Raw genomic sequence first — 72,089 nt, 5'->3', positions numbered from 1 at the left:
ATCATTGGGATACTCAGGTGTGTCAACAATGGGTTCACTAGAAGCATGCAAAGTTATATCATTTTTCTTTTTGTTCTTCTTAGAAGAACTAGGTGCATCAACATTAGTTCTCTGAGAATCTTGCTCAATTCTCTTAGGGTGGCCCTCAGGATACAAAGGTTCCTGAGTCATTTTACCCCCTCTAGTCACAACTCTAACAGCATTATCATTTTTCTTATTATTTAATTCATTGAGAAAATCATTCTGAGTTTTAAGCACTTGTTCTACTTGAGTGGTAAGCATAGAAGCATGTTTACTAATAAGTTTAAGTTCACCTTTAACTCTAGACATATAATCACTCAAGTGTTCAATCATATAAGCATTGCGTTTCAATTGTCTACCAACATAAGCATTGAAGTCTTCTTGTTTAACCATAAAATTATCAAACTCATCCAAGCATTGGCTAGAAAACTTAGTAGACGGGATTTTGCCCTTATCAAATCTATAGAGAGAATTTACCTTTATTACCCGTGTCGGGTTATCAAGACCATGTATTTCTTCAATAGGTGGTAAATTCTTAACATCTTTAGCTTTAATACCCTTTTCTTTCATAGATTTCTTTGCCTCTTCCATATCTTCAGGACTGAGAAATAGAATACCCCTTTTCTTCGGAGTTGGCTTAGGAGTTGGTTCAGGAAGTGTCCAATCATTTTCATTACTCAACATATTATTCAATAGAAATTCAGCTTGATCAACAGTTCTTTCCCTGAAAACACAACTAGCACAACTATCCAGGTGGTCTCTGGAAGCATCAGTTAGTCCATTATAAAAGATATCAAGTATTTAATTTTTATTGAGAGGATGATCAGGTAAAGCATTAAGTAATCGGAGAAGCCTCCCCCAAGCTTGTGGGAGACTCTCTTCTTCAATTTGCACAAAATTGTATATTTCCCTTAAGGCGGCTTGTTTCTTATGAGCGGGGAAATATTTAGCAGAGAAGTAATAAATCATATCCCGGGGACTACGCACACAACCAGGATCAAGAGAATTAAACCATGTTTTAGCATCACCCTTTAATGAGAACGGAAACAACTTAAGGATAAAGTAATAGCGAGTTTTCTCATCATTAGTGAACATGGTGACTATATAATTTAATTTAGTAAGATGTGCCACAACAGTTTCAGTTTCATAGCCATAAAAAGGATCAGATTCAACCAAAGTAATTAACTCATGATCGATAGAGAAATCATAATCCTTATCAGTGATACAGATGGGTGAAGTAGCAAAAGCAGGGTCATGTTTCATTCTAGCATTCAAGGATTTTCCTTCAGCTTAGCTAACAGTTTCTTAATATCATATCTATCATTCCAAGCTAAAAAGTCTCTAGCAGTTTTTCATCCATAACATAACCCTTAGGCACAACAGGCAATTCATATCTAGGGGGAGAGTCTTCATCATCACTTTCATCAATATTATCAGTTTCAATAATTTCATTCTCTCTAACCCTAGCAAGTTGTTCATCAAGAAATTCACCTAATGGCACAACATTATCAAGCATAGAAGTAGTTTCATCATAAGCATCATGCATAGCAGAAGTGGCATCATCAATAACATGCGACATATCAGAATAAATAGCAGGAGTAGGTGTCGCAAGTTTACTCAAAATAGAAGGTGAATCAAGTGCAAAGCTAGATGGAAGTTCCTTACCTCCCCTCGTAGTTGAGGGGAAAATCTTGGTTCTTTCATCTTTCAAGTTCCTCATAGTGATCAACAGATATAAATCCCAAGTGACTCAAAGAATAGAGCTATGCTCCCCGGCAACGGCGCCAGAAAATAGTCTTGATAACCCACAAGTATAGGGGATCGCAACAATTTTCGAGGGTAGAGTACTCAACCCAAATTTATTGATTCGACACAAGGGGAGCCAAATAATATTCTCAAGTATTAACAGTTGAGTTGTCAATTCAACCGCACCTGAAAGACTTAATATCTGCAGCAAAGTATTTAGTAGAAAAGTAGTATGGAAGTAATGGTAACGGTGGCAAAGGTAATAGTAATTGTTTTTGTAGTGACTGTAACACTGGTAACGGAAAAGTAACTAAGTAAAGATCAATATATAAAAAGCTCGTAGGCATTGGATCAGTGATGGATAATTATGTCGGATGCGATTCCTCATGTAACAGTTATATCATAGGGTGACACAGAACTATCTCCAGTTCATCAATGTAATGTAGGCATGTATTCCGAATATAGTCACACGTGCTTATGGAAAAGAACTTGCATGACATCTTTTGTCCTACCCTCCCATGGCAGCGGGGTCCTATTGGAAACTAAGGGATATTATGGCCTCCTTTTTGTGACGCCTGGATAATCAAGTTACAGTAAACCTCAGCAAAAGATGCCACGTCACCTCTGTTACTGTTGCTAATCTCGTGTTAGTTCGAAACCGGTTCGAGTCCAAATTAAAAATCAAACAAACAATAAAAGTTTTCAAATGTCAAAACTAAACTGTTTGAAAAGTGACAAATAAATCATATGTAATATTGGTGAAGAAGCCAAGTCTTTATAAAATGTTTAAATGCACTAAACTAATTAAATCAGTAGCTAAAACCATAAATTAAATGCCTTTTGTATTTTGTAAAATATTAAACTATATTATTTTGGGACGAAACATTTTGTGGTTGTGACATAATCTGTAACAACAATTTAGGTGCCACTTTGGTATTTTATTGAACTAAAATAAATTGGAAGTTAAAAGGAAACAGGAAATAAATAAAAGAAAAGTAAATACATATAAAAAAAGAGACATAGACAAGAAGCCTCCCTTCCCCCACTAGGCTTCGGCCTAACTAGCCTCTGGGCCACCAGGCCGGCCCACCCCACTCCCCATATCCTCCCCTGTCGGCCGAAGCCCTAGGGCAACCACTCCCACATCCCCTCTCGGTCCACTCCCTCCCCCCCACGAACGGATCTGGATCGGGGGCAACCGTCGCCCCGATCCCGTCGCCCGCGACCCGAGCCGCCACGACGCCGCCGGATCTCGCCGGCGCCGCTTCCCCGCCGGACTGCACGCCGTCCTCTCCGTCGTCGCTCGCCTCGTCCCTGTCCTCCTCAACATCCGCTGCCATTCCCCTGCATCGGACGGTGAGGCCCTCGGCCTCCTCTTCCCCTCTCCGTTGCCTCGCCCCCGCGACCACCGCACTCGCGCCGTCTGCCCCGCACGGCCACCCCGTCCGTGCATGTCCCCGGCCGCGCCAGCCGCAGCCCGCGCGTGCCCCCCTGCTCCGCCACGACGCGCGCTCGCGTGCCCACCTGTGTTGCTCCCCCGCCGCCCAGCGCCTCGCTCGCCATCCGCCTCGGCGCCGCTTGCAGCCGAGCCCGCAGCTCCTCCCCATGCCGCGCCCGCCTCGCCTCTGGCCGCCCTCCGCCGGCGCCGCCCGGCGGTGTTGCCGTCCCCACGCCGTCCCATCCCCTCCTCCCGGTCGTGGCCCCCTGGCCGCGCCGCGTCGGCGCCCCCGCTGGCCTAGCCCCGCGCCCGGGCGTAACGCCCCTCGGGCACGGGCGCCCGCCCGTTACGCCCAGCACCCGCATCGGCCCCTGGGGCCTATGACAGATGGACCCCATGCCCAGAATGTTTTAATTAAAAAAGGAATTAAGAATTTAAAATAATAATAATAAATAATAATTAAATAAATAATAATTATTAAATTAATAAATTAATTAATTAAAGAATTAATTAAATTAAATTAATTAATCTTGGTTAGATTAACCTAATTACTAGTTAACTTAATTAACCCCTGATTAGCCTAATCAATCAATGACATGCGGGACCCACACATAGTTGACCCAGTCAACTGCATAGTTGACTGCTGACATCAGCATGATGTCATGCTAACATCATCCTTTACTGTCTGGATAATGTTGAAAATAATTAATTCCAAAAATTAATAAAACTTTAGAAAATCATTTTAAAATAAACCGTAACTCGGATTGAAATATTTTCAACATGAAAGTTGCTCACAACGACAAGACGAATCTGGATACGCAGCCCGTTCGTCCGCCACCAACCCCTAACATATCAAACTCGCAACTTTCCCCCTCTGGCTCCTCTGCCCGAAAACGCGAAACACCGGGGATACTTTCCCGGATGTTTCCCCCCTTCACCGGTATCACCTCGTACCGCGTTAGTGGCACACCTAGCATCACGCCTTGTCATGTCATGCATTTGTTTGCGATATATTTATTGTTCCTTCCCCCTCTTCTCTCGCTAGACACCGAGACCGACGCCGCTGCTACCCAGTACGACTACGGTGTTGACGACCCCTCTCTCTTGCCAGAGCAACCAGGCAAGCCCCTCCTTTGATCACCAGATATCGCCTACTCTTTTCTCTACTGCTTGCATTAGAGTAGTGTAGCATGTTACTGCTTTCCGTTAATCCTATTCTGATGCATAGCTTGTCCTTGCTACTACTGTTGTTACCATTACCTGCTATCCTACTGCTTAGTATAGGATGCTAGCGTTCCATCAGTGGCCCTACACTCTTGTCCGTCTGCCATGCTATACTACTGGGCCGTGATCACTTCGGGAGGTGATCACGGGCATATACTATATACTTTACACAGTTACATTACCTGTGGTACTGTTCGGAGTTGGGGGCTGAAGGGGCAGGTGGCTCCATCCCGGTAGAGGTGGGCCTGGGTTCCCGACGGTCCCCGACTGTTACTTTGGGGCGGAGCGACAGGACAGGTTGAGACCACCTAGGAGAGAGGTGGGCCTTGCCCTGGTCGGCGTTCGCAGATACTTAACACGTTTAACGAGATCTTGGTATTTGATCCGAGTCTGTCTACTGGCCTATACGCACTAACCATCTACGCGGGGACAGTTATGGGCACTCGACGTCGTGGTATCAGCCGAAGCCTTCGTGATGTCAGCAACGGAGTGGCGCGCGCTGGATTGGACTGGAATGCCTACTAGGCTAGGTCTGCTTCCGGCCGCCCACGCAACGTGCAGGTGTGCTAAGGGCGATGGGCCCAGACCCCTGGGCGCTTAGGTTTAGACCGGCATGCTGACCTCTCTGTTGGTCTAGGTGGGGCTGCGACATGTTGATCTTCCGAGGCCGGGCATGACCCAGAAAAGTGTGTCCGGCCAAATGGGATCGAGCGTGTTGGGTTATGTGGTGCACCCCTGCAGGGAAGTTAATCTATTCGAATAGCCGTGATCTTCGGTAACAGGACGACTTGGAGTTGTACCTTGACCTTATGACAACTAGAACCGGATACTTAATAAAACACACCCTTCCAAGTGCCAGATACAACCGGTGATCGCTCTCTCACAGGGCGACGAGGGGAGGATCATCGGTTAGGATTATGCTACGTGATGATACTTGGAGGACTTCAGTCTACTCTCTTCTACATGCTGCAAGACGGAGGCTGCCAGAAGCGTAGTCTTCGAAAGGATTAGTTATCCCCCTCTTATTCTGGCATTCTGCAGTTCAGTCCACATATGATACCCTTATTCCATTTGATACCCATGCATTTGTAGTGTAGCTCCTTGCTTGCGAGTACTTTGGATGAGTACTCACGGTTGCTTTCTCCCCCTTTTTCCCCCTTTCCTTTCTTTCTGGTTGTCGCAACCAGATGCTGGAGTCCAGGAGCCAGACACCACCGTTGATGACGACTACTACTACTCGGGAGGTGCCTACTACTACGTGCAGCCCGCTGACGGCGACCAGGAGTAGTTTAGGAGGATCCTAGGCAGGAGGCCTGCGCCTCTTTCGATCTGTATCCCAGTTTGTGTTAGCCTTCTTAAGGCAAACTTGTTTATCTTATGTCTGTACTCAGATATTGTTGCTTCCACTGACTCGTCTATGATCGAGCTCTTGTATTCGAGCCCTCGAGGCCCCTGGCTTGTACTATGATGCTTGTATGACTTATTTTATTTGTAGAGTTGTGTTGTGATATCTTCCCGTGAGTCCTTGATCTTGATCATACACATTTGCGTGCATGATTAGTGTACGGTCAAATCGGGGGCGTCACACTTTTAATAGAGTACCAGAACAAAGCATTAACACTTAGTGAATACATGAACTCCTCAAACTATAGTCATCACTGGTAATTGTCCCGATTATTGTCACTTCGGGGTTAACGGATCATAACACATAGTAGGTAACTATTGACTTGAAAATAGGATCAAGAACTCACATATATTCATGGAAACATAATAGGTTCAGATCTGAAATCATGGCACTCCGGACGTAGTGACAAGCATTAAGCATAGCAAAGTCATAGCAACATCAATCTCAGAACATAATGGATACTAGGGATCAAACCCTAACAAAACTAACTCGACTACATGATAAATCTCATCCAACCCATCACTGTCCAGCAAGCCTATGATGGAATTACTCATGCATGGTGGTGAGCATCATGAAATTGGTGATGGAGGAAGGTTTATGATGAAGATGGCGACGGATACCCCTCTTCGTAGCCGTGAACAGACTCCAGATCAGCCCTCCCGAGAGAGATTAGGGCTTGGCGGCGGCTCCGTATCGTAAAACATGATGAATCCTTTTCTCTCATTTTTTTCTCCCGGAACAAGAATATATAGAGTTGGAGTTGAGGTCGGTGGAGCATCAGGGGGCCCACGAGACAGGGGCGCGCCCTAGGGGGTGGGCGCGCCCCCACCCTCGTGGACAGGGTGTAGGCCCCCTGATGTTGATTCTTTCGCCAGTATTTTTTACATATTCCAAAAATATTCTTCGTGAAGTTTCAGGTCATTCCGAGAACTTTTATTTCTGCACAAAAATAACACCATGGCAATTCTACTGAAAACAGCGTCAGTCTGGGTTAGTTCCATTCAAATCATGCAAGTTAGAGTCCAAAACAAGGTTAAAAGTGTTTGGAAAAGTAGATACGATGGAGACGTATCACAGGGCTTGTAGCTCAAGGCTACACACAAGTTGAAGGAATTGATTTCGATGAAACTTTTGCACTTGTTGCTAGACTTGAGGCTATTCGCATATTACCTGCTTATGCTAACCATCATAATATCATCTTATATCAAATGGATGTGAAAAGTGCATTCCTCAATGGTAAGCTTGAGGAAGAAGTATATGTTGCTCAACCCCCAGGTTTTGAGGATCCAAAGCATCCTAACAAAGTCTTCAGACTCAATAAGGCAATCTATGGCCTCAAGCAGGCCCCTCGTGCGTGGTATGATACTTTGAAGGAATTCCTCATGAAGGAAGGCTTCAAACCTGGTTCACTTGACCCAACTCTTTTCGCCAAAGCTTATGATGATGAATTATCCGTATGCCAAATATATGTTGATGATATCATCTTTGGTTGTACTGCCCAACATTACAGTGATGACTTTGCTTATATGATGAGTGAAGAATATCAGATGTCTATGATGGGAGAACTGAAATTCTTCTTAGGTCTTCAGATTCGTCAACAACGAAACGACATCTTCATATCTCAGGAGAAATACCTCAAGGATGTATTGAGAAAATTCGGCATGCAAGATTCCAAAGGAGTCAAAATCCCTATGCCCACCAATGGCCATCTATGCACTAATGAAAATGGTATTGACTTCGATCAAAAGGTATACCGCTCCACGATTGGCTCGTTATTGTATTTATGTGCATCTAAGCCAGATATTATGCTGAGTGTTTGCATGTGTGCCCGCTTTTAAGCTACACCGAAGGAATCACACCATAAGGCTGTGAAGCATATTCTTCGATATCCAGCTCACACTCCAACACTTGGATTATGGTATCCCAAGGGTTCGGCTTTTGATCTCACTGGATATTCAGACACTGACTATGCTGGTGATCGTGTGGACCGCAAGTCAACATCAGGCACATGCCATTTCCTCGGAAGATCCTTGGTCTGTTGGTCCTTGAAGAAACAGAACTGCGTATCACTCTCTACTGCTGAAGCTGAGTACATTGTTGTTGGTTCATGTTGTGCTCAATTGCTATGGATGAGGCAAACTCTCAAGGACTACGACATCAATATGAAGAATGTGCCACTCTATTGTGACAATGAGAGTGCCATCAAGATTTCTCATAACCCAGTTCAGCACTCGAAGACAAAGCACATTCAGATTCATCATCATTTTCTTCACGATCATGTGTTGAAGGGCGACATCTCTATTGAGCACGTGAAGACTGAAGAACAGCTAGCCGATATCTTCACAAAGCCCTTGGATGATAAGAGATTTAGCAAGTTGCGGTGTGAGCTAAATATCTTAGAATGTTCGAATGTCCTTTGAAAAGGACACACATCCTAACACTTATGCAAAATTGATGACTTAGATATGCAACACACGAAGTAACATTTTTCTTCAATCAATGAAGACTAACCCTCTAAGTGTGAAGAAATTAAAGAAGAATTTGATTCTCAGAGCCCTACGACAATTGTATGCACCGTCTGAAATCAGCATTCTTATACGGTGGGTTACGCCACCAACAAAAGTTGAAAAATCTTCAATTTGAGTATTTCTTCAGTTTTGAAATTCCTTAGTTGTTCGATTTCTTCAATTTTGCTATGTCTTCACTCTCTCTATCGTTTTTCTTCTCTGACTATATATATGAGTTTATGTCCTTTACAACATTTACTTATTGCTATTTCTTCAAGTTGCCTTTTCTACTAAGTGAATGTGATCGGACCCTTCCCCCTCTATGCTATACTCAACCCAGTCTGTTCACAAATTCTTCATGTGCATTCTATTTGAAACCCGTTCAAAATCTTCACTGTGTCCTTGTCAGCTGAAGAATTTGCGGATGAAACATTAAGACTTTCTTATCTAAATTTTCGGCTTTTTGCCGCCTAAACCATTCCACATCCCACGATAAGACTTATCTATTCAGCCACGATCTCACATGATCGCCATTGCTCTGTACGTGGGTGACACATGTCGCTAGGATGAGAAGGGTCAGGGGCACGTTCGTCCATTTTCCTCGGGCAAGCAGTTTTTCACCGCGGCTATATATACCCCTCACCCTCCTCAGACTGTTTTTACTCCGCTCGGCCTCACTCCCTCGCTCAAGCTCTCAAACCTAGAACCGCCGCTACTTTCATCATCGCCGGTGAGGAAGAGCTTCACTGCCTCGACCTCGTCGCCGTCGTACTCGTGCCGACCGTAGATTTCTTCACTCTGCCGTCGCCGTAGTTGTCTTCCTCCGCCAAGTTAGGGCGTGGAAGATCTGGAGAGACGAACTTCCAATCTACTATTCCCAGTTCGTCGTGTTCTTCGTCAAGGGTAATTAGAAGTTACTTTTACCGCCCTTGTTGATTCTATTGCTTTCCGCAAATATTTAAAAGGTGTTTATTCTTCAATCTTCACACTCTAAACACCTCACACAAATGTTTGTTCTTGATCTGTTTCTCTAAGCAACATTTTTTCTTCAAGATTCCTCAATTGTGTGGATTTTCAATCTATACAACTCTGGAACCTAAGTCAAAGAACACTTAGTGAAATTCCTCAAGACACATCTGGTCAAATTCCTCAAACTTGTTCTTTTTGCAAAAACTTCTGAGAACACATATGACCTCTTCAAATTCTTCACACCTATACTCTGTTCACAGGTACTCATGTCTGCTGCTGAATCACTAGGTTCTCATCAACTTAACTCATTTTCAGTGTTCCTCAAAGAAAAGTTGCATACCTCATCTGAAAACTCAATCGTTCAAAATCCTCAGCTAAAGAAAATGGCTGACGGGAAGAAACCTCAGAAGGGAGGCAAGAGACTCGAAGTCAACATAGCATTTGAGATCCCTGAGGACATTTTTGAAGACTATTGTACTCCTGATGAGGCCAAACATGGCAAGGATACCAAGAATCAGCGCAAGGTGCGCATACAAAGGATAGAAAGGAGATGGGAACGGGAATGGAGGGAGTACATGTATGTCACTCCAAAGTACATGAATAAATTCGCTCTTCACCCTCCTTGCCCAAGACCTCCACTGGCACCTGGCCAAGAAGCTGATCCCACGAGCCTCAAGCGCGGTGAGGACTATCCTGATGAATGGGCAAGACGGCAAGCAAAGCTAACCAAAATGGCTAAAGAAATAGTGAGGAAATTCAATGAAGACTGTGCTGCTGTTGCCACTGCTGAGGCCTCTGCCAGCAAGCCCAAGAAGGCCATGCCAAAGAAGCCTGCACACAAGCCCAGTGCCTCGCTTCAATGCCCTCACGGCCAAGCACCTCAGCAATGCCCTCACGACCAATTCCTCAAGCTGCCCGAGCTCCTCAAGTTCCAAAGTCTTTAGCTCCTCCGACAAAGTCCTCACCACCTGCGCATCTCGCCTCGTGTCAAAGGACCAAAGGCATCTCAATTGCCTCAGGAGCCTCAACAAGTTCTTCAGTTTTGCCGCAATTCTCAACTGGCCCTACTCTGCTGAAGACAAAGGCTACTGCTGGACGAGGCTCTCGACCAAGTCCTCATAAGAAGCAGGTCACCTTCCATGTGCCGTCCACTGATGATGAAGCTGATGATGATGAACTCGCTGAAATCATCAGAGACAGACAACAGAGGGCCGCTAGAGCCAAAGGCACAAATGTGCCATTGATGCTGGATCCCAAGCTGATCCTTGACTTTATTGATCTATGGCACAAGGATCCAAACATACCTATGCCAGACTTCAAGCTCACTCCTGGACAAAGTCACATGTTGACTGCCTTCATCAGTGAAGAAAAATGGAAATTCGAGAAGGCCAGGAAGCTGAAGAAAGCTCAGTATAAGAAGGAGCGTTTCCTAAAGAAAAATGTTGTTAACATGACAACTGATGAACTTGTTGCCATACAGTCTGAGATCAAAACTCTCAGTGATGAATTCAATGTCTACCATACAGATTGGCTTGGAGCCAAAGTCATATTTGTGAGACTGACTGAAGGATTCACCTCAAATGTTGCTACTCCAACGCAACGTGAATCTCCTCAGGTTGAAGCTTCTGCCCATCCAACTGAAGGTCATGCCAGCACCGCTGATGAAAATTAGGCTGCTGAAGAAATTGAAAGTACGAGGGTTGATGAAGCTACTCCAGTCGCTGATGAAATTGCCAGGGCAACCACTAGTGTTGTGCCTGAAGAACAAGCCAGGCTAGCTGAAGAGTCAAACGTTGTGCCTGAAGAAACTGAACCAATCAGGGCAACTGCATCAGTTGTGCCTGAAGAAAATGAACCGACTTCCTCTGCTCCTCCTGCACCAACACCAAGTCCCACTCTTCGTTCTGCATCAGAAGTGAGGAAAACCAAAGCTGTGGAGAGAGCAGTTGTGAAGAAGAGGAAAGCATCCGCCACCTCAGAGTCTTCAGCACCAAAGAAGACGAAGACTCTGACAAGTTCTTTTGAGAATCCAATTGATGCTATTCCAGTTTCAACAATGCCATCAAAGGAACTCATTCCCTTTGGCGAGGATTATGATGTCCCAAGCGGATCTGATGAAGATGTTCCTTCTGCTGCTTCGTCAGAGCAGTTGGAGGAAGAAATTGATGTGGACAATCTCACGTCCACTCTAGTGATATCATCGCTAATGCCTCAGTTCACAGTTGAAGAGGCATGCGTTGAAGACATGGATATTGGGTGCACCACTCCAGTTCTGAACGATGACTTTTGGGAAAGTCAGCACCCCAATTCACCACTATTCACTCCACTACAACAGATTCCTTAGTCCCCTGTCTAGACTGAAGAAATTCCTATCGGCTCTGAAGAACCTCAAGCTTCTCTTCTTACCATACCTAAAGAAATTCCAGCCACTAGTGCTGATGCTCATGCTGCTGAAGAGATGGAGACCCAGGCTGCCACTTGAAGATGTTGGCACTAAAATTCCTCAGCCTGCAGCTCCTGAGAATGTGATTCCTGAAGTTGTGAAGGCATTGACTAATACTCCTCAGCCCAAGCCGAAGAATCCCTTCTCCAAAAGGCAAAAATTCAAGGCTGACGACTTCTTTCACGAGCATGTGTTCTCCACTGATTACACTCCATATGATTCTGCTCGTCTTCGAAGGAAGCGTTTCTAGACTGCCAGCCAAGCCAACTTCTGCTCTTCACTGCTTTTTGATAAGGACAAGATCTTTGACCATGAGCATATTCCTCATGTGGACATGGAATCATTGTCTTGCTTCACACCTGTCCTCAATGTTCTTCATGACGCTGGGCTGCTAAACTTCTGCACCGACGTAGTAGACTGGAATGAAGAACTAGTTCTTCAGTTCTAAGCCACACTGCACATCACCGGTAATGCTGAAGATGTGAATTCATGGGTGCTGGATTGGATGACAGAAAACACTCACTTCAAAGCATTGGCCTATGAATTTCTTCATGCCCTGCCTGTCAGTCATCCCCTTGAAGGTGCGCAGCTCATCTACCATGAACCTGAGCTATCGGGTCACTATATGCAAGTGTTGATGAAGCCGTTGAAGCCTGGTCAAGCCCCCATGACCAAATTCCTCGTGAAGGAATTGATGTATGTGCCTCGGACCATCTATCACATTCTGACCAAGACGTTGAGTCCAATCAAAGGCCACGACTCTAATGAAGAAGAAGTCATTGGCATCATGAAGAATTTTTTATTTAACATCATTCATGATGTTCCAATCAACTACCATGATTTCTTCATGAGGACTCTGGCCAATGTTGCACTGTCACCTTTTGAGTTGAAGCCTTATGCTCCTTGGATTATGAGATTACTCAGATCAAGGTCTTCAATCAATGACAAGGCTGACTTTCAGAATCATCTCCACTATTTGCCACCCATTGAAGTCTTCAAACGACCTATTTCCTCATCTGATGAGAAGGGCAAGGCAACTGCTATTATCGATGAAGGCATTCGTCCATTGGATGGTCAGTTCCACAAAGCTGCATCTTACTCCACGAATGATGACTCTGCCACTCATGACTCTGCCGCCAATGCTTCAAAGCAAAATCCTCAAGGCACAGCTCCAAGGGTGTTGACTGATCGTGAGCTTCTCCTCAGTATTCACCAAAAGGTCGATCACAATCATAAATGGGTCAAGCGTCAGTTTGGTTCAATTCTTGAGAACATGACCATCACTCAGAATTCAATGAAGAAGAACCATCACTACCTCCATGAAGTTTTTGATCGCACCTGGGCTATTCCGACTCATCTCTACAGTGAAGATGACCTAAAAAAGATGGGCTACAAGCAGGACTTTGACTGGTCTCAGCCACCTTCGAAGAAATTCAAGAAGGTCAAAGTTCCTCACTTGGTGGTCAGCTCTTATTCTTCATCGTGCGAGACTGATGAACATGAAGATTTGGACGACACTACGGCAGGCCCTACTTCAACAACTGACCCCAACAACACCGGCGCTCCTCCATCGACTAAGTGATGATATTTCTCAGGGGCCTTAGTCCTCACTTTTCGTCCCTTTTGGTTATTCGATGACAAAGGGGGAGAAATTTGAGTTAGTCTTCAAGCGGGTCTATTTATATGGGCATTTTTTTGCGAAGTTACAACTCTCGTTCTTCTGAAGATTTGTTGGATCGAGTTGTAAACTTAAGTCCGATGGTGGCGTGATACTTATTGCTATGTTCTTCTGCATGCTATTTCCTCATATATGTTAATGCACACATGCTGAATTACATCAGTCACCATATTTCATCATGCATTTCAAATTCTTCAAACCATATGTTAAATGCATGTATGAATTACAAGATATAGGGGGAGATCTCCATGATTCTACTCTAGAAATGTGCATTGCTTCAAAAGCAAGTTCCTCACTATGCACATCTTCAGGAGGAGTTTCTTCTATATCTTGCAATCAAATTCCTCAATATCAGTATTTACACTTCATATGTTTATCCCCGTTGAAAACTTAACCTATATTGTCATCAAGAACCAAAAGGGGGAGATTGTCAGTGCATTGAGTGCCCCTTAGTGATTTTGGTGTATTCAAGACTTATAGGTTAATGGACTAATGTGTTTGTGAGTGTACACATGTCTATAAGTGTATGAGGAGTTTGATATTTACAGAGAAAGTCGACCCCTAAAAATGAATGTCTTCAACTGAAGACTTTGGTTTTCTGAAGACTTTGAAAGTGAAGAAATTGGTGTGACCGTGAAGACTTGATATTTATGTGAGGAATATGAAGCGTGAAGACTTTTATTTTCGAAGTTTCATTTTCTCTTTCTTGAGTCATAGGAAACACTGTACTATTAAAGGGGGTCGAGGTAAAACTAAGGAAAAGTTTCCAGGTGATGCTCAACTCAAAATCCTACACCTACCAATCCCTTCGAGTGAAGCCATTGGAAATCTCATACAGTTCAGTCAATTTCTTCAGTGACAGAGACGAAGTTCTTCTGGTCTCTAAGGAATTTGTTCTGACTAAGGAGTTAGGAATTCGCCAGTGCGGATTGCCTACAAGTGAGGAACATGATAGCCCTGAGGAATTTGAGAGCTCAAATTTCCGACCATTATTGTGCTACGCACCAGCTGTCCTAAAATATCTACCCAACTAATGGTCATATCATTGAAGGGTATTTATGTCTTATCATGTCGGACTGCTCCCTAGGCTATAAATAGCCGCCCCTAGAACCACTAGCTGGTTGGCTGCTCCGCAAGAAAGCAACACTTGTCATTGAGAGCATCCCATCCTCCGAGGACTTTTAGCGAAAATTATCAAGTGAGGAAAAACCCAAAACCCCAAACCAAACACCTAAGAACCCAAGTGATTGAGCATCACTGAAGAGATTGTTCCTATGTGGAACCGACGCTTGTCACCTTTGAGGACTATGCATCCTCCATACTGTTAGGCATCATGGTCTAGAGCATCCAAGAGGAATTGTGGATCGCCAAGTGAACGAGTCTGTGAAGGTTTGGAAGTCACCTGAAGACTTACCGCGAGTGATTGGACGAGGTCTGTGTGACCTTAGTTCAAGGAGAATACGGTGAGGACTGTGTGTCCGGGACTGTGTGTCCTCAAGTTTGAATACCTAGCCGCTCCAACTAGACGTACAACTGTCACAACAGTTGGAACTGGTCTACCAACTCATTGTCTTCACTGAGCTAACTGGTTATATCTCCTCAACCCTTTCATTTCCTCATTTTGTGTTGTTGTACTTGATCGTTACTGTTTGAAGATTTGGACTGAAGACTTTCTCAATTTCCTCAGCTCAATTTTTTTCCTGAGATGGCTAGATGAGGTGAGAGGGATAGATAGCTTACCGTGAGAGGCAGGGGGTTATCTACAAACGAGGAGTGGAGTACAGGGGTCTTTTTGCAAAATTGACATAGTTTGTCTCAAATGCGTTGGACGTAAATCGAACGATTGTAAATGAAGAATGGCAGGCACACCATCATCACCAACTCAACATATATATATATATATATATATATATATATATATATGAGGATCTCTTATTTATATATTTTTGGCAGAACCCCTTTATGAACGACACGGGAGGGCCAAGATGGGCCACGAACACGCCCATCCGAGGAAACCCCATGCGGTACAAAAATGAGCCTGTTGGTGCCTTGTAAGGGAAAACCCACATGCGACGCACGACTGGCCGGCCCATCGACGAGAACGTTGCTTGTGTTTCCTGTATCGCGCGCGACCTAAAAAACCTAGAAAAACTAGTGGGATACGCTATGATCCGATCCAAAATCTAGCTCACACCACCGCGACCAGCTAACCACTCCACCACAAATCTGCTGCTGAATATTAAGGCTCGAAACTCTATAACAACAGATATCATGGTCGATTTAAAAAAACATTTCAAAAACATTTCTTGAAAATTTCGAATAGTTCGAAATGCCCCAAATATTTTCTAACACTCCAAGCTTTTTTCCAAAAAATGTAAACAGTTTTTGTAATCTGAATCTATAAAAAACACGAACATTTTTTGCAAGACCTAACAGTTTTCTAAAACTTGGACAATTTTGAAAAAATTGAAAAATTCTCCAACATTGTGAATTTTTTTGGAAACAAGAAATATTTTCTGAAATTCTTGAACATTTTTTGAAACACGAACATTTTTCAGAAATTTTGAGCAAACTCTGAAAATGAGGACATATTTTGAAATTTTTAAGCATGAACATTTTATGTATGACATTCTGAACAGATTTTAATAAACAGAACATTTTTTGAAATTCTTGAACATTTTTTCAAAACATAAACATAATAAAGATTTGAAAATGATAAAAAAATTAGTTACTAAACATTTTTTGAAATTGTGAACACAATTTTAAAACAAGAACATTTTTTGAAATTCTTGAACTATGTTTTGAAACACGAACATTTTTTAAAACTATGAACAAAATTTGAAAATAGAAACATTTTATGAAATTCTTGAACATTTTTTGAAATTTGTAGCATATTTTGAAAACGAGAACATGTTATAAAATTCCAAATAAAAATTTGAAATTCTGAAACAAAAGAAACATGGAAAAAGAAAAAAAATGAAAGAGCAAAGAAAAGAAAAAAGAAAAAAATAAAACAAAAATAAAAAGAAATAGGAAAAAAAGAAAAAAAGGAGGGAAAAGGGAAAATATAAAAACTAGTTTAGGAACCTCCTAGAAGGTTCCCAAAACCGGAAAAGATCAGTCGAAACCTCTAGAAGCCTCCCTAAATAGGAACAACGAACGTATTAACAGGCCGGCCCAGCACAACCTCCTGTGCGAAAGGTCAACAATGTGACGTGAAATGCGTCATATAGAGTTTTCAAAATTTATTATTTGCTGCTCGTTGGGGCAAGTAGACGACGCGACGCACAGGGGCAATTCAACCAGCGTTCAAATGGGCCGGTCGGTTCAAATGTTTGAACGAATCCGGACTCGGGAGGCTTCTTCAAAGCAGTTTTTTCCTGGTTGTAGGAATCTTCTAGAATGATTGTAAACTAGGTTCTTTTATTTTTATGTTTTTTGATTTTTCGATTTTTCTCTTTCTTTCTTTTCTTTTTCTCTTTCTTTTTTCATATTTCATTTTCCTATTTTAAATAAATTCACAAAAAAATCAGAATTTCATAATTTTGTGGAATTTCAAATTATGTTCAAATTCAGAATTTCAATATTTTATCATGTTTTTAAAATAAATAAAAAACCTCAACAAACGTTTGTACTTTTCAAAAAATGTTCCAATTATAAACAATCGTTCACTTATTTTAAAAATGTTCATGTTCCCAAAAAATGTTCACTGTTCAAAAATGGTTTGCAATTTTTTTAAAAATGTCATTATTTCAAAAATTTGTTTGGTATGTTTTTCTTCAAAATTTTCACAAATTTTTAACAAATGTTCGGAATTTCAGAAAACTTTTGTGCTTTCAAAAATAGTACACCAATTTAAAAAACCGTTCATGTTTCCATCTTCATAGGAGTTTCAGAACTTGTTCACAAATTTCACAAAATGTTTGTGTTAATTTTTTTTTGTGTTTTTCATAAATTGTTCGGAAGGTTATTTAAAAATTATTCAGAACTTCAAAAAATGTTCCCATTTTCAAAAAATGTTCCTGTTTTAAAATTGTAACGAACCGACCTAAGACGGTCAAGTCTTTGTGCTTTAGTGTCTTCCCTGGATCGGTATTGCTGACACACACAATAATCGAAGATTTATAACAGAGTTCAATCACACACTTATTACATCGAATGTCTCAAAAAAGAACTTATTACAATAATATGACTGAAGGCCATCTAAAATAGATAATAGCGAAAGCTTTGAAGGTAGAAGAGTCCATCCAACTCCACGACAAAACTGTGTGCATGACAATGATCTAGCGCACCTTACTATTCGCCTGAAAACTCTACAACATAATACGTTGCAGCCTGTGTAGGTCAGCACATGGAATATGCTGACGAGATAACACTATAGAGCAATGAACAAATAACAGCTATCACTAAATGCATATATGGCTGGTGGAAGCTCTACGGTTATCATTTTCATAAAACTATTTTTTGCCTACAACAAAGGAATATTTTTATTTAACTACCAAGTTGGTTGAAAATTATTGAGAAGGTTCCTCCAACTCAATCCCAAAATAATAATTATAACCCCACAAATTATTTAAGTAAAGTGATGAGATCAAACCAATAATTCAAGTACCAGATACTCAAGATGTCCATAACCAGGGACACGACTAACCATGATTAGTTTGTACACTCTGTAGAGGTTTGCGCACTTTTCCCCACAAGACTCGATCTCCTCCGTTGGATTTCTCACACTACGTGATGTTTGAGAAGTGGATGACCGAGATACAGTCTTTCAAAAGCACCAACTCTTTACTCTGGGTAGATAGTACCACCTACATCCCCTACATCTGCTAACCTACCACTAAAAGAGGTCACACAACTTACTCAACTATGCCAGAGCCCATAATGGCTTGTGGCTGCACACAGAAGTTTCTAGCATGAAAAATCTTATGATCCCCTTGAGCTTGGGTGGCAAACCATAGGATGACCACACAGGTTCTTCGGGATATCCTAGGACAACACTGGATTGCTCTAGGTGCCCGCAACCAATCCACCCAGATGTGTATTAAAGTAGCCACCTTAAGTTAAACCTTAGTTAACAATAATCTCTCACATCTCTCATGAATACTCTCAAATCAAACCACATCTACGAGCATAGCATAGCAGTATAAGCATATGTAGTAAATACCCAGGGTTTGATATAAGACAATAGGTTCTACCTCATCAACTACTTCCCAATACCCACATGTTAATCAAACCTACTCATGCAATGTTTGAGGGTTGAAACTAATGCATAGAAAATGGGCAATAAAGGGATATGATCAAAGTGTTACTTGCCTTGCTGACGATCTGAAAACCCTAGTGATTCATAGTAGCACGCTTCGCACCCGGAAACTCTATCGTGAACAAACAATAGCATACATAAGCACTCAAGCATAATATGCAAAGGTAAAACCCAACAGAAAAGATCCAAACTGAAAGTTCAAGTGAAGAGCTTCGATTTGCAAAAAGAATCAATCGAATGGGAGCTATGAAACTCAAACTACGATCAAAAGAAGTTCGAAATCAAATCTGCTTGAAACCAAATTTTAAATTGTCAAAGCCATGTTCAAGTTAATTAACTAGATAGAGGGGAACAAGACGAAGATTTTGGCGTTGGTTTCACTGGATTTGGATAAACGAGTAAAAAGTAACGAGGGTTTGAAGTTCAGGGACTAATTTGTGATAAAAGTATTCGCGGATAGGTCCCTGACCGAAAATTAAAATTAAAAAGAAAAATCTAACGAAAGAACGTTCGTAAACAGATCCTAACGAACGAACATGTTCGCTATAAGAAATTAACAGGTGAACGTTCGCTAATTAGCAAACCCTAAAATAAAACCGATCTATAAAAATAAACCGAACTTTATAAAAGAAATCCGGGTGGTTTTTTAATAGTTTTTACTGGTTCGAGATGGGAAAACCGGGGGTGGCGGCTTCCTCCGGCGAGCGGCGGCAGCGATGATAGGCGGCGCGGCGGCGGCGGTGGCAGGCGGCGTCGGCGGCGGCGGTGGCAGGCAACGACGACGGCGGGACGACTGCGCTTGCAGTGGCGGCTGTGGCTGGGCAGTGGTGGCGGTGAGAGAGAGGGGGGGCGATCCTTTTAAAGGCCGAGAGAGGGGGCGACTGGCTTGGGCGAGGGGCGACGGAGGCGGGGCGGCGTTGGACTCCTTGCCGGAGTCCGGCTCGGGCACGGGCGGCACGGCGCGAGGAAAGGTGGCGGCGGATGGGCCGACCCAGGATTTTTTTTATAAATTTTACTGCGGAAGAAAAATCCTAATAAAATATAAAAAAAATTCTAAAAATTCTAGAAACAATTTTCACTGTCCAAACTAAATATTTAGGATAAGATGAACATTTTTCTGGACTAAAATGCAATTATCAAAAAATGCATATTTTTCTCTATTTCAAATAAAATACAAATAAAAATAATTTGATTTTAAAATTTCTTCTCCAATATTTCTTTTCTGTTTGAAGAAGTCATTTTATCTTCTCTTGTTTATTTTTGTTATTGGAAATAATTGGAGAGAAAATATTAAAATCAAATTGATCCTTTCTTCAAATTTGAAATAAATTCAAATATGAAAATTTAGTGAAACCTCCAACTCTCTCCTTGGGTCCTTGAGTTGCTTAAGATTTCTAGGATCATAACCAAATGCAAATAAAAATATGATATGCATATGATGACCTATGTATAACATCCAAATTGAAAATTGGGATGTTACAAACGTACCCCCCTTAAGATGAATCTCGCCCTCGAGATTCGGGTTGGCTAGAAAATAGGTGTGGGTGGTCTTTTCGTAGGTCTTCTTCTTGTTCCTAGGTGGCTTCCTCGTCGGTATGGTGGATCCACTGTACTTTACAAAACTTGATAACCTTGCTGCGTGTAACTCGGCTGGCAAACTCGAGAATCTTGACGGGTTTCTCCTCGTAGGTTAGGTCACTCTCCAACTGAATTGCTTCCAGGGGCACTGTATCTCTCAGAGGAATATCAGCCATCTCAGCATGGCACTTCTTCAACTGGGAAACATAAAGCACATCATGAACTCCTGGCAATCCTTCTGGTAACTCCAACTTGTCGGCCACTTCTCCCATACGTTCCATAACTCGATATGGTCCTACAAATCTTGGGGCTAATTTTCACTCCAAATCATTTAACTCCTCGCAGTGGTGACACATGAAGATATGCCCTGTCTCCGATTTCATGGACAACCTCCTTGCGTTTCGTGTCAGCATAACTCTTCTGTGTGGACTGAGCATTAATTTAACCTTCTCTTCAGACTCTCTGATTAAGTTAAGTTAATTCAGGTATCGGCATAGGCTATAATAATCTGGCTGGCTTCTGGTGTTCTGCCTTAACTCTCTGACATACGTCACATATGGCTACATACTCGGCAATATCCTTCTTCACACCTATCCACCAGAAATGTTCCTTCAAATCCAAATACATCTTAGTGTTTTCAGGGTGAATTGAGTATGGCGAGTCATGAGCCGCATGAAGTATTAACTTCCTGATCTCTAAGTCATTAGGCACGTAAACACGGTCCTCAAACCATAAAGTTTCATGCTCATCTTCACGAAAACCTTTGGCCTTTCCTTTGCTCATCTTCTCCTTTATCTCAGCAATTTCCTTATCATCCTTCTGAGCTTCTCGAATCCTTCCCAATAACGTAGACTGAACCTCCATTGCTGCAAAAAATTCTCTTGGAACTATCTCCAAACGAAGTTCCTTGAGATCGTCGACTAACTCGTGCGGTAATCCTTCGCTTATGAGGGTATTGACATAACTCTTGCGGCTCAAAGCGTCTACTACGACATTGGCCTTTCCTGAATGATAATGTAGTTTCATATCGTAATCCTTTATGAGCTCCAACCATCTCTTCTGCCTGAGATTCAACTCCTTCTGTGTGGAAATATACTTCAAACTCTTATGGTCCATGTGTACATCACAACGGTTTCCAATAAGAAAATGTCTCCAGGTCTTGAGCGCATGCACTACGGCTGCTAACTCCAAATCATGCGTGGCATAATTCAACTCATGAGGTCGAAGCTGACGTGAGGCATATGAAACAACTCTTCCGTCTTGCATAAGTACCCCTCCAAGTCCCAGGCGAGAAGCGTCGCAATAAACTTGGAAATCCTTGCGTATATCCGGAAGAATCAGCACTGGGGCTGTAACCAAACGTTTCTTCAACTCCTGAAAATTGGCCTCACATTCCTCGTGTTGGAAATATGCCCTAGAGGCAATAATAAAAGTATTATTATATTTCAATGTTCATGATAAATGTCTTTTATTCATGCTATAACTGTATTATCCGGAAATCGTAATACACGTGTGAATACTTAGACCACAATATGTCCCTGGTGAGCCTCTAGTTGACTAGCTCGTTGTGATCAACAGATAGTCATGGTTTCCTAACTATGGACATTGGATGTCGTTGATAACGGGATCACATCATTAGGAGAATGATGTGATGGACAAGACCCAATCCTAAGCATAGCATAAAAGATCGTGTAGTTCGTTTTGCTAGAGCTTTGCCAATGTCAAGTATCTCTTCCTTCGACCATGAGATCGTGTAACTCCCGGATACCGTAAGAGTGCCTTGGGTGTATCAAACGTCACAACGTAACTGGGTGACTATAAAGGTCCATTACAGGTATCTCCGAAAGTAGCTGTTGGGTTGACACGGATCGAGATTGGGATTTGTCACTCCGTATGACGGAGAGGTATCTCTGGGCCCACTCGGTAATGCATCATCATAATGAGCTCAATGTGACCAAGGTGTTGGACACGGGATCATGCATTACGGTACGAGTAAAGTGACTTGCCGGTAACGAGACTGAACAAGGTATTGGGATACCGACGATCGAGTCTCGGGCAAGTAACGTACCGATTGACAAAGGGAATTGCATACAGGGTTTGATCGAATCCTCGACATAGTGGTTCATCCGATGACAACATCGAGGAGCATGTGGGAGCCATCATGGGTATCCAGATCCCGCTGTTGGTTATTGACCTGAGAGCGTCTCGGTCATGTCTGCATGTCTCCCGAACCCGTAGGGTCTACACACTTAAGGTTCGGTGACGCTAGGGTTATTAGGAAGACTAGTATGTGACTACCGAATGTTGTTCGGAGTCCCGGATGGGATCCTGGACGTCACGAGGAGCTCCGGAAGGGTCCGGAGGTAAAGATTTATATATGGGAAGTTGTCAAATGGACACCGGGAAGTTTCGGGGTCATACCGGTATTGTACCGGGGCCACCGGAAGGGTTCCGGGGGTCCACCGGGAGGGGCCACCCCTCCCGGGGGGCCACATGGGCTGCGTGGGGCAGGGAGCCAGCCCCTGGTGGGCTGGCCGCACCCCCTCCCTTGGGCCCATGCGCCTAGGGTTGAGGGGGGAACCCTAGAGGGGGCGCCCCCCTTGGCTTGGGGGGCAAGCCACCCTCTCCCCCTCTCCCCTTGGCCGCCGCACCCCCCCTAGATGGGTTCTAGGGGGCCGGCCCCCTTCTCCTTTCCCCCTATAAATAGAGGGGTGAGGGGAGGGCAGCTGCACCATCCTCCAAGGCGCAGCCCTCCCCTCCCCAACACCTCTCCTCCTCCGTTGTGTGCTTGGCGAAGCCCTGTCGGAGTACTGCCTCTCCACCATCACCACGCCGTCGTGCTGCCGGTGGAGATGTCTTCCTCAACCTCTCCTTCCCCCTTGCTGGATCAAGAAGGAGGAGATGTCTCCCGTCCCGTACTTGTGTTGAACGCGGAGGTGCTGTCCGTTCAGCACTTGGTCATCGGTGATTCGAATCACGTTGAGTACGACTACATCATCACCTTGCAAGCTTCCGCACGCGATCTACAAGTGGTATGTAGATGCTAAGTCTCTCCCTTGACTCGTTGCTTAGATGAACTCATAGATGGATCTTGGTGAAACCGTAGGAAAATTTTTAATTTTCTGCAACGTTCCCCAACAGTGGCATCATGAGCTAGGTCTATGCGTAGTTCTCTAATGCACGAGTAGAACACAATTTGTTGTGGGCGTGGATCTTGTCAACTTACTTGCCTCTACTAGTCTTTTCTTGCTCAACGGTATTGTGGGATGAAGCGGCCCGGACCAACCTTACACGTACGCTTACGTGAGACCGGTTCCACCGACTGACATGCACAAGTTGCATAAGGTGGCTGGCGGGTGTCTGTCTCTCCCACTTTAGTTGGAGCGGAATCGATGAACAGGGCCCTTATGAAGGGTAAATAGAAGTTGACAAAATCACGTTGTGGTGATTCGTAGGTAAGAAAACGTTCTTGCTAGAACCCAATTGCAGCCACGTAAAAGATGCAACAACAATTAGAGGACGTCTAACTTGTTTTTGCAGCGATTGATCATGTGATGTGATATGGCCAGAAGTTGTGATGAATGATGAATTGTGATGTATGAGATCATGTTCTTTGTAATAGGATTCACGACTTGCATGTCGATGAGTATGACAACCGGCAGGAGCCATAGGAGTTGTCTTTATTTTTTGTATGACCTGCGTGTCATTGAAGAACGCCATGTAAACTACTTTACTTTATTGCTAAACGTTAGTCATAGAAGTAGAAGTAGTCGTTGGCGTGACAACTTCATGAAGACACGATGATGGAGATCATGATGATGGAGATCATGGTGTCAAGCAGGTGACAAGATGATCATGGAGCCCCGAAGATGAAGATCAATGGAGCTATATGATATTGGCCATATCATGTCACAACTATATAATTGCATGTGATGTTTATTATGTATTATGCATCTTGTTTACTTAGGACGACGGTAGTAAATAAGATGATCCCTTATAAAATTTCAAGAAGTGTTCTCCCCTAACTGTGCACCGTTGCTACAGTTCGTCGCTTCTAAGCACCACGTGATGATCGGGTGTGATGGATTCTTACGTTCACATACAACGGGTGTAAGACAGTTTTACACAGCAAAAACACTTAGGGTTAACTTGACGAGCCTAGCATGTGCAGACATGGCCTCGGAACACGGAGACCGAAAGGTCGAACACGAATCGTATGGAAGATACGATCAACATGAGAATGTTCACCGACGATGACTAGTCCGTCTCACGTGATGATCGGACACGGGCTAGTCGACTCGGATCGTGTAACACTTAGATGACTAGAGGGATGTCTAATCTAAGTGGGAGTTCATAATTTGATTAGAACTTTATTATCATGAACTTAGTCTAAAAACCTTTGCAAATATGTCTTGTAGATCAATGGCCAACGCTAATGTCAACATGAACTTCAACGCGTTCCTAGAGAAAACCAAGCTGAAAGATGATGGCAGCAACTATACGGACTGGGTCCGGAACCTGAGGATCATCCTCATAGCTGCCAGGAAACAATATGTCCTAGAAGGACCGCTAGGTGACGCTCCCGTCCCAGAGAACCAAGACATTATGAATGCTTGGCAGTCTCGTGCTGATGATTACTCCCTCGTTCAGTGCGGCATGCTTTACAGCTTAGAACCGGGGCTCCAAAAGCGTTTTGAGCACCACGGAGCATATGAGATGTTCGAAGAGCTGAAACTAGTTTTTCAAGCTCATGCCCGGGTCGAGAGATATGATGTCTCCGACAAGTTCTACAGTTGTAAGATGGAGGAAAACAGTTCTGTCAGTGAGCACATCCTGAAGATGTCTGGGTTGCACAACCGTATGACCCAGCTGAACATTAACCTCCCAGATGAGGCGGTCATTGACAGAATCCTCCAGTCGCTCCCACCAAGCTACAAGAGCTTTGTGATGAACTACAACATGCAGGGGATGGAAAAGACCATTCCTGAAGTGTTCTCGATGCTGAAGTCAGCAGAGGCTGAAATCAAGAAAGAACATCAAGTGTTGATGGTCAATAAGACCACTAAGTTCAAGAAGGGCAAGGGTAAGAAGAACTTCAAGAAGGACGGCAAGGAGGTTGCCGCGCCTGGTAAGCCAGTTACCGGGAAGAAGTCAAAGAATGGACCTAAGCCTGAGACTGAGTGCTTTTATTGCAAGGGGAAGGGTCACTGGAAGCGGAACTGCCCCAAATACTTAGCGGATAAGAAGGCAGGCAACACCAAAGGTATATTTGATATACATGTGATTGATGTGTACCTCACCAGTACTCGTAGTAACTCCTGGGTATTTGATACCGGTGCCGTTGCTCATATTTGTAACTCACAGCAGGAGCTGCGGAATAAACGGAGACTGGCGAAGGACGAGGTGACTATGCGCGTCGGGAATGGTTCCAGAGTCGATGTGATCGCCGTCGGCACGCTACCTCTACATTTACCTACGGGATTAGTTTTGAACCTTAATAATTGTTATTTAGTGCCAAGCTTGAGCATGAACATTGTATCTGGATCTCGTTTAATACGAGATGGCTACTCATTTAAGTCAGAGAATAATGGTTGTTCGATTTATATGAGAGATATGTTTTATGGTCATGCTCCGATGGTCAATGGTTTATTCTTAATGAATCTCGAGCGTAATATTACACATGTTCATAGTTTAGATGCCAAAAGATTTAAAGTTGATAACGATAGTCCCACATACTTGTGGCACTGCCGCCTTGGTCACATTGGTGTCAAGCGCATGAAGAAGCTCCATGCCGATGGACTTTTAGAGTCTCTTGATTATGAATCGTTTGACACGTGCGAACCATGCCTCTTGGGCAAAATGACCAAGACTCCGTTCTCCGGAACAATGGAGCGAGCAACCAACTTGTTGGAAATCATACATACCGATGTGTGCGGTCCAATGAGCGTTGAGGCTCGCGGAGGATATCGTTATGTTCTCACTCTCACTGATGACTTGAGTAGATATGGGTATGTCTACTTAATGAAACACAAGTCTGAGACCTTTGAAAAGTTCAAAGAATTTCAGAATGAGGTAGAGAATCAACGTGACCGAATGATAAAATTCTTACGATCAGATCGTGGAGGAGAATACTTAAGTCATGAATTTGGTACACACTTAAGGAAATGTGGAATCGTTTCACAACTCACGCCGCCTGGAACACCTCAGCGAAACGGTGTTTCTGAACGTCGTAATCGCACTCTATTGGATATGGTGCGGTCTATGATGTCTCTTACCGATTTACCGCTATCATTTTGGGGATACGCTCTAGAGACAGCAACATTCACTTTAAATAGGGCACCGTCTAAATCCGTTGAGACGACACCGTATGAATTATGGTTTGGAAAGAAACCTAAGCTGTCGTTTCTAAAAGTTTGGGGATGCGATGCTTATGTCAAGAAACTTCAACCTGAAAAGCTCGAACCCAAGTCGAAAAAATGCGTATTCATAGGATACCCTAAGGAAACTGTCGGGTATACCTTCTACTTAAGATCCGAAGGCAAGTTCTTTGTTGCCAAGAACGGATGCTTTCTGGAAAAAGAGTTTCTCTCGAAAGAAGTAAGTGGGAGGAAAGTAGAACTTGATGAAGTACTACCTCTCGAACGGGAAAGTGGTGCAGCTCAGGAAAATGTTCCTGTGATGCCCACACCAACTGAAGAGGAAAACAATGATGATGATCAAGGTACTTCGGATCAAGTTACTACTGAACTTCGTAGGTCCACAAGGACACGTTCCGCACCAGAGTGGTACGGCAACCCTGTCCTGGAAATCATGTTGTTAGACAACAATGAACCTTCGAACTATGAAGAAGCGATGGCGGGCCCGGATTCCAACAAATGGCTTGAAGCCATGAAATCCGAGATAGAATCCATGTATGAAAACAAAGTATGGACTTTGAAGACTTGCCCGATGATCGGCGAGCGATAGAAAACAAATGGATTTTAAGAAGAAGACGGACGCGGATGGTAATGTTACCATCTATAAGGCTCGACTTGTCGCTAAGGGTTATCGACAAGTTCAAGGGATTGACTACGACGAGACTTTCTCTCCCGTAGCGAAGCTGAAGTCCGTCCGAATCATGTTAGCAATTGCCGCATACTATGATTATGAGATATGGCAGATGGACGTCAAAACGGCATTCCTTAACGGACATCTTAAGGAAGAGCTGTATATGATGCAGCCGGAAGGTTTTGTCGATCCTCGGAACGCTAACAAAGTATGCAAGCTCCAGCGATCCATTTATGGACTGGTGCAAGCATCTCGGAGTTGGAACATTCGCTTTGATGAGATGATCAAAGCGTTTGGGTTTATGCAGACTTATGGAGAAGCCTGCGTTTACAAGAAAGTGAGTGGGAGCTCTGTAGCATTTCTCATATTATATGTAGATGACATACTCTTGATGGGAGATAATATAGAATTTCTGGACAACATTAAGGCCTACTTGAATAAGTGTTTTTCAATGAAGGACCTTGGAGAAGCTGCTTATATATTAGGCATCAAGATCTATAGAGATAGATCGAGACGCCTCATAGGTCTTTCACAAAGCACATACCTTGATAAGATTTTGAAGAGGTTCAAAATGGATCAGTCCAAGAAGGGGTTCTTGCCTGTGTTACAAGGTGTGAGATTGAGCTCGGCTCAGTCACCGACCACGGCAAAAGATAAAGAAGAGATGAGTGTCATCCCCTATGCTTCAGCCATAGGATCTATTATGTATGCCATGCTGTGTACCAGACCTGATGTAAACCTTGCCGTAAGTTTGGTAGCAAGATACCAAAGTAATCCCGGCAAGGAACACTGGACAGCGGTCAAGAATATCCTGAAGTACCTGAAAAGGACGAAGGACATGTTTCTCGTTTATGGAGGAGACGAAGAGCTCGTCGTAAAGGGTTACGTCGACGCTAGCTTCGACTCAGATCTGGATGACTCTAAGTCACAAACCGGATACGTGTATATGTTGAATGGTGGAGCAGTAAGCTGGTGCAGCTGCAAGCAGAGCGTCGTGGCGGGATCTACGTGTGAAGCGGAGTACATGGCAGCCTCGGAGGCAGCGCATGAAGCGATTTGGGTGAAGGAGTTCATCACCGACCTAGGAGTCATACCCAATGCGTCGGGGCCGATCAAACTCTTCTGTGACAACACTGGAGCTATTGCCCTCGCAAAGGAGCCCAGGTTTCACAAGAAGACCAGGCACATCAAGCGCCGTTTCAACTCCATCCGTGAAAATGTTCAAGATGGAGACATAGAGATTTGCAAAGTGCACACGGATCTGAATGTCGCAGATCCGCTGACTAAACCTCTCTCGCGTGCAAAACATGATCAACACCAGAACTCTATGGGTGTTCGATTCATCACAATGTAACTAGATTGGTGACTCTAGTGCAAGTGGGAGACTGTTGGAAATATGCCCTAGAGGCAATAATAAAAGTATTATTATATTTCAATGTTCATGATAAATGTCTTTTATTCATGCTATAACTGTATTATCCGGAAATCGTAATACACGTGTGAATACTTAGACCACAATATGTCCCTGGTGAGCCTCTAGTTGACTAGCTCGTTGTGATCAACAGATAGTCATGGTTTCCTGACTATGGACATTGGATGTCGTTGATAACGGGATCACATCATTAGGAGAATGATGTGATGGACAAGACCCAATCCTAAGCATAGCATAAAAGATCGTGTAGTTCGTTTTGCTAGAGCTTTGCCAATGTCAAGTATCTCTTCCTTCGACCATGAGATCGTGTAACTCCCGGATACCGTAAGAGTGCCTTGGGTGTATCAAACGTCACAACGTAACTGGGTGACTATAAAGGTGCATTACAGGTATCTCCGAAAGTAGCTGTTGGGTTGACACGGATCGAGTCTGGGATTTGTCACTCCGTATGACGGAGAGGTATCTCTGGGCCCACTCGGTAATGCATCATCATAATGAGCTCAATGTGACCAAGGTGTTGGACACGGGATCATGCATTACGGTACGAGTAAAGTGACTTGCCGGTAACGAGACTGAACAAGGTATTGGGATACCGACGATCGAGTCTCGGGCAAGTAACGTACCGATTGACAAAGGGAATTGCATACAGGGTTTGATCGAATCCTCGACATAGTGGTTCATCCGATGACAACATCGAGGAGCATGTGGGAGCCATCATGGGTATCCAGATCCCGCTGTTGGTTATTGACCTGAGAGCGTATCGGTCATGTCTGCATGTCTCCCGAACCCGTAGGGTCTACACACTTAAGGTTCGGTGACGCTAGGGTTATTAGGAAGACTAGTATGTGACTACCGAATGTTGTTCGGAGTCCCGGATGGGATCCTGGACATCACGAGGAGCTCCGGAAGGGTCCGGAGGTAAAGATTTATATATGGGAAGTTGTCAAACGGACACCAGGAAGTTTCGGGGTCATACCGGTATTGTACCGGGGCCACCGGAAGGGTTCCGGGGGTCCACCGGGAGGGGCCACCCCTCCCGGGGGGCCACATGGGCTGCGTGGGGCAGGGAGCCAGCCCCTGGTGGGCTGGCCGCACCCCCTCCCTTGGGCCCATGCGCCTAGGGTTGAGGGGGGAACCCTAGAAGGGGCGCCCCCCTTGGCTTGGGGGGCAAGCCACCCTCTCCCCCTCTCCCCTTGGCCGCCGCACCCCCCTAGATGGGTTCTAGGGGGCCGGCCCCCTTCTCCCTTCCCCCTATAAATAGAGGGGTGAGGGGAGGGCAGCCGCACCATCCTCCAAGGCGCAGCCCTCCCCTCCCCAACACCTCTCCTCCTCCGTTGTGGGCTTGGCGAAGCCCTGTCGGAGTACTGCCTCTCCACCATCACCACGCCGTCGTGCTGCCGGTGGAGCTATCTTCCTCAACCTCTCCTTCCCCCTTGCTGGATCAAGAAGGAGGAGACGTCTCCCGTCCCGTACGTGTGTTGAACGCGGAGGTGCTGTCCGTTCAGCACTTGGTCATCGGTGATTCGAATCACGTCGAGTACGACTACATCATCACCTTGCAAGCTTCCGCACGCGATCTACAAGTGGTATGTAGATGCTAACTCTCTCCCTTGACTCGTTGCTTAGATGAACTCATAGATGGATCTTGGTGAAACTGTAGGAAAATTTTTAATTTTCTGCAACGTTCCCCAACACCTCGGTCCATTTGAACTTGGTGTCCTTCTTCAACAACTCTGTCATGTGTTTCACAATCTTGGAAAAATTCTCAATGAACCTCCTATAGTATCTTGCGAGTCCCAGAAAATTGCAGATCTCCCCAACTGTGGTGGGTGCCAACCACTCAGTGAGAGACTGAACCTTGGTAGGGTCTACTGCTATACCTTCTCCTGATATAACATGTTCAAGAAATCCAACTTCTTTCAGCCAAAATTCACACTTGCTGAACTTGGCATATAGCTGATGTTCTCTGAGCTTCTCGAGAACTAAGTGCAAATGTTCCTTGTGTTCCTCTTCATTCTTCGAGTACACTAATATATCATCTATGAACACCACAACAAACTTATCCAAGAACTCCATGAACACCTTATTCATCATACTCATAAAATAGGAAGGGGCGTTAGTCAATCCAAAAGACATGACCGTGTACTCACATAGCCCGTACCTTGTGGTAAAGGCTATCTTAGGTATATCCTGTTCTTGGATCTTCAACTGGTGGTATCCCGATCGAAGATCAATCTTGGAGAATACTTAAGCTCCCTGCAGCTGGTCAAACAAATCATTGATCATTGGTAGTGGGTACTTGTTCTTGATCGTCACTTCCTTCAATGCACGATAATCAACAACCATTCTCAAAGATCCATCCTTCTTCTCGACTAAGAGCACTGGGGCTCCCCACGGTGATGAACTTGGTCGAATATAACCTTTCTCCAATAACTCCTTAATCTGCTTCTTAATTTCCTCCAGATCATTTGTGGGCATCCGATACAGTCTCTTCGATATTAGTCTGGTGCCTGGCAACAACTCTATCAAAAATTCTATATCTCGATCTGGTGGCATGCCTGGTAATTCCTATGGAAATAAATTAGGGTAATCCTTCACAACTGGCACTTCCTCCTGAGCAACTCCCGAGAGGTAATTTACTTGAGTCCTCCTTGGCGCATGTCTAGATATATACTTGATCCTCTTTCCCTCAGGGATGGTGAGTAGTATCGACTTACTAGCACAGTCGATGTTTCCTCCATACTTTGATAGCCAATCCATGCCTAGTATTATATCCAATCCTTTGACTCCAAAATTACTAGGTCCGAGGGGAAAACATGGCTACCAATAGTTAATGGTAACCGATCACACCATCGCCTGGCCATATACTCTGCTCCTGGCGAGCTTACTAACATGGGTGACCTAAGGGATAAGGTTGGCAACTTAAACTTGTCCACAAATCCCTTTGATATGTATGAATGCGATGCACCAGTGTCAAAAAGGACGAGAGCGGTAAATGACTTAATCAAAAACTTACCAATCACTGCGTCATGCTACTCTTCAACTTCCTCCACGTTGATGTGGTTCACCCGACCTCTGGTGAAAGGGTTTGGCTTCTTCCCTGAGCTTCCATTGCCATTTCCATTCTTTGCTTCATGACACTCGGTAGCGTAGTGTCCAGTCTTCCCGCACTTGAAACAAGTAATGTGACTTAGATCCTTCTTGGCGGGCATAGTGGGGTTGAAACGGTTCTGACCGTTGTTTCCTCCATTCCCATTACCATTCTTGGGGCCATTATGGTTATGTGAACTCCCTCCATTGTGAGTGTGGCCTCCATGGTTATGATGGGTATGTCCTCCCGAGTTTGGAGTAAAACGAGGCTTCTGCTGAGCTCCAGAGTTGTACTTCCCCTGTCCATACTTCCTTTTGCGACTCTCTATCTATTGTTGTTTGCCTTCAATCATGAGGGGCCTATCTACCAACTCCTGGTAGTTGGCAAATGTTGCCACCATTAACTGCATACTCAGCTCGTCATTCAGCCCTTTCATAAACTTCTTCTGCTTCACGGCATCTGTGGCCACATCATTTGACGAGCTAACTTACTGAACTCATCCACGTACTGCCCTACAGTACGATTTCCCTGGCGTAAGTTGCGAAACTCACGCTTCTTCATGCTCATAGCTCCGGTTGAGATGTGTGTAGTGTGGAATGCTTGCTGGAACTGATCCCAAGTGACATTGGCTATGGGGAAAGTGGCTGTGTAATTCTCCCACCATGAGGCTGCGGGTCCATCCAGTTGATGTGCGGCAAAGTGCATCTTCTCGACATCTGTGCAACCCGCGGTGGTCAGCTCCCGTCCAATCTTGTGGAGCCAATCATCAGCCACAATCGGCTCGGTGCTACTAGAGAACACCGGCGGATTCAACCTTAGGAAATGGCTAAGTTGTCAACTGGAGGTGGTGGCGGTGGGTTGTTCTTGTTGTTGCCTTGGTTCTGGACTAGCAACTGCATCAAGGCATTCTGCTGTTAGATCAACCGAGTGAGCTCCGGTGGGAAGACAAATCCGGGGTCACGTCTCAGAGGCATCTGATAGGTTTAGAGGGGTGATAACAGAATAGAGTGAGGTCTAAAGAGAAATCACTACCCATATGCACATGAGACTAACACATTCATTTCACACCACTCAATTCAAACAAGATCATACAATCGATCTAAACTACCATTACAAAATGCTCGGACTATTACTATATACATGGGAGATTACTACTGATAATATGGTGGTCGACTAGAAATTTTGATTGGTGGATGACTCCATGATATCTGCTCCAGCTTCATCTTCATAATCATCATCACTATTGGGGCCGAGTCGGTGTCTTCGATTATGATGTAGTCTTTAGGATGGTTGTCCTCCTATGGTTCAGGGTCTCCCATGAATATTCCTAGCTTCTTCTTTAGGTCTTCATTCTTCTCCAACAGTACGGTTATTTCCTCTTCATATCCATCGCGTCTATACGTGAGTTCCTCTTCTAGCTCCATGTTCCTGGTCATTACTTTCTTCATGTCTATCATACTGGCGCACATCTGGTTCTCCAGATGATGAATGTGCTGATTTAACCCCTGGATGTAGGCTGCAATGGATGTATCCTTCCTGGTGCAAATCATCTCCCATTGCTCGTCTCGGCGTCCATATATCTGGTAGATGGTGTCCAATGGCGATGTGGGCGGCCATGCTCTTTCCTAGACTCCAGGTTGGTGCATCAAAGGAAAACTCTACGGGCTCAGTAACTAGCGTGAATGTCCTTCCTAGAACATGAACTCGAATCATCTAGTGCTCTTCTTCAGGTAAATTGGCGGTGTAGGTTCCGGTGAAGCTTGGTATTCTGATGCTCAAGTACCTAGTGACTTCCTTCAAGTGTCGTCCAAAAGGTGTGTCTTCATCCGGTTGAGTGAACTTGTTCCTCGGGTCAGCCATTATAGAGTAGAAAATGGAGAGGAGTCAGAAATGAGTAGAGAAGAGTGTCCTATGGCTTATCCTAGTGGCCGCGTCCTGCAGTCAGCGTGTGCTCTAATACCATCTTGTAACCATCCGACCTTAGACGGTCAAGTCTCTGTTCTTAAGTGTCATCCCTGGATCGGTATTGCTGACACAGACAGTACTCGAGGATTTATAACAGAGTTCAATCACACACTTATTATATCGAATGTCTCAAAAGAGAACTTATTACAATAATATGGCTGAAGGCCATCTAAAATAGATAATAGCGAAAGCTTTGAAGGTAGAAGAGTCCATCCAACTCCACGGCAAAATTGTGTGCATGACAACGATCTAGCGCACCTTACTCTTCGTCTGAAAACTCTACAACATAATACGTTGCATCCTGTGTAGGTCAGCACATGGAATATGCTGGCAAGATAACACTATAGAGCAATGAACAAATAACAGCTATCACTACATGCATATATGGCTGGTGGAGACTCTACGGTTATCATTTGCATAAAGCTAATTTTTCCTACAACAAAGGAATATTTTTATTTAACTACCAAGTTGATTGAAAATTATTGAGAAGGTTCCTACAACTCAATCCCAAAATAATAATTATAACCCCACAAATTAATTAAGTAAAGTGATGAGATCAAACCAATAATTCAAGATCTCCATAACCGGGGACACGGCTAACCATGATTAGTTTGTACACTCTGCAGAGGTTTGCACACTTTTCCCCACAAGACTCGATCTCCTCCGTTGGATTTCTCGCACTACGTGATGTTTGAGAAGCGGATGACCGAGACACAGTCTTTCAGAAGCATTAACTCTTTATCTGGATAGACAGTACCACCTACATCCCCTACATCTGCTAGCCTACCACTGAAAGAGGTCACACAACTTACTCAACTATGCCAGAGCACATAATGGCTTGTGGCTGCACACAAGAATTTATAGCATGAAAAATCTTAGGATCCCCTTGAGCCTGGGTGGCAAACCATAGGATGATCACACGGGTTCTCTGGGATATCCTACAACAACACTGGATTGCTCCAGGTGCCCGCAACGAATCCACCCAGATGTGTATTAAAGTAGCCACCTTAAGTTAATCCTTAACAATAATCTCTCACATCTTTCATGAATACTCTCAAACCAAACCATGTCTACAAGCATAGCATAGCAGTATAAGCATACGTAGTAAATACCGAGGGTTTGATATAAGACAATAGGTTCTACCTCATCAACTACTTCCCAATACCCACATGTAAATCAAACCTACTCAAGCAATGTTTGAGGGTTGAAACTAATGCATAAAAACTGGGTAATAAAGGGGTATGATCAAAGTATTACTTGCCTTGCTAACGATCTAAAAACCCTAGTGATTCGTAGTAGCACGCTTCGCACTCCGAAAACTCTATTGTGAATAAACAATAGCATATATAAGCACTCAAGCATAATATGAAAAGATAAAACCCAATAGAAAAGATCCAAACTAAAAGTTCAAGTGAAGAGCTTCGATTTGCAAAAAGAATCAATCGAATCGGAGCTACGAAACTCAAACTACGATCGAAAGAAGTTCAAAATCAAATCTGCTTGAAACCAAATTTTAAATTGTCAAATCCATGTTCAAGTTGATTAACTGGATACAGGGGAACATGACGAAGATTTTGGCGTTGGTTTCACTGGATTTGGATAAACGAGTAAAAAGTAACGAGGGTTTGAAGTTCGGGGACTAATCTATGATAAAAATATTCGCGGATAGGTCTCTGGCCGAAAATTAAAATTAAAAAATCTAACGAATCAATGTTCGTAAAGAGAGCCTAACGAACGAACATGTTCGCTATAAGAAACTAACGGGTGAACGTTCGCTAATTAGTGAACCCTAAAATAAAACCGATCTATAAAAACAAACCTAACTTTATAAAAAGAAAACCGGGTGTTTTTTAATGGTTTTTACCAGTTCGAGACGGGAAAACCGGCGGCGGCGGCTTCCTTCGACGAGCGGCGATAGGCGATGGCGTCGGCAGCAGCTGTGGCAGGCGGCGTCGGCGGCGCGAATCGGCGGCGGCGGCTCAGTGGCGGCTGCGGCTGGGCGGTGGTGGCGGTGAGAGAGAGGGGGGGCGCTCCTTTCAAAGGCCGCGGGAGGGGGCGGCTGGCTTGGGCGAGGGGCGACGGAGGCGGGGCGGCGTCGGACTCCTTTGCCGGAGTCCGGCTCGGGCACGGGCGGTGCGGCGCGAGGGAAGGCGGCGGCGGCTGGGCCAGCCTAGGAAACTTTTTTTTATAAATTTCGCGGCGGGAGAAAAATCCTAATAAAATATAGAAAAATTCCAAAAATTCTAGAAACAATTTTCGCTGTCCAAACTAAATATTTAGGACAAAATGAACATTTTTCTGGACTAAAATGCAATTTTCGAAAAATTCATATTTTTCTCTAATTCAAATAAAATAGAAAATAAAATACAAATAGAAATAATTTGATTTTAAAATTTCTTCTCCAATATTTATTTTCTGTTTGAAGAAGTCATTTTATCTTCTCTCGTTTATTTTTGTTATTGGAAATAATTGGAGAGAAAATATTAAAATCAAATTGATCCTTTCTTCAAATTTGAAATAAATTCAAATATGAAAATTTAGTGAAACCTCCAACTCTGTTCTTGGGTCCTTGAGTTGCTTAAGATTTCTACGATCACAACCAAATGCAAATAAAAATATGATATGCATATGATGACCTATGTATAACATTCAAATTGAAAATTGAGATGTTACAATTTTTTTCCTCTGGTGCTTCAAATAATGTTCGCTCTTCCAAATTTTATTTTGGAATTACAAAGTATGTTCCCGTTTTAAAAAATTGTTCACGATTTTCAGAAAATGTTTTCAGTATTTAATAATTTGCGCAGGCTTAGAAAGAACTGCATTCGTAATTTTAGAAAATTTCCAATCTGCGTGGGGATTCGGTTCTTAATAGTTTGTGTTGTCTCATAATCAGTAAAGCTCATTGGCTCAGCTGGTTATATCGCCTTCTCTCTTAGGACGAGATTCTGGGTTTAATACCCGCCGAGGGCACCTTTTTTTTGGAGACACTACTCGATCTCATCCTGTCATTAGAGTCGAAACAGAAAACTGCCCAGAAAGCCCGCCAATTGAGCGCGCTGTGCGAATCCCCAACAACTTGATGAACTGAACGCGCTGTGCGAAGCCAGGGGTCTCGCGAAGGTGCTTCCTATTCAGTGCTCCAAGCGCCATTGATAATACGTTTCGCAAACAAGCACACACACCTCTTCGCGCTGTGCCAGCCCATCATTGCTTCTTGTTTTTGCTTTTTAACGTCCAAAAAATCTGAGCGTTGGTGTGTTTCGACAAGCGACCACCTGGTACTTCGTACGTTGTGGTAACCAATGCACCATGCTTAGGTGAGTGCTAAATTACAACTTTTCATTCTTTTCTTCTCTCTACTTTTTTCATTTTCCCTTTTTATGTTTCTTTTTTTCTTTTGCAATGGTTTTGTTCGGCCTTTTATTCTCCTACTATTTGTCTTTCAAAATTGATGAACTTTTTTTGGATGAATGATTTTGTTTCCATTTTGGTGAACATTTCTCAAAATCAATGAAGTTTTTCCAAAATCGATGAACATTTTTCAAATTTGATGATTTTTTTATAAATCGATGAACTTTTTTAAATTTGATAAACGTTTCACATCGATGAACCTTTTTTAAGTATGTGAACAGCTTTTCAAATTTGTGAACATTTTTTAATTCACAATTTTTTTATTTTTGTGATTTTTTCTTTTCTTATCCAAAAGTCAATGGTTGACCAGTTAAACACGATTGAGCGACCACAACCAGTCGATTGTGTGCACTACTTATTGGGCCGGCTTTACAGGGCGCACCCCCTCTCTGTACACTTGTTTTTGTAGCTGGGCCGGCCGATTCTATCTTTTTTTTTTCTGTTTGTAAAACAAAAACTAGTGCGCGCGCTAGGTTTCGAACTGGGGACCACCTGGTTAATACTCGCTACACTAACCAACACCCAGCTACGTTTACCTTACGTGCTCCATAGAAATTCTTCCGTCTTTTCATCTTAGTCTTTTTCTTTTTTCTTTGCTCTCCTTTCCTTTTTCTTTTATCATTGTTCTTTTTTATTCGGAATGGTTTTGTTCGTTTTTTATTCCTTTTTTTCTTAATGCTAATTGAATGAAACTTTTTTATAACCATTGAACTTTTTTCAAAATTTATGAACTTTTATCAAATTGAATAAACTTTTTCAAAACCGAATGAACTTTTTTTCGTATTCAATGAACATTTCCCAAATATAATGAAGTTTTTTCAAATTCGGTAAACTTTTTTCTCAAATTCATGAACTTTTTTCTTCAAAATCGATGAACTTTTACCAAATCCGACGAACTTATTTCAAATTCTTTTTTTAGATTTGATGATTTTTTTCCATATTCGTTGAACTTTTTTTTCAAATTCAATGATTTTTTTCAAATTCGATGAACTTTTTTAAATTTTACAAACTCTTTTTCAAATTCGATGAACTTTTTTTCAATTCTGGTTAACTTTTTTTGAAATTTGATGAACTATTTTTAGGTTCAATGTTTTTTTCAAATTCGATGAACTTTTTGGCAAATTCGACGAAATTTTCCAAAATCGATGAACTTTTTCCTAAGCACAAGAGTACGTACTGTAGCCAACTGGTTTTTTAGATCTAGCCAACTGGTTATACCCCTGAGAATATGAGTACGCACTATAGCAATTTAGCGATAGAAAAAAGAAACCGAGGGGAGCCAACGATCGAGCGAGCGGCGGGGGGCAACGATCGAGTGAGCCACCGGGGCCAGTGAGCGGGCGAGCGGGAGGAGCCAACTAGCGAGCGAGCGTTGCTGGGCCAGGCCCAGTCAAGCTACGCAGCGGGCGCTGCGTTCGCCAACGGGCGCTGAAGGCGCCAAGGAGGAGCTCTCCGCCGTATAGGACCTCCCTCGTGCGGAGCACACCTTCCCTTCCACTGGCGAGTCATTTTGGGCTGGCCCATTTCCTTTTTCCTTTTAAATTTTTATTTTACTCTATGTTAAAATAATTATGAATTACAAAAAGGTTCTAAAATTTCAACAAATTGTGAATTGTCAAAAATAGTTCTTGGATTCAAAATTGTTCATTTTTGAATTTTTCGAAAGAATGAATATTTTTGAATTTTAGTGAAGATTTTCTTTATTTTGCTGAACACTTTTTCTGACCATTTTTAATAGTGATGAACAATTTCTTTATTTTGATGAACAAATTCTTGATTAACAAAATATGTACTCGATAATTTTTTAAAAGAAGTGGATGCAAAAAATTTGAATTCAATGAAAAAATTGAATTTGATGAACATATCTTTAATTATATGATTAAGTTTTGAATTTTGATGAACATTTTTTAATCCGATGAACAAACTAATGGATTCGATGAACATGTTTTGAATATAGAACAATTTTTACATCGATGAACATTTTTTGAATTCGATGAACAAAAAAATGTTCATGAATTTGAAAAGAAAATTCGCAAAAAAGTGAAAAGGAATAAAAGAGAAAAGAAAAGGGAAAACAGAAAAAGAAAAATAAACGAAAAAACTGAAAAAAAAAATAAAAATGAAAGGAAAAAACCCTGAAAAAAGTGAAACATATAGTTAGCATGCCCAGCGCGCGAGGGGGTGCACGCCAGATCGCTCGCGGGTGACTTGCACGCTGAATAGGATCCCCCACCCCTTAGCCCTTCCTCACTCATTCGCTAGTCTAGGTGGGCCGCCAACCCATTTATCTCTCCTCCATCGGTTTTGGGAACCTTACAGAAGGCTCTCATCGGTTTTTTGGGTTGGGTTTTTTGAATTTTTTCAAAGTCACTCACGGGCGACCTGCACGCTCACTAGGATTCCCCCACCCCTTCACCCTCTCCCACTCGTTCGCTACTCTAGGTGGGCCGCCGACCCGTTTATCTCTCCTCCATCGGCTTTGGGAACCTTATAGAAGATTCTTTATCAGTTTTCTGGGGTGGGTTTTTTGATATTTTTTCAAATGCTATGTAAATGATGAGAAAAATATGTTTATTGCAACTATGGTATTAATTTCGTTGTTAACAACTTTTATAATATTGTTCGGGATAGGGTCTTAGTTAACCTTCTAATTGCAATGGGGTATTTGGGAATGCCTATATACCCCACCCATTTGAAATGACTGGATAGGGTGGTTTACTTCATCACCGCCCTATGACATGATAAACAACATTTAATCTTGATGGGTACATAAATGAGATTGAACTTTTCCTAATGTGAAATTCCATTGACATGCAAAGTAGTTGCATAAGCTTCACTTAATGTGTAGCTAATTGCCCTATCTCACCCTTGCCATGGCATACCTTGCATTCCATGAAGACGTTGGTTCTTTTGCCATATATAGCTATAAGATTGCATCCATTACTTGTGTTCGAGTGTTCTTGCTTCTTCGCGGATAGGGCATAGAGGTAACATGAGCTATGCGCAAGGTCTGCTCTTCTACCAAGCGTGGACAACGGGGATGGATGATCATTATGCTAGATACTTGTACTAGCTTCAATGTTGTTTTCTGTCCTCGATACCTAACCAGAGATGTTGCATGTTATCTCCAGTGCCATGATACATCATGTACCTTCCACTTCCTAGCATAACTTGTTCCTCTTTGCTTATTGCTCGTTCAGCCTTCTTGCTCACGTAGTATGCATGCTTAGGGTTGTTTCCGGGCCAGGTCTTTTATTTTAAGGAGTTCTTGTGAGATATTCACATGGCTCTATTACACTTTACTCACCGTTGACACAAATGCTGCTTGAAATGTGATAGTAAGCCAGGAAGGCCGAAGGTGAAAGGCCATGATCGAGCGCATAGTGTTTTGTTCCACTTAATTAGGCCGTCAGGACATCAAGATCTTGAAGTATTGTTTCGAGACTGAGCATGCTAACTATATGTGGGTGTTTCATGGCCCCTCGTCTTACCTAACTAGCGTCAAACATATCCAGAGGCCACAAGTTGGGTTTACATTTGCCACGCCACTCATGCATACTTGCATACGGGTTCACGTCCTCAGAGGATTTTTTATTAAGTTATCATCAAGCCATTAGGTGGATGGAACTCCCATGGTGGCTCAAAAACTTAGCGGCATCGATGAGCGGTTCCCCTGTCTTGGGCTAGTCGACCTTTTTATGTGCGCATCTGGTTGGGTCCAACTCAGAGATACAGCTGGCTCTCGTTTTGGGTGTCGACCCACCAGGTGGCTTCCTGGACTTGTTTATGTAGGGGTTAGGATTAGCTAGTGGTCGAGTCGTTCGGATCTACCGGTGTTGCCTCCAACTGTGCCTATAATGGGTTTGTGGCTTGTTTTGATGGACGTGTGTATGGAGCCTATAATGGGTATGTTGGTGCACTCTTGCAGGATTAAATCCTTTCAAAAAGTCGTGTCCATGGTTATGGATGATTTGGAGCTTAGGACGACTTTAACCATAATTGCTAAAAACTGTCCACCCTTAAACTTAATGTTAATTGCATGCTCTACTTAAACCATAATGATAAAAACTTGCCAACCCTTTGAGTGCCATGGAGTACTTCCTCGTGGGGGATACTAGGGAGGATTAATGGCGTGTTGTTATGTTTTTCAGTTGGATATAATGCTCATGTGCGTGTAACGTGTGGTTGGGTTGCATGACGCTTTGGAATAGATGGGTCCTTATGCACTTCTCATCTTATTATACTAGACGTAAGCTGTAGTATGTTGCTTAGGCACTTGCACCTTCACCACTTATCCTTTGCATACCTAATGTATTGTTAGTGCTAGTGCCCTTGGTAATGAGGCTGGATGAGTACACCGTATACTCACCTTGCCAAAACAAGCACTTACAAGTATAGTGATGGACGATGTTAGCTGGTTATCCCAGAGACAATGGTTTGGGAAAGGATATATGTGTCATTTTCTTACTTTGAGCCTTCTTAAGGAAATCTGTACTCTTACATGTTTAAGGTTTATTCGCTACCATTGTATGTGTTAGATCTTGGTCAAAAGGCCCTGGTTGTATGAGTTGTTGTATATGTATTACTGTTGTTGCGGAATATTTGTAATATGTGTTGTCATACTGACGCTTCAGCACATGGAATGCATGTTTTCATGTTTACGTTCTATGAAGGTGGAGTCTTGGTATCTATATTATGCGAAGGCTAGCAGAGGATGCTAGATTGCCTAGTGTCAGACCCGGGGTGCTGCTACCTCTTGAGCTTGCATTGGATTTCCCCTAAGAGGAAGGGATGATGCACCAGAGTAGCGTAAGTATTTCCCTTAGTTTTTGAGAACCAAGGTATCAATCCAGTAGGAGGCCATGCTCAAGTCCCTCGAACCTGCACAAAATGATAGCTACTCTCAACCAACGCGATTAGGGGTTGTCAATCCCTTAATGGTCACTTACGAGGGTGAGATCTGATAGATATAATATTTTTGGTATTTTTGGTATGGAGATGCAAAGTAAAAAGTAAAGGCAAAGTAAAAAGTAAAGGCAAAGTAAAAAGCAAAGCAAGATTAAAGTGATGGAGATTGATATGATGAGAATAGACCCGGGGCCCATAGGTTTCACTAGTGGCTTCTCTCAAGAGCATAAGTATTCTACGGTGGGTGAACAAATTACTGTTGAGCAATTGACAGAATTGAGCATAGTTATGAGAATAGCTAGGCATGATCATGTATATAGGCATCACGTTCGTGACAAGTAGACCGAAACGATTCTGCATCTACTACTATTACTCCACTCATCGACCGCTATCCAGCACGCATCTAGAGTATTAAGTTAAAAACAGAGTAACGCTTTAAGCAAGATGACATGATGTAGAGAGATAAATTCATGCAATATGAAATAAACCCCATCTTTTTATCCTCAATGGCAACGATGCAATACGTGCCTTGCTGCCCCTTCTGTCACTGGGAAAGGACATCGCAAGATCGAACCCAAAGCTAAGCACTTCTCCCATGGCAAGAACTACCAATCTAGTTGGCCAAACCAAACGGATAATTCGAAGAGACTTGCAAAGATAACCAATCATACATAAAAGAATTCAGAGAAGATTCAAATATTATTCATAGATACACTTGATCATAAACCCACAATTCATCGATCTCAACAAACACACCGCAAAAAGAAGAAGATTACATCGAATAGATCTCCACAAGAGAGGGGGAGAACTTTGTATTGAGATCCAAAAAGAGAGAAGAAGCCATCTAGCTACTAACTATGGACCCGAAGGTCTGAGGTAAACTACTCACACTTCATCAGAGAGGCTATGATGATGTAGAAGCCCTCCGTGACGACGGCCCTCTTCGGCGGAGCTTCGGAACAGGCCCCAAGATGGGATCTCGTGGATACAGAAAGTTGCGGCGGTGGAATTAGGTTTTTGGCTCCTGTTCTGATCGTTTGGGGGTACGTAGGTATATATAGGAGGAAGGAGTACGTCGGTGGAGCACCGAGGGGCCCACGAGGCAGGGGGGCGCGCCCTAGGGGGTGGGCGTGCCCCCCACCCTCGTGACCGCCTCTCTGACTCCTTGGAGTAGGGCCCAAGTCTCCTGGATCATGTTCGGTGAGAAAATCACGTTCCCGAAGGTTTTATTCTGTTTGGACTCCGTTTGATATTCTGTTTCTCCGAAATACTGAAATAGGCAAAAAACAGCAATTCTAGGCTGGGCCTCCAGTTAATAGGTTAGTCCCAAAAATAATATAAAAGTGGAAAATAAAGCCCAATATAGTCCAAAACAGTAGATAATATATCATGGAGCAATCAAAAATTATAGATACGTTGGAGACGTATGAGGCACCCCCAAGCTTAATTCCTGCTTGTCCTCAAGTAGGTAAATGATAAAAAGAGAATTTTTGATGCGGAGTGCTACTTGGCATAATTTCAATGCAAATCTTCTTAATTGTGATATGAACATTCAGATTCGAAAGATTCAAGACAAAAGTTTATATTGACATAATAATACTTCAAGCATACTAACAAAGCAATTATGTCTTCTCAAAATAACATGGCCAAAGAAAGTTATCCCTACAAAATCATATAGTCTGGCTATGCTCTATCTTCACCACACAAAGTATTTAAATCATGCACAACCCCGATGACAAGCCAAGCAATTGTTTCATACTCTAACTTTTTCAATCTTCACGCAATACATGAGCGTGAGCCATGGATATAGCACTATAGGTGGAATAGAATGGTGGTTGTGGAGAAGACAAAAAGGAGAAGATAGTCTCACATCAACTAGGCGTATCAACAGGCTATGGAGATGCCCATCAATAGATATCAATGTGAGTGAGTAGGGATTGCCATGCAACGGATGCACTAGAGCTATAAGTATATGAAAGCTCATCAAAAGAAACTAAGTGGGTGTGCATCCAACTTGCTTGCTCATGAAGACCTAGGGCAATTTGAGGAAGCCCATCATTGGAATATACAAGCCAAGTTCTATAATGTAAAATTCCCACTAGTATATGAAAGTGATAACATGAGAGACTCTCTACTATGAAGATCATGGTGGTACTTTGAAGCACAAGTGTGGTAAAAGGATAGTAACATTGTCCCTTCTCTCTTTTTCTCTCTTTGTTTTATTTGGGTCTTTTCTCTTTTTTTGGCCTCTTTTCTTTCTCTTATATTTTTGGGCTTCTTTGGCCTCTTTTATTTATTTTTCGTCCGGAGTCTCATCCCGACTTGTGGGGGAATCATAGTCTCCATCATCCTTTCCTCACTGGGACAATGCTCTAATAATGATGATCATCACACTTTTATTTTTCTTACAACTCAACAATTACAACTCGATACTTAGAACAAAATATGACTCTATATGAATTCCTCCGATGGTGTACCGGGATATGCAGTATGACAATGATGGAGTGTGTCATAATAAACGGAACGGTGGAAAGTTGCATGGCAATATATCTCGGAATGGCTATGGAAATGCCATAATAGGTAGGTATGGTGGCTGTTTTGAGGAAGGTTTATGGTAGGTGTATGATACCGGCAAAAAGTGCGTAGTATTAGAGAGGCTAGCAAAGGTGGAAGGGCGAGAGTGCGTATAATCCATGGACTCAACATTAGTCATAAAGAACTCATATACTTATTGCAAAAATCTAGAAGTTATCAAAGCAAAGTATTACGTGCATGCTCCTAGGGGGATAGATTGGTAGGAAAAGACCATCGCTTGTCCCCGACCGCCATTCATAAGGAAGACAATCAATAAATAAATCATGCTCCGACTTCATCACATAACGGTTCACCATACGTGCATGCTACGGGAATCACAAACTCTAACACAAGTATTCTTTAAATTCACAACTACTCAACTAGCATGACTTTAATATTATCACCTCCATATCTCAAAACAAATATCATGCTTCAATCTTTTCTTAGTATTCAACACACTCAAAAGAAAGTTTCACAAATCTTGAATACCAAGCATATTATTATTAAGCAAATTACCATGCTATTAAGGCTCTCAAAATGATTTAAGTGAAGCATGAGAGATCAATAGTTTCTTTAAAACAAATCCACCACCGTGCTCTAAAAGACCCAAGTGAAGCACATAGAGCAAAATTACATAGCTCAAAAGATATAAGTGAAGCACATAGAGCAAAACTACATAGCTCAAAAGATATAAGTGAAGCACATAGAGAAAAATTATAATGCTCAAAAGATATAAGTGAAGCACATAGAGCAAAACTACATAGCTCAAAAGATATAAGTGAAGCACATAGAGTATTCTATCAAATTCTAATTCATGTATGGCTCTCTCAAAAGGTGTGTACAGCAAGGATGATTGTGGCACACTAAAACACAAAGACACAAATAATACAAGACACTCCAAGCAAAACACATATCATGTTGCTGAATAAAAATATAGCTCCAAGTAAATTACCGATGGAAGTGGACGAAAGAGGGGATGCCTTCCGGGGCATCCCCAAGATTTGACTTTTTGGTGTCCTTGGATTATATTGGGGGTGACATGGGCATTCCCAAGCTTAGGCTCTTTCCACTCCTTGTTCCATAATCCATCACAAGAATTCACCCAAAACTTGAAAACTTCACAACACAAAACTTAAAGTAGAAAACTCGTGAGCTCCGTTAGCGAAAGAAAACAAAAAACCACTTCAAGGTACTGTAATGAACTCATTCTTTATTTATATTGGTGTTAAACCTACTGTATTCCAACTTCTCTATGGATTATAAACTATTTTACTAACCATAGATTCATCAAAATAAGCAAACAACACTCGAAAAACAGAATCTGTCAAAAACAGAACAGTCTGTAGTAATCTGTAGCTAGCGCAAGATATGGAAGCCCAAAAATTCTAAAATAAATTTCTGGACGTGAGGAATTTATCTGTTAATCATCAGCAAAAAGAATTAACTAAATAGCACTCTCCAAATAAAAATGACAGCAGTTCTCGTGAGCGCTAAAGTTTCTGTTTTTTACAGCAAGTTCAACAAGACTTTCCCCAAGTCTTCCCAACGGTTCTAATTGGCACAAACACTAATTAAACACAAAAAACACAACCAAAACAGAGGCTAAATAATTTATTTATTAAATAACAGCAAGTAAAAGTATTGGGATGTCTCCCAACAAGCGTTTTTCTTTAAAGCCTTATAGCTAGGCATTGATAATTTTAATGATGCTCACATGAAAGACAAGAATTGAAGCACAAAAGGAGCATAATAAAGCATGTGACAAACACATCTAAGTCTAACATACTTCGTATGCGTAGGCATCTTATAGGCAAACAAATTATCAAGGCAAGGAAAAACTAGCATATGCAAGGAAGAGGAAAGAAACAATAGCAATCTCAACATAACGAGAGGTAATTTAGTAACATGAAAATTTCTACCACCATATTTTCCTATCTTATAGTAATTACATGTAGGATCATAAGCAAATTCAACAATATAGCTATCACATAAAATATTATCAACATGATCCACATGCATGCAAAGTTGGCACTTTTCCGAAATAGTGGGATTAACATTAACTAAAGTCATGACCTTTCCAAACGCACTTTTATCAAAAACTTCATAAGATTGAACATTCTCTAAATATGTGGGATCTAAAGTTGAAATTCTTCCAAACCCACTTTCAATATTATTGCAAACATTATAATCAATCTCATATTCATCATGGGGTTTAAATAAATTTTCAAGATCAAAAGAAGAATCACCCCAATCATGATCATTGCAACAAGTAGAGGACATAACAAAACTAGCATCCCCAAGCTTAGGGTTTTGCATATTATTAGCACAATTGTCATTAATAGAATTTATAATAACATCATTGCAATCATGCTTTTTATTCAAAGATCTATCATGAATCACTTCATAACATACTTCATTGCAATTTTCAGATTCACGAATTTCAAGCAAAACTTCATAAAGATAATCTAGTGCACAAAACTCACTAGTAATTGGTTCAACATAACTGGATCTGTTAAAAAGATTAGCAAGTCGATGAGGATCCATAAATCTTAGGTTCTCTGTTTAGTAATAAATAAATGACTATTCCAACCATACGAGCAAACAAAAAGCAAACGGGCCAGAAGAGGCAAATAGAGAGGGAGGATAGAGAGAGAGGGCGAATAAAACAGTAAGGGTGAAGTGGGGGAGAGGAAAACGAGAGGCAAATGGCAAATAATGTAATGCGATAGATAGGGATTGTGATGGGTACTTGGTATGTTGACTTTTGCGTAGACTCCCCGGCAACGGCGCCAGAAATCCTTCTTGCTACCTCTTGAGCTTGCGTTGGATTTCCCCCAAGAGAAAGGGATGATGCAGCAATGTAGCATAAGTATTCCCCTCAGTTTTTGAGAACCAAGGTATCAATCCAGTAGGAGGCCACGCTCAAGTCCCTCGTACCTGTACAAAACGATAACTACTCGCAACCAACGTGATTAGGGGTTGTCAATCCCTTCACGGTCACTTACGAGAGCGAGATCTGATAGATATAATATTTTTGGTATTTTTGGTATAGAGATGCAAAGTAAAAAGTAAAGGCAAAGTAAAAAGCCAAGCAAGATTAAAGTGATGGAGATTGATATGATGAGAATAGACCCAGGGGCCATAGGTTTCACTAGTGGCTTCTCTCAAGAGCATAAGTATTCTACGGTGGGTGAACAAATTACTGCTGAGCAATTGACACAATTGAGCATAGTTATGAGAATATCTAGGCATGATCATGTAGGCATCACGTCCGTGACAAGTAGACTGAAACGATTCTGCATCTACTACTATAACTCCACTCATCGACCACTATCCAGCATGCATCTAGAGTATTAAGTTAGAAATAGAGTAACGCTTTAAGCAAGATGACATGATGTAGAGAGATAAATTCATGCAATACGAAATAAACCCCATCTTGTTATCCTCGATGGCAACGATGCAATACGTGCCTTGCTGCCCCTTCTGTCACTGGGAAAGGACACCGCAAGATCGAACCCAAAGCTAAGCACTTCTCCCATGGCAAGAACTACCAATCTAGTTGGCCAAACCAAATGGATAATTCGAAGAGACTTGCAAAGATAACCAATCATACATAAAAGAATTCAGAGAAGATTCAAATATTATTCATAGATAGACTTGATCATAAACCCACAATTCATCGGTCTCAACAAACACACCGCAAAAAAAAGAAGATTACATCGAATAGATCTCCACAAGAGAGGGGGAGAACTTTGTATTGAGATCCAAAAAGAGAGAAGAAGCCATCTAGCTACTAACTATGGACCCGAAGGTCTGAGGTAAACTACTCACACTTCATCGGAGAGGCTATGATGATGTAGAAGCCCTCCATGATGACGACCCTCTCCGGCGGAGCTCCGGAACAGGCCCCAAGATGGGATCTCATGGATACAGAAAGTTGCGGCGGTGGAATTAGGTTTTTGGTTCCTGTTCTGATCATTTGGGGGTACGTAGGTATATATAGGAGGAAGGAGTACGTCGGTGGAGCACCAAGGGGCCCACGAGGCAGGGGGGCGCGCCCTAGGGGGTGGGTGCGCCCCCACCCTCATGACCGCCTCTCTGACTCCTTGGAGTAGGGTCCAAGTCTCCTGGATCACGTTCGGTGAGAAAATCATGTTCCCGAAGGTTTTATTTCGTTTGGACTCCGTTTGATATTCTGTTTCTCTGAAATACTAAAATAGGCAAAAAACAGCAATTCTGGGCTGGGCCTCCAGTTAATAGGTTAGTCCCAAAAATAATATAGAAGTGGAAAATAAAGCCCAATATAGTCCAAAACACTAGATAATATAACATGGAGCAATCAAAAATTATAGATACGTTGGAGACGTATCAGGTGCCACACGGCTGTAGTATCTTAGATCATAGCTTTCCTTTAAAATTGGCATAAGACACTGCTATGTTATGCGAAGACATGGTTACCCAGGCTTTAGATGTTGATTGTGTGAGCCTAATGTTGAAAGCAAAGGCAATACAAAAGCAGTTAAACTATGACCAACTGCATGCTTACAATCATTGATCAGATTGGAGCAGGATGCCTGGGTTCTTCTTTGTGTTAGGCTATTATGGTATAGGCAAGACATTCTGATGCGGAGCATCCTACGAACAACACAATGTAAAGAGTCCGTTTGGCAAGTGACACATGTGACATCAAACTCACATACATAAAGGTGAATCATCTCCTTTACACGTGCTCACTTGACCCCTTCGAGGATGGTATACTACTTGACCCTCCATCATGCATGCATAGGTATTGTCAGAGCTTCACAGATGACAAGGAGGAGTTCAAGTGAAAGAGAATGACTACACCTTCTGCCATGGAATCATGGAAGCAAGGACGGAAGAAGATGGTGTTGCTGAAGCTACAACGGCCGGACATCCGGCGCCTGCGCGGATGAGAAGGGCAGCAACAACTGGTGGCTGAAAAGCATAAACGGTCGGACATCCAGCCATAGCCTAGACATCCGACCCCACATCGATAGGCCGGACATCCAGCCTCTCCCCGGAAATCCAGCAGAGAGGCAACAGAGAGCAACCAAAGGCCACCTAGATCGTCCGGACATTCGGCACCCGCCGAAGACCCGGACATCTAGGCCTGCCTGCGCATAGAATTGGGCAAAATCCCTTGTATCCCTTCCCCCTTTCCCCTCACTTACCCCTTGGTGACTTGGGCTATAAGTACCCCTTCCCTAAGTTCTAGGGTTAGCTAAGATTATAACTATACTAGAGCTCAGCTCATGTATCGCCCCTTGTGTGTGTGTGTGTGTGTGAGAGAGAGAGAGAGATAGATTTGCAGTTCAAGACCTCCATTGGAGAAGATCCCTAGGGATTCAAGACCCCTTCTTAGGAAAGATACACCCATGGATTCAAGACCCATCTCTCCATGAGATTTGGATGAACTACCTTGTTGTTGGAAATCGGGGCTCCGCGGACCCAAAACAAGGTTCGAACTCTGGGACGTGCGCGAAGGACTCCGCTAGGCTATGGCTTGCTGCCCACTGCCTCATGGCCTAGCTCTGTCGTTCTTGATCAAGCAGAAGAAGGAAGGAACACGAGATTTACCCAGGTTTGGGCCACCTTGCGGTGTAAGACACTATTTGGGAATGTAGCATGCAATTTCAAAAACTTTCCTATGTTCACGCAAGATCTATCTGCGAGATTCATAGCAACGAGAAGGGGAGAGTGTGTCCACGTACCCTCGTAGACCGAAAGCGGAAGTGTTAGGTTAACGCGGTTGATGTAGTCGAACGTCTTCATGATCCAACCGATCTTAGTACCGAACGTACGACACCTCCGTGTTCAACACACATTCAGCTCGATGACGTTCCTCGAACTCTTGAGCCAGCAGAGGGTCGAGGGAGAGTTCCATCAGCACGACGGTGTGGTGATGGTGATGTGATCCGCGCAGGGCTTCGCCTAAGCACTACGATGCTATGATCGGAGGAGTAAACCGTGGAGGGGGGCACCGCACACGGGAAGAGAATAATTGATGTGCCTTTGGGGTGCCCCTGCCCCCGTATATAGAGGAGGGGAGGAGGAGGCGGCCGACCAGGAGGGGGTGCGACATGGGGGGGGAGTCCTACTAGGACTCCACTCCTAGTAGGATTCGCCCCCCTTTCCTTTCTTCCATTGGAGGGAAAAGGAAGGAGAGGGAGAGGGAGAGGAAAGGGGGGCTGCGCCCCCTCCTCCTTGTCCTATTCGGACTCCCTAGGAGGGGGGCGCACGCCACCCTCCCGCAGGCTTCCCTCTCTCCCGCTTAGGTCCATGTAGGCCCAACACTTCCCCGGGGGGTTCCGGTAACCCCTCGGTACTCCGGAAAAATACCAGAATCACTCGGAACCATTCTGATGTCTGAATACTACCTTCCAATATATGAATCTTTACCTCTCGGCCATTTCGAACTCCTCGTCATATCCGTGATCTCATCCGGGACTCCGAGCAAACTTCGGTCACCAAAACACATAACTCATAATACAAATCATCATTGAACGTTAAGCGTGCGGACCCTACGGGTTCGAGAACTATGTAGACATGACCGAGACACAACTCCGATCAATAACCAACAACGGAACCTGGATGCTCATATTGGTTCCTACATATTCTAGGAAGATCTTTCTCGGTCAAATCACAATAACAATCATACGTTATTCCCTTCGTCATCGGTATGGTACTTGCCCGAGATTCGATCATCGATATCATCATACCTAGTTCAATCTCGTTACCGGCAAGTCTCTTTACTCGTTCCATAATGCATCATCCAATAACTAACTCATTAGTCACATTGCTTGCAAGGCTTGTAGTGATGTGCATTACCGAGAGGGCCCATAGATACCTCTTCGATACTCGGAGTGACAAATCCTAATCTTGATTTATGCCAACCCAACAAACACCTTCGGAGACACCTGTAGAGCATGTTTATAATCACCTAGTTACGTTGTGATGTTTGATTGCACACAAGGTGTTCCTCCGGTACTCGGGAGTTGCATAATCTCATAGTTAGAGGAATATGTATAAGTCATGAAGAAAGCAATAGCAATAAAACTTAACGATCATCATGCTAAGCTAACGGATGGGTATTGTCCATCACATCATTCTCTAATGATGTGGTCATGTTCATCAAATGACAACACATGTCTATGGTTAGAAAACTTAACCATCTTTGATTAACAAGCTAGTCAAGTAGAGGCATACTAGGGACACTCTGTTTTGTTTATGTATTCACACATGTACTAAGTTTCCGGTTAATACAATTCTAGCATGAATAATAAACATTTATCATGATGTAAGGAAATATAAATAACAACTTTATTATTGCCTCTAGGGCATATTTCCTTCTGTCTCCCACTTGCACTAGAGTCAATAATCTAGATTACATAGTAATGATTCTAACACCCATGGAGTCTTGGTGATGATCATGTTTTGCTCGTGTAAGAGGCTTAGTCAACGGGTCTTGCAACATTCTGATCTGTATGTATCTTGAAAATATCTATGTCTCCCTCCTTGACTTGATCGTGGATGGAATTGAAGCGTCTCTTGATGTGTTTGGTTCTCTTGTGAAATCCGGATTCCATCGCTAAGGCAATTGCTCCAGTAGTGTCACAAAAGATTTTCATTGGACCCGATGCACTAGGTATTGCACCTAGATCGGATATGAACTCCTTCATTTGCTGCTTCCGAAGAAGCTATGTACTCCGTGTCGGTGTCAAAACCGGCGGATCTCAGGTAGGGGGTCCCGAACTATGCATCTAAGGCGGATGGTAATAGGAGGCAGGGGACACGATGTTTACCCAGGTTCGAGCCCTCTTGATGGAGGTAATACCCTACGTCCTGCTTGATTGTTCTTGATGATATGAGTATTACAAGAGTTGATCTACCACGAGATCGTAGAGGCTAAACCCTAGAAGCTAGCCTATGGTATGATTGTATGTTGTTCTACGGACTAAAACCCCTCCGGTTTATATAGACACCGGCGGGGGCTAGGGTTACACAAGGTCGGTTACAAGGGAGGAGATATACATATCCGTATTGCCTAGCTTGCCTTCCACGCCAAGGAGAGTCCCATCCGGACACGAGACGAAGTCTTCAATCTTGTATCTTCATAGTCCAACAGTCTGGCCAAAGGATATAGTCCGGCTGTCCGAAGACCCCCTAATCCAAGACTCCCTCAGTAGCCCCTGAACCAGGCTTCAATGACGATGAGTCCGACGCGCAGTATTGTCTTCGGCATTGCAAGGCGGGTTCCTCCTCCGAATACTCCATGGAAGAGTTTGAACACAAGGATAGTGTCGGCCCTGAAAAAATAAGTTCCACATACCACCGTAGAGAGAATAATATTTCCACAAATCTAATCTGCTGACATGTTTTGACAACATGACCTCATGCCACGGCCCGGTCATTATTCGAACCATTTTTCTCAACCCGCACCGCACATATCGCGAGGCGGTTTTCTTGACACGTCTTGTCAAAGCAGAGATCGCGTTCCCCTTATCACGTGATTCTCATCGATACAGACGTGGGTAACCCAACCGTGCCTGTTGGTATGACACCTAGATCTTAGGCAAGTCCAAAACGGCCATGAGGAGGATGCTTGATATTCACCCCCTTTATAACGAGGACAAGGCCTTTTCTTTTTCCCTCTCGTGCTCAATCGAATCCTTCCCCCGCCTCGAGTTCTAACACCCAAAGCTCAAGTCAGGCACTTTGGACCTTCAACTATGTCCGGATCCAACCTTCAAGGTCGGTGGATGCCCTCCTATGTAACAGAGGAGGACATCAAGAAGCTGAGAGAGGCCAGATATCTGACCGCCGAAATTTCACATAGGCTGCCCGCGCGAGGGCAAGTCGTCCCTACTCCCAAACCCACTGAGAGCGTCGTGTTCATCTCCCACTTCCTCTGAGGACTAGGCCTCGCTCTGGATCCCTTTATCAGGGGTCTTATGTTCTATTATGGGCTGGATTTCCATGATCTAGCCCCAGACTCCCTTCTTCACATCTCGTCATTTATTGTCGTATATGAGGCCTTTCTCCGCATTACCCCTCACTTCGGCCTGTGGCTCAAGACCTTCGATGTGAAGCCAAAGATGATCGAGGGGCGGCACGCAGAGTGCGGAGGTGCTTTAATAAGCAAAATCGCTGATGCTCCATGGCCAGAGGGTTCCTTCCCAGAGGTGTCCAGATTGTGGCAGCGGGAGTGGTTTTACATCATAGCTCCCCGAAGTGCCAAGTGGGTAGCCGCCCCCACCTTTCGCTCGGGCCCCCCACCGCAACTGATGTCATGGATCAGCAGGGGGCTAAGATGGGGTCCAGCAAAGGACGTGCCAATACTTTAGAGCCGTATCCGAGATCTCTTTGAGAGATATTTCAGTCTGGTTATGGTAGTGCAAGTTATGCTAGTTCGTCGAGTCCAGCCTTGCAAACGCCGACCCCTCCGTATGTGGGAATTCAACCCGGAAGGACCGCAAGCTATTCAGCATTTCCTCAGCATGATGCTCGAAGAGATGTACAAATCGTTCTTCGGACCCCAAATAAAGTGTCCGGACACCTCCGAGGATGTGGGTTTGAGCGGCAACCACCCTGCTACCCAAGTAAGTAATCCCATGGCCGAACCCGCCGTCCTTTTATTTATCATGGCGTCATTCTAAAGAGTCACTCTTTGACCAGGACTGGATAACAAAGACGAAGATGATCAGGTGTTCGGCCCCCCTTCCTAAGGGCTTGGACAATCCAGTGCTGGAAAAGATGCTCGAGCCGGCACCTTATCTAGTGTCCTCAAAGGAATATGAAGGGGGAATAAAGACGGCGAAAGCGGGCCTCACTCACTACTTATTCCAACCGAGGGAATGAGCGCCTTCGTGAGGGAGGATAACCAAGGGGAAGAATCTGACATTCTCTCTCCCCGGGGAAGGAAGAGGACTACCTCTGAAGATCCGGAAACTAAGGTTTACAAACGGGAGAAGAAATCTTCGGCAGAGGGTCCTGCCTCGGAGGGTATTCTTGCTGCACAATGTCCGCGTGGGAATCAGCCCTCTACCAAGCTGTAAGTAATCGAAAAGTACTTAATAGTGAAAATATCCTACCTTACTTCCGAAGACAATAACTGATGCTTATAAATTGTAGTCCGGATCGTAGCCCTTCTTGACAGAGTTCGTCTTCGGGGGATCTCCTTCCGGAGATGATGGAGAGCGAAATGTCTCCCCCTGACACCCCACCTACGGAGGCGGGCGACCCTGAAGTGTCGTCGCGGAGGATATCTCCGGATCCGCCGAGGCCAGAGGATAACCCTTTGGCTACCCGAAATCCCCAGTATCCGGCTTCTAAGGAGAGCGGCAGCAAGGGTCCGGAACCGTACAGTGTGCGGTCGGACGTGCTGAAGGATCTTCTGGGGCAAGCGGTCGTCTCGGAAGCGCATTGTACGCTAATGGGTATGGTAATTGAAAGGATTTCATCCGCTAAAAGTGGTTTCATGAAGCCTTTATGAGTCTACTGAAGGGCTTTGAGGTACATGAAATAGTGTATGTTTTTGATAGTACCGCACACGTTAGGTGTGCCCTATACAGATAGTAGCCCCTGAGACTCTGGTTGTCGTCGAGAACGGCGGCAACCAGAGGATCATATTCCCAGGCAATAACTCGACTGCCTTTATGTGCAGGTGAATGAGGCTACGGTGGCTAGCCGAACTGAAGGGTTTACCGAGCTAAAGCGGCAACTTGATGCGGCCGATGCCGATATCGTGCTTGTTAACCAGCGGCTTGACGAGGCACAGGGTGAGTGATTTCTCTAGTGATCGTCACATAATAAGAGGAGCATGATGCCAATATCTTTAATATGTTGTGACTGCAGATGGAGCTGCCACCGTGGAGACCCTTCGGGCGGAGCTTTCCCGAGCCAAGGAGCAAGCAAGGAGTAGCAATGCGGTCGCTCTAAAGGCGGCCGAAGAGTTAAGGGCCGAACAGGCCGTGCATTGCGAGAGCAAGGAAAGAATAGCCAAAATGGCTGTAGAATTAAAAGATGCTGCTGACCGTTACCAGCTTCTTGAAGAAGAAAGCCGAGCGAGGGCGACGGGCCTGGAGAAGGCCCTGGTAGCTGCTAAGGAAGCCCGCTCCAAAATTAGAGCGGCGAAGGAGGAGCTGCATCAAGCTGTAGATACCGTGTCTGGGAAGCCCTTCTTGTTGCGGACTAAATTCGGAGATCCGAAGTAAGCTCCTCTTGACCGACTATGGAGTTCTGCGGACGTCTACGTGGATTTGGCTGCAAGTGCTGCCAATGCGGCCGAGTACTTCAAGGATCAGAAAGATCACGAAGTGGAGAAGCTGTTCTGGTCACAGTTTCATGCTCCGGTCCACCCGCTGATGTTGAATGAGCGAGTGGCCGAGTGGGCCGAGCTCCATAGGTTGTCCGGACTTGCCATGATGTCCGTTGTGGATCATCTATGGCCAGGAGGGCCAAGGCCGAATAGCTACTTTAGTTTAGTGCAACAATTCCTTGGTGCTGTGCCACGCATCGATGCTGTAAAGAGATCAGCCTGCATAGAGGGTGCGCGGATGGCCTTTGCCCGTGTTAAGACATACTGGGCGGAGATGGAGGCCACCACTGTTGCGACACAGGGTTCGGCCGTAGGCTAAGTGGCTGCCTTGCACTACTTTGAAGAAGTTCTTGAAGGCGCTCGTTCGATAGAGGCTCAGTGCTCGAAGAATATTATGTTCTAGTGACATGTATTCCCATTGTAAAAAAAATGTTTACTCAATTTATCAAGGCTGTATTTATACTTTTGCCCGAAAGTACCGTGATGCCTCCTGTGCGGCCGTTTATGTATATATGTATATAACCTGAAAGTTTGCAGTCGTCGGCTTCCGCCCCCACGCATATAATGCGGGGGTGTCGCAGAAAACACATATCCACACTTGATCCAACATCTTGGTCCATTAAGGAGGTGGTAGCACGGCGAACGAGGCAATCATACTATATTGCTTTAACACTTTCACTTAGCCATAGGAGTTTGACGGTGGTGCTACTATATAGCCCCTGGTACTTCTGCGCTCGTCCGAATACGAGGCGCGTATGTACATGACCGGGAAACGACCCTTCGTTAATGCGGAGGAATCCTGAAGATTCCACTGAGTCATCGAGTGGTTGACCAGTCTCTTGCTATATCATGACAGTCAGTTTTCGGCTTTCTCTACTGAGGTGCTCATCCGGATGAACCAGGGCACAATCGCAGTAGTTCTCCCAGTGCTACCTTAGCCGATATAACGGAACGTAAGGTACCAAAACATGGGAGCCGGGCAAACCCAACATTTGACCAAAGACATGATTCGGAGCTGATGCATATAGGGACAAACTCGCGACGCCGAACACTCCCTAAGGTGTTCGGTCTTTATAATATATACCGGGCTAAACAATGCCCTCAATAATAGACCCCATGTGTCCAGGTACATGCAATATCCTGACGTGGCCACATGCCAATAACATTAGCATCCTTCTCGGCTGTGTGGAGTATCCAGAGGATGGGAGCAACAAGAGATAGTAAAAAAGGTTTACGCAGGGTCTTAATCTAAAAAGAAACCTTTGGGCGGGTCCCTGCTGCACGTATGTGCCTGTGTCTCCGTTGTGCTGTGTCCTGGACGGGTGTAGCACGATTATCATCTGTAAAAGGAAAGAACTTAGGTGAAAGTTGCCGTGCGGAAAAAAAGAAGAATTGGTTATTATCAATGAACTATTAAAATTCAAGAGAAGTCAAGTTGAGCCAGGCTGGCCCTGATTACACGCGAGAAGCCCCTGGTATCGTCTTTGAGGGTTTCATCATCAAACTAATCTCGTGTATATGTGATGGAACGCCAGACTCGTCTAACCGTGTCCGTGGTCTTGACGACCTGTCATTTTTCTGGTTAATGAGGCCATCTAGTTCGCGACTATTAGAGCCGCCGCATCCTCTTCTGTACGTGAAAAACATCCGGTACTTCCGCTAACTGTGATGATGCCACATGGACCGGGCATTTTAAGCTTGAGAAAATCATAATGCGGTATTGCATTAAAACGAGCGAAAGCCGTTCTTCTGAGTAGTGCTTGATAACAGCTTCGGAATGGAGCGACGTGGAAAGTTAACCTTTCGCTTTGGAAGTTATCGGGAGAACCAAATACCACCTCTAGCAGTAGAGAGCCCGTACAATGGGCCTCTTGGCCTGGTATTAGTCCCTTGAAGGTAGTATTACTGTGGCTTATTTGTGTCGGGTCTATCCCCATTTTGCGGACTGTGTCTTGATATATCAGATTTAGATCACTGCCGCCATCCATGAGGACTCGTGTGAAATGGTACCCGTTTATTATTGGGTCTAACACCAAGGCCGCCAGTCCCTCGTGACAGATATTTGTCGCATGATCCCTACAATCAAAAGTGATCGGGCAGGCCAACCAGGGGTTGAACCTAGGGGGTGACGGTCTCTATGGCGCGTGTGTCTCGGAGTGCATGCTTGCTTCTCCTCTTCGTCACATGGATCACATTTACTGTTTTAACCTCTGGTGGGAACTTTTTCTGTCCTCCAGCGCTTTGCTGGCGAGGTTCATCCTCATCTTCACTTGGTGTCTCTTCCCCTTTGTGTTCGGCGTTTAGCTTACCGGCTTGCTTGAAGACCTAACATTCTCTGTGGGTATGATTTGCTGGTTTGTCAGGGGTGCCGTGAATCTGATAGAGCTTGTCAAGAATTTTGTTTAGGCCAGATTGTCCTTCTCTGCTGCCTTTGAAAGCCTTTTTCCGCTGACCTGGTCGAGAGCCCCTGAATCCGGCGTTTACCGCCGTGTTATCTGGGCCGCCTTCTTTGTTTCGACGCTTGTTTTTGTTGCGTCGTGGTTTTCCATTGCCATCCCTGACTTCGGATGTGCTTGGGTCGCTGGTGCTGCTACGGGCCAACCAGCTGTCCTCGCCCGCACAAAAGCGGGTCATGAGGCTTGCTAGGGCTGCCATTGTTCTCGGTTTTTCTTGGCCGAGGTGTCTGGCGAGCCATTCGTCTCGTACCCTGTGTTTAAAAGCTGCTAAGGCTTCGGCGTCCGGACAGTCGACAATTTGGTTCTTCTTGGTGAGGAATCTGTTCCAAAGCTTTCGGGCGGACTCTCCGGACTGTTGGATTATGTGACTTAAATCGTCTGCATCCGGAGGTCGGACATAAGTCCCTTGAAAATTAGCCCAAAAAGCGTCCTCGAGCTCCTCCCAACTTCCAATTGAGTTTTTGGGGAGGCTTTTCAGCCAGTGCCAAGCTGGCCCTTTAAGCTTGAGGGGCAAGTATTTTATGGCATGGAGATCGTCTCCGCGAGCCATATGAATATGGAGGATAAAGTCCTCGATCCATACTCCAGGGTCTGTGGTCCCGTCGTACGCCTCTATGTTCACCGGTTTGAATCCTTCTGGGAATTCGTGGTCCAGCACCTCATCAGTGAAACATAAGGGGTGTGCGGCACCCCTGTATTGGGATGTGCCATGGTGTTCAGACGGTTGTAGTATTCGGTTTTGGTTTTGTACCGGAGCGCGCTTCCTAGATCCATAGATGGATCTGGTCGCTCCAGATTTTTGGTGCGAGTTCTCACATAGATCGTGTGTTGACTTATGCGCGACTTTGTTAGCCACTCTATCGCGTTCACAAGGTGGTGGATCCGGCCGGTTGGCCGTATCATTCTTCGGCTGTGTGGGCTCTAAGGCCTCATCGTCGAATTCCAGTAATAGTTTGCGCTTCGGATAGCTTTTTGTGTGGTAACTTCCACCATACTTTGTTTCCTTGTCGAGCACTTTGTTCCACCTGTTGTTGAGCGCATCTTGTGCGGCCTTAAGCCTTTGCTTTTGTTTCTTCAGGCTCCTCGCTATGGCAATAAGCCTTCTGCGGAGGTTCTCTTGTTCCAAGTGCGTTTTCGGGATGATGTATGCATCTTAGTCCGGACTGTTTTCCTCCCCAGACGGGGTTTGATGAGGTTTATCCTTGGTGTCGCCGTGTTCGGACGTTGGATTCGTACTATGTTCGCCATTTGCATCTTGATCATGCTCTGCCACCGGGGTGGTGCAGTCGTCGTTTCTTCTAGAGTCGGCTCGACTGTTATTTCCTCTTGCGCTGTTATCACTGTTTTTGCTATGGCGGGACTTAGAGCGCGCCGCTGACGTTGGCGCTTGGGTTGCTTGGAGGGGGCATCCTCCGCTGTCTCTTCGCCATTGCCCTCTGCAGGTGTATCCACCATATATATGTCATGTGATGAAGTGGTGGTCCGGCGCCCTGTGGGCGGTGGTTCCTGTTTGTCTCCTGCATCGTCGTCCATACCGTCGATGTCTTCGGAGTCGAAGTCGAGCATGTCGGTTAAGTCGTCGATAGTGGCTACTAAGTGGGTGGTGGGTGGACATCGAATTTCTTCGTCGTCCGATCCCATTCTAGCCGGACATAGTTCGGCCAAGGTTCTCCTGACAGGGAGAGAGATCTTAATGAATTTAGCATATCGCCAAAGGGCGAGTGCTGGAAGATATCCGCGGAGGTGAACTCCATGATCGACGCCCAATCGGATTCGGTGGGTGCGGATGCAGGCGGCTCGGAGCCCATGGCCAGACAAGAATCCAGTGGTTCGGCGACGCGGCTCTCGTAAGGGGTAAAGTCAGTATCCGACTCTATCGCCACTGAGAGTGTAGCCTCCATGGCGGGGTCTATCCCTCCGCTCCCAGATGGCACAATTTGCTCCAGATTGATGGCTGGAGTAGTTACAGATGCGATCTCCCAAACATTGTCCGACGGCAGAGTTACGTCATACTTGTCATGACTAAGCGGCACACCTGGCATGGGCTCGAATCCGTCGAAGATCAAGTCTCCGCGGATGTCGGCCATGTAACTCAAGTTTCCAAATCTGACCTGATGGCCAGGGGCATAGCTCTCGATCTGCTCCAGATGGCCAGGCAAATTGGCCCGCAGTGTGAAGCCGCCGAATATGAAGATCTGTCCAGGGAGGAAAACCTCACCCTGGACCGCATTGTTACTGATGATCGAAGGAGCCATCAAGCCTTACGGCGACAACACAGTGGAACTCTCAATGAAAGCACCAATGTCGGTGTCAAAATCGGCGGATCTCGGGTAGGGGGTCCCGAACTGTGTGTCTAAGGCGGATGGTAACAGGAGGCAGGGGACACGATGTTTACCTAGGTTCGGGCCCTCTTGATGGAGGTAATACCCTACGTCCTGCTTGATTGTTCTTGATGATATGAGTATTACAAGAGTTGATCTACCATGAGATCGTAGAGGCTAAACCCTAGAAGCTAGCCTATGGTATGATTGTATGTTGTCCTACGGACTAAAACCCCTCCGGTTTATATAGACACCGGCGGGGGCTAGGGTTACACAAGGTCAGTTACAAGGGAGGAGATATACATATCCATATTGCCTAGCTTGCCTTCCATGCCAAGGAGAGTCCCATCCGGACACGAGACGAAGTCTTCAATCTTGTATCTTCATAGTCCAACAGTCCAGCCAAAGGATATAGTCCGGCTGTCCGGAGACCCCCTAATCCAGGACTCCCTCACTCCGCTTCACACGTAGATCCTGCCACGACGTCTACTTGGATCTGCACCAACTTACAGCTCCACCATTCAATATAAATGCGTATCCGGTTTGTGACTTAGAGTCATCCGGATCAGTGTCAAAGCTTGCATCGACGTAACCATTTATGACAAGCTCTTTGTCACCTCCATAAATGAGAAACATATCCTTTAATCCTTAGTCCTTTTCAGGTATTTCAGGATGTTCTTGACCGTTGTCCAGTGATCCACTCCTGGATTACTTTGGTACCTCCCTGCTAAACTTATAGCAAGTCACACATCAGGTCTACACAACATTGCATACATGATAGAACCTATTGCTGAGGCATATGGAATGAATTTCATTTTCTCTCTATCTTCTACAACGATCAGGCATTGAGTCTGACTCAACTTCACACCTTGTAACACAGGCAAGAACCCTTTCTTTGACTGATCCATTTTGAACTTATTCAAAAGTTTATCAAGGTATGTGCTTTGTGAAAGTCCAATTAAGCATCTTGATCTATCTCAATAGATCTTGATGCCCAATATATAAGCAGCTTAACTGAGGTCATTCATTGAAAAATTCTTATTCAAGTATCCTTTTATGCTATCGAGAAATTCTGTATTATTTCCAATCAACAATATGTCATCCACATATAATATTTGAAATGCTACAGAGCTCCCACTCACTTTCTTGTAAATACAGGCTTCTCCAAAAGTCTGTATAAAATCATATGCTTTGATCACACTATCAAAGTGTATATTCCAACTCCGAGATGCTTGCACCAGTCCATAAATGGATCGCTGGAGCTTGCACACTTTGTTAGCACCTTTAAGATCGACAAGACCTTCTAGTTGCATCATATACGACTCTTCTTTAAGAAATCCATTAAGGAATGCAGTTTTGACATCCATTTACAAAATTTCATAATCATAAAATGCGGCAATTGCTAACATGATTCGGACAGACTTAAGCATCGCTACGAGTGATAAGGTCTCATTGTAGTCAACTCCTTGAACTTGTCGAAAACCTTTCGCAACAAGTCAAGCTTTGTAGACAGTAACATTACTGTCAGTGTCAGTCTTCTTCTTGAAGATCCATTTATTCTCTATGGCTTGCCGATCATTGGGCAAGTCAACCAAAGTCCACACTTTGTTCTCATACATGGATCCCATCTCAGATTTCATGGCCTAAAGCCATTTCGTGGAATCTGGGCTCATCATCGCTTCCTCAGAGTTTGTAGGTTCGTCATGGTCTAGTAACATGACTTCCAGAACAGGATTACCGTACCACTCTGTGGCAGATCGTACTTTGGTTGACCTATGAGTTTCGGTAGTAACTTCATCTGAAGTTTCATGATCATCATCATTAGCTTCCTCACTAATTGGTGTAGGAATTACTGGTACTGATTTCTGTGATGAACTACTTTCCAATTCGGGAGAAGGTACAATTACCTCATCAAATTCTACCTTCCTCCCACTCACTTCTTTCGAGAGAAACTCCTTCTCTAGAAATGATCCATTCTTAGCAACGAATATCTTGCCTTCGGATCTATGATAGAAGGTGTACCCAACAGTTTCCTTTGGGTATCTTATGAAGACGCATTTATCCGATTTGGGTTCAAGCTTATCAGGTTGAAGCCTTTTCACATAAGCATCGCAAGCCCAAACTTTAAGAAACGATAGCTTAGGTTTCTTGCCAAACCACAGTTCATATGGTGTCGTCTCAACGGATTTAGATGGTGCCCTATTTAACATGAATGCAACCGTCTCTAAAGCATAACCCCAAAACGATAGTGGTAAATCGGTAGGAGACATCATAGATCGCACCATATCTAATAAAGTACGGTTACGACGTTCGGACACACCATTACGCTGTGGTGTTCCAGGTGGCGTGAGTTGTGAAACTATTCCACATTGTTTCAAATGAAGACCAAACTCATAACTCAAATATTCACCTCCATGATCAGATCATAGAAACTTTATTTTCTTGTTATGATGATTTTCCACTTCACTCTGAAATTCTTTGAACTTTTCAAACATTCCAGACTTATGTTTCATTAAGTAGATATACCCATATCCTCTCAAATCATCTGTGAATGTCAGAAAATAACGATACCCGCCGCGAGCCTCAACACACATCGGACCGCATACATCAGTATGTATTATTTCCAATAAGTCAGTGGCTCGCTCCATTGTTCCGAAGAACGGAGTCTTAGTCATCTTGCCCATGAGGCATGCAAGCATCAAGTGATTCATAATCAAGTGATTCCAAAAGCCCATCAGCATGGAGTTTCTTCGTGCGCTTTACACCAATATGGCCTAAACGACAGTGCCACAAATAAGTTGCACTATCATTATTAACTTTGCATCTTTTGGCTTCAATATTATGAATATGTGTATCACTATGATCGAGATTCAACAAAAATAGACCACTCATCAAGGGTGCATTACCATAAAAGATACTCCCTCCGTTCCTTGATGTAAGGTGTATAGATTTTTGAGAAAAAACCGAAATATAAGGTGTATTGCATTGCACCACTTGTTTGGATATTTTTTTAGCAATTTGATTATATTTCCTTATATCAAGCAAGCTCCTCTATTTTCTCATGTCAATTAGTCAGGTGTAATCTCGCCCAAAACTTGTGAAATTTTGCCTCCACGTGTGTTCATTAATTTCCGTGCCAAAACTATACTTTCCCTTCACCGCCCCCATGGGGGTGGTCCACAGGGTTCATAACTACCCCTCTTACTACGGGGCATTTACCTAGCCAACACTTAGATCGGGTTCTACCCAAACTTTTTTGGTTCACCCCAACATTACCCACTTGTCTGACTGTTGTACACCCTATATTTAGGAACATAGGGAGTATTACTCATATAAATAGAACAACCATTATTCTCTGATTTAAATGAATAACCGTCTCGCATCAAACAAGATCCAGATATAATGTTCATGCTCAACGCTGGCACCAAATAACAATTATTCAGGTGTAAAACTAACCCCAAATGTAGATGTAGAGGTAGCGTGCCGACGACAATCACATCAACATTGGAACCATTTCCGACGCGCATCGTCACCTCGTCCTTAGCCAACCTTCGTTTAATCCATAGCCCCTGTTTCGAGTTGCAAATATGAGCAATAGAACCAGTATCAAATACCCATGCGCTACTATGAGCATTAGTAAGGTACACATCAATAACATGTATATCAAATATACCTTTCACTTTGCCATCCTTCTTATCCGCCAAATACTTGGGGCAGTTCCACTTCCAGTGACCAGTCCCTTTGCAGTAGAAGCACTCAGCTTCAGGCTTAGGTCCAGACTTGGGCTTCTTCCCAGGAGCAGCAACTTGCTTGCTATTCTTCTTGAAGTTCCCCTTCTTCCCTTTGCCCTTTTTCTTAAAACTAGTGGTCTTGTTAACCATCAACACTTGATGCTCCTTCTTGATTTCTATCTCCGCAACTTTAAGCATCGTGAAGAGCTCGGGAATTGTCTTTTCCATCCCATGCATATTATAGTTCAACATGAAGCCTTTATAGCTTGGTGGCAGTGATTGAAGAACTCTATCAATGACACTGTCATCAGGAAGATTAACTCCCAGCTGAGTCAAGTGGTTATGGTACCCAAACATTCTGAGTATGTGTTCACTGACATAACTGTTCTCCTCCATCTTGCAGCTATACAACTTGTTGGAGACATCATATCTCTCAACTCGAGCATTTGCTTGAAATATTAAATTCAACTCTTGGAACATCTCATATGCTTCATGATGTTCAAAACGTCTTTGAAGTCCCAATTCTAAGCCGTAAAGCATGGCACACTGAACTATCGAGTAGTCATCAGCTTTAGTCTGCCAGACGTTCATAATGTCCGGAGTTGCTCCTACAGCGGGTCTTGCACCTAGCGGTGCTTCCAGGACGTAATTCTTTTGTGCAGCAATGAGGATAATCCTCAAGTTACGGACCCAGTCCGTGTAGTTGCTACCATCGTCTTTCAACTTAGCTTTCTCTAGGAACGCATTAAAATTCAAAGGAACGGTAGAACGGGCCATTGATCTACAACAACATAGATATGCAAAAAACTATTAGGACTAAGTTCATGATAAATTAAAGTTCAATTAACCATATTACTTAAGAACTCCCACTTAGATAGACATCCCTCTAGCCATCTAAATGATCACATGATCCATATCAACTAAACCATGTCCGATCAACACGTGGGATGGAGTAGTTTTCAATGGTGAACATCACTATGTTGATCATATCTACTATATGATTCACGTTCGACCTTTCGGTCTCAGTGTTCCGAGGCCATATCTGCATATGCTAGGCTCGCCAAGTTTAACCCAAGTATTCTGCATGTGCAAAACTGGCTTGCGCCCGTTTTATGTGAACATAGAGCTTATGACACCCGATCATCACCTGGTGTCTCGGCACGACGAACTGTAGCAACGGTGCATACTCAGGGACAACACTTATACCTTGAAATTTAGTGAGGGATCATCTTATAATGCTACCGTCATACTAAGAAAAATAAGATGCATAAAAGATAAACATCACATGCAATCAAAATATGTGACATGATATGGCCATCATCATCTTGTGTCTTTGATCTCCATATCCAAAGCATCGTCATGATCTCCATCGTCACCGACTTGACACCTTGATCTCCATTGTAGCATCGTTGTCGTCTCGCCAACTATTGCTTCTACGACTATCGCTACCACTTAGTGATAAAGTAAAGCAATTACATGGTGATTGCATTTCATACAATAAAGCGACAACCATAAGGCTCCTGCCAGTTGCCGATAACTTTTACAAAACATGATCATCTCATACAACAATTTGTATCTCATCACGTCTTGACCATATCACATCACAACATGCCCTGAAAAAACAAGTTAGACGTCCTCTACTTTGTTGTTGCAAGTTTTACGTGGCTGCTACGGGCTTCTAGCAAGAACTATTCTTACCTAGGCATCAAAACCACAACGATTTTTCGTCAAGTGTGCTGTTTTAACCTTCAACAAGGACCAGCCGTAGTCAAATTCGATTCAACTAAAGTTGGAGAAACAAACACCCGCCAACCACCTGTGTGCAAAGCACGTAGGTAGAACTGGTCTCATGAACGTGGTCATGTAACGTTGGTCCGAGCCACTTCATTCAACAATACCACCGAATCAAAATAAGACGTTGGTGGTAAGTAGTATGACTATTATCACCCACAACTCTTTGTGTTCTACTCGTGCATATCATCTACGCATAGACCTGGCTCGGATGCCACTTTTGGGGAATGTAGCATGCAATTTCAAAACTTTTCCTACGATCATGCAAGATCGATCTAGGAGATGCATAACAATGAGAAGGGCAGAGTGTGTCCACGTACCCTCGTAGACCAAAAGCGGAAGCGTTAGGTTAACACAGTTGGTGTAGTCGAATGTCTTCATGATCCAACTATCTTAGTACCAAACATACGACACCTCCGTGTTCAGCACATGTTCAGCTTGATGACGCCCCTCGAACTCTTGATCCAGCAGAGGGTCGAGGGAGAGTTTCATTAGCACGACGGTGTGGTGACGGTGATGGTGATGTGATCCGCGAAGGGCTCCACCTAAGCACTACGATGCCATGAACGGAGGAGTAAACTGTGGAGGGGGGCACCGCACATGACTAAGAGAACAATTGATGTGCCTTTGGGGTGCCCCCCGCCCCCGTATATAAAGGAGGGGAGGAGGAGGTGGCCTTCCAGGAGGGGGCACTCCATGGGGGGGGGGTCCTACTAGGACTCCACTCCTAGTAGGATTCGGCCCCCCTTTTCCTTTCTTCCACCGGAGGGAAAATGAAGGAGAGGGAGAGGGAGAGGGAGAGGAAAGGGGGGCCGCGCCCCCTCCTCCTTGTCCTATTTGGACTCCCTAGGAGGGGAGCACACGCCAACCCCCCCCCCCCCCCCCGCGGGCTTCCCTCTCTTTCCCTTAGGCCCATGTAGGCCCAACACTTCCCCGAGGGGTTCCAGTAACCCCTCGGTACTCCGGAAAAATACCCGAATCACTCGAAACCATTCTGATGTCATAATACTACTTTCCAATATATGAATCTTTACCTCTCAACCATTTTGAGACTCCTCGTCATATCTGTGATCTCATCCGAGACTCCGAACAAACTTAGGTCACCAAAACACATAACTCATAATACAAATCGTCATCGAACGTTAAGCATGAGGACCCTACGGGTTCGAGAACTATGTAGACATGACCGAGACACATCTCCGGTCAATAACCAACAACGGAACCTGGATGCTCATATTGGTTCCTACATATTCTAGGAAGATCTTTATCGGTCAAACCGCAATAACAATCATACGTTATTCCCTTCGTCATCGGTATGTTACTTGCCCGAGATTCGATCATCGGTGTCGTCATACCTAGTTCAATCTCGTTACCAGAAAGTCCCTTTACTCGTTCCATAATGCATCATCCCGTAACTAACTCATTAGTCACATTGCTTGCAAGGCTTATGGTGATGTGCATTACCGAGAGGGCCCAGAGATACACTCTGATACTCGGAGTGACAAATCCTAATCTTGATCTATGCCAACCCAACAAACACCTTCGAAGACACCTGTAGAGCATCTTTATAATCACCCAGTTACGTTGTGACGTTTGATAGCACACAAGGTGTTCCTCCGGTATTCGGGAGTTGCATAATCTCATAGTTAGAGGAATATGTATACGTCATGAAGAAAGCAATAGCAATAAAACTTAACGATCATAGTGCTAAGCTAATGGATGGGTCTTGTCCATCACATCATTCTCTAATGATGTGATCCCATTCATCAAATTACAACACATGTCTATGGTTAGGAAACTTAACCATATTTGATTAATGAGCTAGTCAAGTAGAGGCATACTAGGGGCACTCTGTTTTGTCTATGTATTCACACATGTACTAAGTTTCCGGTTAATACAATTCTAGCATGAATAATAAATATTTATCATGATGTAAGTAAATATAAATAACAACATTATTATTGCCTCTACTACATATTTCCTTCAGACCCTACTCCTGCTTTGTGGTGGATTGCCTCACGAGGAGGATGAGTATGAACTAGTACAAGGGTGAGCTGCCTCGTGAGGGCTGAGGACCCACAAGTATAGGGGATCAATTGTAGTCCTTTCGATAATTAAGAGTGTCGAACCTAATGAGGAGCAGAAGGAAATGACAAGTGGTTTTCAGCAAGGTAATCTCTACAAGCACTGAAATTGTAAGTAACGACTAGTTTGGTAGCAAGATAATTTGTAATGAGCAAGTAACAGTAATGGTAAATAAAGTGCAGCAAGGTAGCCCAATCCTTTTTTGACAAAGGACATGCTGACACGGTTTCTTATAATAAGCGAAGCGTTCTTGAGGGTACATGGGAGTTTCATCTAGTCACTTTCATCATGTTGGTTTGATTCGTGTTCGCTACTTTGATAATTTGATATGTGGGTGGACCAATTCTTAGGTGTTGTTCTTACTTGAACAAACCTCCTACTTATGATTAACCCCCTCGCAAGCATCCGCAACTATGAGAAAAGTATTAATATAAAATCTAACCATAGCATTAAACTTTTGGATCCAAATCGGTCCCTTACGAAGTAGTGCATAAACTAGGGTTTAAGCTTATATCACTCGAGCAACCCATCATCTAATAACGACTCCACAATGCATTCCCTTAGGCCCAAATATGGCGAAGTGTCATGTAGTCGATATTCACATGACACCACTAAGGGAATCACAACATACATATCATCAAAATATCAAACATATATCAAGTTCACATGATTACTTGCATCAAGATTTCTCCCGTGACCTCAAGAACAAAAGTAACTACTCACAAATTATAATCATGCTCAAGATCTAAGGGGTATTAAATAGCATAATGGATCTGAACATATAATCTTCCACCAAATAAACCATATAGTAATCAACTACAAGATGCAATCAACACTACTAGTCATCCATGGGTACCAATCTGAGGTTCCGGTACAAAGATTGAACACAAGAGATGAACTAGGGTTTGAGAGGAGATGGTGCTGTTGAAGATGTTGATGGAGACCCCCCAAGATGGGATAGTTGGGAGAGTTGTTGGTGATGATGATGATGACGATGATTTCCCCCTCTGGGAGGGAAGTTCCCCTGACGGAATCGCTCCGCTGGAGGGCAAAAGTGCTCCTGCCCGAGTTCTGCCTCGAGATGGTGGCACTCCATCCTGAAAGTCCTCTCCTATTTTTCTAGGTCAAAATGACTTATATACTAGAATAGGGGCACCGGAGGTGGGCCGAGGAGGGCACATCCCACCAGGGCACGCCTGGGCTCCCTGGCGCGCTTAGGTGGGTTGTGCCCACGTGGTGGCACTATTGCAGGATGCTGCTAACGCGACATTATGACCAGAGATCCTTTGACGAAACCGTGTGCGATGCATTAGTTGCAAACAGGGATGTAAAAAATCGTCAAAAAGATGCAAAACGTTTCTGATGGCGGAGACATCAAACACGGTTCAGATTTTAGTTACGTGTGCGATGCGGGGCATACAATTGATCCAGAAGAACTGTTTGTGATGAGGCATAACAACAGAAATGGTAGCCATATCAATGTGTGTGATATACGACATATAGTTTTCTTCAATGAACTATGTGCTATTAGGGAATGCAATAGAAATGGTCAGCCAGATCAAGTTGTGTGTGATATACGACATACGGTTCACTCGGATGAACTGTTTTCGATTAGGGAAGAGAACATAAACGGTTCAACTTAAGAAGATGTGTGTGATATGCGGCATTTGCGATGAGCCAAAGGAACACAAACGATTCATGTAAACAAGATGTGTGTGATATGCAGCAAACATCACACTCGGATGAACTATTTGCGATGAGCCAGAACAACAAAAACGGGCTTTGTAGGCCCAGAACCATCAATAAATTTTGACTTTGTTTCTCGTCACATTGCATATTACAACACAATAAGTAATTGCAAATATGTTCACACCTATCAAACTAATATGTGTTCACACTTAGCACCGGGCTATAAAAACTACCCACTTGAAAATTACTTCACAGTTCCTCTCCTCATCACCCACAAAACTGGTCTTTCCTATCAAGTCTTTTCGCCATGACCGGTAGGAGGAGTTTCGGGTGGACATATAACCAGGCAGCAAAGACCAAGGCCACGGAAGCACTAGAGAGGTTCCGCCGCAAAGCGACAGCCGCAGCAGAGATGTCCCGGCGCGCCGCGGAGCCCTCGAACAAGCTCTCACGGGCACGCGAGGGCTCTCACAAGCGCACTCACCGCGTCGGCGATCGCGACGAGCTAGAGTTGCTGAAGTCCTTGGCCGGCGATGACGAAATTCTCGCTGGCCTCATTAAGCAGCAGGAGCTAGTCGACGGCTTGATGAAGCTACTCGAGATCAGCGATGCCTTGGTTGACAAGGCAACCGGCCTCGTCGAGCAACTCATGGGTGACAATGTGAAGCTCCTCAAGGAGCTCGCCGAGAAGGAGGAGGAGGAGGCCGCTAGCTGGAAGATGCTTCATGAGTAGAGTAGTGCCTCGGGGATGACACTGACAGCGGTCATCGAGGAACTGGTGGGTGACTTGAGGAAGCTCCGGATCGAGTGTGAGCAGGAGGTGGAGGAATCCGTGGCTGCTTTAAAGCAAAGTCGTGAGGAATTGAAGAAGGAGCTGGAGGATGTCATTGCCCGACGATCCATCAACGAGTAGAGATAGTAGCGACCCAGATCGTTGTCTGCGATTTCCTTCTTCTCTTGCCCCCGTGTCTTACGGGCTTTGCCGCATGTGGCATTTTAAATTATCCGGAATATGTAAGACAATTATTATCTGTGCCATTGTAAATTTTTAGTCATATTATCCGTTGCCATTTATTTGTCATCATATTATACGTTACCCTATGTGGCAATTTAAATTAGGCCGGAATACGAGTTAAAAATATGAACAAAGCAAATGCTGCCATGGGATCACAAGCAAACACCCTCCATCCAGGTCTTTAATTAACCCATTAATGGAGAAGTTGTGAGCGAGGTGGGCGACGGCTGGTGGATGGTGGTCGAAGAGCTCGCTTCCCGGTGAGCATGGGCGGCCTTGCTACTCGCACGTGTCCGATCGAGCTTGTGAGGTGGACAGGATGCACGCGTCCCGTCGAGCCTGCGCGGCGGACTGCTCGCACGCATCCCGTCGAGCCTGCATGGTGGACTTCTCGCGCTCATCCCGTCTAATCAAACAGCTGCACGCATGCCATCAAGTATGATTAAATTTTGACACGGTTCATATAATACAACCGTTTGCGATATTAACGTGTCAGCTATTTGTTTTAAAAGAACTTCATTGGCTATTAATGTGTGCACCTTGTCTCAAACTGGATGATTTTTTTACCACGACATATATGTACCATGTCATGAAACCATGCCAAGTTTCATGTTTTTGGGTGAGTTTTCGATTTACTGGGATTTAAAAACTGAGATTCTCAATGATTCAGGATGACGAGAAGTTTGTAATTCATTCTTATTCCTTAAATGAGACCTAAACATGCACCCAATGACACATATATGATTTCCCACCCATTTTGCTTCACTGGAGCATGTGCTTGTAGTTCAAATTTGAATTATGGACTACATTAAATGCCTAGAAAACTTAATTAATACATACAATGGCCAAACGAACCCTGAACAGTTTCAAATTTCAGCATGACACTCCTGTTATTCTATGTTGTCTGTAGAAAACAAAGTTCAAGGCGAGAAGAGGCAATGATTATCGTTTCGCCCACAA

This window comes from Triticum aestivum, chromosome 1A (genome assembly GCF_018294505.1).
Source record: "Triticum aestivum cultivar Chinese Spring chromosome 1A, IWGSC CS RefSeq v2.1, whole genome shotgun sequence".
Classification (NCBI taxonomy): Eukaryota; Viridiplantae; Streptophyta; class Magnoliopsida; order Poales; family Poaceae; genus Triticum; species Triticum aestivum.
The sequence above is the reverse complement of the archived record's forward strand: the minus strand, read 5'-3'. Positions refer to the sequence as shown.